Here is a 72,089-nt window from a genome sequence, read left to right as displayed (position 1 = left end):
TATGGTGTGGGCAAGGGTGAAGAAAAACACATTTTAAGGTAGAATCATTTTAGTAAGAATAAAATCAGTTAAGGCTAACTTGTGGCATGTATCTGAATTTGGTATTTTTTTCTGTGTATTATACCTCCAGTTCTTGCAGTATTCAGTGTGCCTCACAATCTCCATGGTCTCTGTCTAAATATGTGCATGCACTTGTTAAAATGACTCCCAACTCAGCAGTGGGAATCATCATGGAATAAGCAGCATCATTAAGTATCAATTAATATTAATGGACTCAAAGAAAAAAAAAGTAAGAAATCAGACAGCATAGCTTTGTTTGTTTGTTTGTTTGTTTGTTTGTTTAATATATATGTTTTGAGAAAATTTATCAGTCCATTCAACTTTTTTCTTTCTGATTGACTAAACATAAAGGCAGATGGAACTAATGCTGTTTTATCTTTAAAACTCACAGATCAGCTGAATGAAGCATGGAGAACTATGCGTGGACACTTATTTGACTGTCCTCAGGAGATCAGGCCAGGTACTAACTAGGTCTCTATTAAGGATGCAATCACTTGAGCTTATACTAAGTTGTTCTGGCAAATGTAGGAAGAGATGCCTAAGAGCAAATCAACTGGGGTGCTGTGTGGGACGTAGGACTCTATTTCATTTTATATCGGATGGATGTAGGGTTTTAAATTTTTTCCATTCAAAGTTGTGACTCTTCACTGATGCAGAAATGACAAGAATAAATTTTCTCTTGATCCTGACTGAGCTGCTCAGTTTTCATAATTAAAATATTTCTCTCTTTTTTTTTGCCCTGAAAATAGAACTTTTTTCAAATGTGCAGTTTGATCCAAGATTTAATCCATGATATTGCCATAAGATTTGGAAGTACATGTCTTGTCCTGACTTTCTTTCCTTTCTTTTATTTCGTGTATTTTGTCTTTTGGCTTTATGGGAGTGCGGGAGGGAGGTTGGGGTGAGGCGGGGCGGGAGGGGAGGGAGGGGAAGGGGGGGGGGGGAGTGAGGGAGGGAGGGGAGGAGGGATGGGTGAGGGAGGGAGAGCGAGGCGAGAGAGAAAGAGAAGACAAAGAAGATGAATTTGAGAGTAAGAGAAAGCAGTAAGAAGAAGAGAGGTACCTTCCTCCTTCTTCCTTCCTTCCTTCCTTCCTTCCTTCCTTCCTTCCTTCCTTCCTTCCTTTCTTTCTTTCTTTCTTTCTTTCTTTCTTTCTGTTTTTAAGTTTATTGGGGTAACATTGATTAATACAATTATATAATTTTCAGGTGTACATTATAATTTGATATCTATACATTCTATTGTGTGATTATCACTGAATTTCCAGTTTCCTTCAGCTACTATATATTTGATCCCTTTTACCCACTTCACCCTCCCTGAACCCCCCTATATCTGACCTCTTTTACCCCGTTTACCTCTTCCATCCTCTCCCACCACCTACCCTCTGGTAACCACTAGTCCATTGTCCATATCCCTGAGTCTGTTTGTCATGTTCAGTTGTTGCTTTTTTGTTCTACATCTTTAAAAAATTCCAATGAGATTTTGAAAGGCATTGTGTTAAATCTGTATAATGCTTTAGGTAATGCGGTCATTTTAACTATGTTGATTCTTCCAATCCAAGGACACAGAATATCTTTTTGTTTCTTTGTATCTTCTTCTTTTAATAGGATGTTATAGTTTGTATTATATAGGTCCCTCACATGTTTTGTTCAATTTATTCCTAGGTATTTTATTCTTTTTGTTGTGATTGCAAAAGAAATTATTCTTTCCACTTCTTTTTCTGATGCTTCAATATTAGAGTATAGGAAAGCTATGGATTTTTGAACATTGATTTTGTGTCCAGAGATTTTACTGTATTTACTTATTCTTTCTAGTAGTGTTCTTGTGAAATCTTTAGGGTTTCAAGTCATCCACAAATAGTGACAGTTTTACTTCTTCATTTCCTATTTGGATGCCTTTTATAAGGCTCATTAATTGTATCTGATATTTTCCAAATTTATTTCTCAAAAATGTTCTATTTATCACATGGAACAAACTTCTCACTGGTATTCGTGGTGATGTGTGGGAGCAAAGAGTGGGAGAAATCCAAGTGCACAGACCCACCCTCTTAGAGGAAAATAGAGGCCAGAATTTGTCTGCAGCCTCCTTATTGTGGCCTACATAGGATTATCAATTCCATATCTAAGAATTTATGATTTGAGGGTTCAAGCATTTTTCAGATTCATTGAGTTTCTTATTAAAATGCAAATGCCCTTTCATGGTGATTCCTCTGAAGGTAGATGATGAAAAAGATATAATATGAGTTTCCTGTTCTGGCAAGCTTGCAGTTTAGCCTTGTTTTCTCTTAATGGAGAAAAAAAAAAAAGATTGGATTTTTTTTTTAATGTGGAAAAAAGAGAAAAATTAGAGAAAAATTTCAAAGGACTAATTTTGTCTACTTCACTATTTTGTCTCAAATTGGTCTTGAAACATAATATATGTGTAAAGAGCATGCCAAATGAATGGCTCATATAGTGGGTATTTCCGAGATAGTGTTATGGCTCATTTGATCAATTTTATTATATAACTGTCTGCTTCCAGTACATTTCACAGACAAACCTTAAACAAGTAATATAATCAGTAGGGTATTTTAATCTATAAGATCTTATCGTTCTACGAATCTGTAAGATCTATACTTATACTCTTGAGGTTTTAGCCATTTTGCACTTTTCGTGTTGAGTCTGTTAGGAGTCAGATTGATTCAAGAGGGTGTGTAATCTCTCTTCTCAGTGTTTTTACATGAAATTATTTTTCATCAAAATTTTATAGCTGAAATAACTCACTATTTCTCAACAGTAAATACTTCAAGTAGAACTGAAGTGTTGAAAGATAATTCCTCTGTTGTTCCTTTGCCACCTAAGGAGTTTTTTCTCTTGTAAGTTTTGAGTTTGGAATTTATTTTAAAAGTCTTAATTATGTTTAAAATAGGTGTTTCTTATTCACAACCTGAATTTATCTAGAAAGTCCTAATATTAGAATGACATTTTTAGCTCAACACTATGTTAGATAGAACAAGGGTCTCAAGGACTGAAAGGTTCTTACTAAATGTTAAAATGTAGAACAGTATCTTACAGATATAGCTTAACAAGAATCCAACCTTAAGTGTAGCCAACCAAAAAGAAATCAACATGTAATTAATGAATAGGGTAATAAGTAATGGCTAAACCTTACTCAGAGCTTTGGCTGCAAAACCTGTCTCTTTTACTTGCTGCAAGTAAATAAAACTACCTAACAGCAGCCGTATCTTGTTCTTGAATAGAACACCCAAACGGCAAACTCTTTGAGTTTGGTAACATCTGTACCTCAAATATTCCATTAATACAGAGTAGTAGCCAATCCCCTCAGCTGCTTTGGGTGCAGGATTTCACCCCTCACAGAACCCCTCCTCACAGACTCCGCAAACAGTTTATAGGCACTGGTAAATTTTTTCTCCAACTCCTGGCTTTTAGGTTGGACCTGTTAGGGGAGCTCTTGTAGCCACTTAGTCTGCCCCCAAGGAGACTTATTACCCCTCTGCGCAGAATTCTCAGATCCCTTACAACCGATATAACCCCTGGCCTGGCGCTTCCGCCCAGGCAATACCCTGGGCTCTCTGGGTATGATGCAAACTTCAGAGAAAGTGGACTTTTCTGCCCAGTTTTGATCTACTCTTAAGCTTAGAAAGTTATCACTAGATTCTGTGGGAATAATAGTTTTTTAAGTTGGAAGGTCTGGATCAGAATTCCTGCCCTGTCTCTTCCAACTTGATTTAAATCACTTAATCTTTTTGAACTTTTTTTGTTGTTGACAACAGAGACACTGGTGATTGTTCCAAGTCATTTATCTATAAGAATACATGTGAGTATTCTGTAAACACAACACAAATGGTTTCCTCTTTGAATCTGCTGAGAATGAGGCAGAGTAGAACAAAAGAGAGAAAAAAGAAAAGAAAAAAAAAACCTTGCGTTATTTTTTTGTATTCTAATAAATGCACCTAGGAATTTGAAAGGTTTGCTCCAGAGTGTTTTATGGGAAACCTCCCATATGCCCATGGACACCATGGAAACCCTAGCAAAATGCCACGTTTTAAACATTTTCTATGACCATTAACTATACAAAGAACAGAACACACCATTATCTCTAACTTTCGTTGAACTTAAAATACTATGTACTTCTAAGTTATATAGGGCATGATCAAAATGAAATTCTGTTTTTCTCACTCTGCAGAAGGAGAATAAACATGATAATGAGCTGATATTGGCAGAAATGGATTTATTTTAGTTCCAAATATAACCATTTTAGAAAAGCATTATGTTGCCTTAGCATCTCTTTCTAGAAGTCTCCTCTGTATCTTAGAAAGTTCATTTGCTCACCACACCTCACAGTTTCTCTCAGTGCTCATTTTTAATTTTATTCCCCACATTAACCCTACCATGATATTTGATTCACACGGTATGTTATCAGCTGTTTCTTATTAAGACTAAAATTACATTGTATAAAATGCTTTAGAATAAGGACTTTGAACAATGCATTTAAGCATACACATGTATATATATACGTATTTCTGCTATATTCTTTTATAATACCTTTTAAAGCATGCACTGAGTGATGCTAGCCACATGCACACGTGCACTCACGGATGAACAACTAACACTTTGTCTTTACACAGTCCATACATAGTTTTGCTGAGAACCAACTTGAACAGGGCACAGAGACCATTTAGATGGACCTGGACTCGAGGGGATGCATAGAGTAGTGCCTGACACAGGCATGAGAAGGAGCACCATACTGCACAGGAGATACCATGGGGTCTGCTTGGAAATGCAGCAGATACACTGGCTGGGAAGAGTCAGGCGATGCTCAGTAGAGGAGGAGGCTGTAGATTTGAGGCTTTACAACTGGTAGTTTAAATGCTTCCATGAGAGGAGGGGCATTTCAGGCAGAGCGAACTCCAGGCTAAGGCACTGAGATGGGAAGATGTGGCACATTCATGGGACAAGTGGATGCTGGGTGGAACTTGGCCGTGGTTAGGAAAGGGGCTGGTTTGAGGAGAGGACTCTGGGGAGCTGGGTCAGGGCCACTGTGAGGGGACCTGAGTGTCAAAGTAAGGAACGGAGACCACAGTCCCCAGACAAGGGGAGCCCAGGGAGGCTTAGGGGTAGGGGGATATATGCCCACCTGTCCTACATGAAAAGCCCCAGCAGGGATAGGGGTAAGACAGGGGGATTTGCCTCAGAACACAGAATAGGTATCTATTGTTACATACTATATCTGAAATGAAGATATTAATAATCCAGAATGAGTTAAAATAAAGACCATATCTTTTACAATTAGACCAATTCTTGAAATGTGGCTATGTTAGGTAGTTAAGTAGACATGAATAACTAGGGAATGAAGGCCCCTCCCAAAGACCTCCCTTAAGACCTCCCTGGAATTCCCATTTTATAGTTATAAATTGCCCTCATATCCTGAGGTTTCAAGGACTGAAAAGCCTAATAGGTCTGGCCACAAGTGTTTATGCAGTCAATACTACACTAACTTCTTTGTAACCTTAGCCTTGTTATACCATTATTATAATATTATACATATTCTGGAAATTCATGATTCTAATTATAACATGAAATTCTGGGCAACCGCATACACAGTAGACAAAGGATTATATAGCAGCCAAATGTCAATCAAAACGACCTTACATGTCAATATCTAGCACCACCCTGTAACTGTTCATCACAGCCCTGATATAATACAGACCTCTTTGGCAAAGCCCATTTTTCTCTTGAAACATACTTTAATAATCTTACTTTGTCTAAATCTCACTGATCTGTAATTCTTTACTGTGTAGGCAAAAAGAGACAAGGACCCCTCAGTGCTACTGGGGCAACGACAGATTGTAGATCACCCCAACAGTAACAGCTACAGTTGCAAGTGCATTTATCTCCTGGTACACACTCAGGTTTGGTTTGGTTTGGTTCATTTCCATTCTTTTCTAACCAGCTACCATGAAATCTGGGAGGGGGTAGAGTTCCCAGTTTCCAGAATATGCATAACTTGGTGCCAGTGGGAGGGTACGGTGAGCCGGGTCTCTATATCCTTACATGGACACAGGTCAGTAAGGGCTCCCAGGATGAAGGTGAGTGCCCTGCAGATCCCTTGTCTTTCCCCAGCTGAGGTCAGAGAGGTGAGCTGTCACTCCTGCCTTGCGAGAAGGGCCCTGGGTAGAGGCTGTGCTGGGTTCATCCTTCAAGGGCCAGCAGCCTCTTCCATGCTGGTGACCATAAAAAAAAAAATTAGTCATTTAGTGAGTCCACAAGTTGGCAGCGCTCTGCCCCGGGTCACATCTAGATGGCCCTCAGGAAAAGTCTGGTGGAAAAGGCTAAGTGTGGGTCACTAAAAATAGACCTGGAGAGAGAAGATGCTGTGGTAAGGAAGGGCTTAGGGAGACTTGCAGAGGGACACAGGATAAGAGGAGGCCTGTGTGGGTCAATAGAAAGATGTTAGATGAAGTCATTAAAGGAATATGTGTTCAATGCTGGTTGCTAGCTGTGATACTAATTATCTATCAATAAATATCACATCCTAGCACACAAACTTCCTTTATGAACTTAAGACTGCTTTACAAACCAGCATGTTCTTGTATTATGATATGTCTGGTGATTGAAATCAAGTTCCATTTTTGTTTTAATTTTGAAAATATGCAAAAAGGCAGAAAAGTTCTAGAATATTAAAATGTACCAATCAATACATTTTAAAATTAGTTCATTTCACAAAACTGATTTTAGAAATGAAGGAACAATTTCATTGTGATGGGTGCTAATGAGATCCAGACTAATTCATGGTACAGGAAAAAACAGTATCCTACAGATACAACTCCCTATGATGATGGGAACCCTACCCACCCAGGCTATAGATGCAGATTTCGTGGACACTAAGCAAATAACAGTGGAGCTCACCTTCAAAACCACTTGATCTGACCCCAGACTCTGTCTTCTTCCTGCCTCGCTGCCCTGCCTTCTAGCTCTTCCCCACTGGCTAGCCACTGAGACAATATCCTGTCCTGACTTGATATTCAAGTCACTCTTGGGTCCAAAGAGCCACCGCTAGAATATACCATTTTTTAATAGATGGTGTCCTGGTGATTTTCACTAACTTTTGTTCCCTAGCACATTAGCTCAGAGTTGCAATCACATTTATTAGGCCTCTATCCAAGGCACCTGGACAGTGAGGATTAAGGATGGGGGTGGAAGAGAGCAACAACTCAGAACTCATTTTCCATGGAGCTCTAGCAGAAACCTCCTCATTCTAACATGTGATCCAACAGAATGTATGACAGCTAGAAATCCCAGGCACAGCTCAAGAAGATATCACAAAGACATTTAGAAAGAGATAGAGGCAATAAATACACTTTCCTAAATGCGGATGTTACCTAGAATATGACATGCAGTTCACATTCCACCAATAGACTTCCCTTTGAGTAAAAATTTCATTAAAATGTTTTGTCATAGTATAATTAAAGAATTTAGCTCAGAGAATAATCTCTAAAGACAAGTCTAACAATAACTAGCACCATACATCCTAAGATAGCTATGGATAAATTTAATGTGTGCATTCAAAGATTTAACTATAGGTATGCTTGCTTCTTTAACAAGTAGGTTTTTTAAGAGAGCCTAGATATCACTGTAAGTTTTTTTTTAAGTAATTAGTAAGTATATTTATTTAATATAAGAATAGAAAAGTTTTTGGCAATGTAATTGACCATTTTGCTTATTATTGTTATAGAGTAGGATGGAAAAAAATATTGCATAGTAATTTTGCATTGACTTTGGAGGATATTTTTTGACGACTCTCCTCATACTTCCTTAAACAAATATGAGCTTTTTCCTGCATCTGAATTTTCCCTAGGCAGGAACTTTAGTAATGAAACTGATCCTGGAGAGTAGCATGATAGGTCCCTGAGGAATTCTTGCTATTGTTCAAGCAATTTTTTTCTCACTCTTTAAAAGAATGAGATTGAAGTGTTACATGAGGATAAGCTGTGCAGTTTGAAAGATTAATAAGGATATTGAAAAATAGAAAATAGAAGACAGAAGTTCAAAGCTATGTAAAATTTTCATTTGCACAATGCAAATCAAATTAGATTCTTCTGAACTTCTCTTTCTGTTTTATAGACACAGCACTGAGGCTTTGTTCTGGTATTTTCACTCCTCATTTTTCTTTCAAGCTCATAGCTTTGTTCGCCTTGATCCTAGAATCTTTTTCAGAATTTAGCTCTTCCATAGGAATCCTCCCAAAGGTTTCTTCCACATCCATTATGTCTGTGTATTACTGATTGTAGAACATCTACTAAGGAGGGTCTTACCCACTATGCAAGGTCTTTTTGGATTTCCTTCCTTCAAGATATTGTAGCACAACTCTTTTGCTTTTAGTATTTTATCTGTACTCCTCATACAAAATTAGCATGAGGAAAAGATTCTTAATTTGTGAAATTAAAAAAAAATCCAGTAAAATATATTATTGATAATGAACTTTAAGAAACATTAGGGAATTAGGAATCACCTTTTAAACTGAACAATATGAATTTGCCATTATGAAGTCGAGCTAGTTGGATATTGGTGATTTCATGTGCTTCACCCTAGACAACCCTGGATCCCGCTTTCATCTCTCCTTTTGTAATCAAAGAAAAGGAAACTCACAGATGTGACTAATTTTGTTGGTAACGTGACTTATTAGGAGTCAACTTGAGAACAAAGTTTAGTTGTGTCTTAGCCAGGGGCTCCCCCTACCATATCATGAGATGGTCAGAGACACAGGACAAAGGCAAATATCAGGAATGCTTAAACAAATAGATGAAGATAGTTATTCATTTCTAAATTGCCACGGCACTGAATATTGAAAACGCTGTTTGATGCCTCTTATTGTTATGATGTACACTTACTGGGCTTGTACTTCTAATAAGTGTTATAAAGTTAAAATGACATGTAACATGTGAGAGATGTACGCTATCTACTTTTAATAAAAACTGAATGACCAGATCATGTCACATTTATTCTGCTGTAGCAGCCCCATCTTATCTTCTTACTCTCTCCTCCCTTTCCCCAACCCACTTGAAACTTCATGAAAAACTCTTCTCAATAATTTCTCACTTGCTACTCTCATATCACCCTAACTAACTCTTTAAGACCAGTCACTTCTTGTCTCAAGACAGTGGCCCTTGTCCATCAGTGCTGAGTTTACCAACTGTCCCTCATCTATCAGAAATGATACAGGAAGTGTGAAGTTCCACAATTTTGTCCTACTTACAAATTAGCAAGCTGCCCTTCTACTGTTTAAGGATGCTATTAGAAGATATGGGACTCCAGGGTCAGCCAAAGAACTTTCATTCTTATGGCAAAAGCAATACCTAGAACTTTGTATTGGTCTAAGTTGGTTTCCCATGGTCTCCATCACTCCCATGGGGCCATACAAAGGGTCCAGGATGGATGCTGATACATACGGTTGGCTGTTTTACAGGAGAAGAACAAGCCCTGACCTTGGGAGATTCATAGCTCCTATAGTGAGCAGAAAGAAGCCTGCTCTTTTTCTTGGGGAAGGCAGTACCTCATCTCTCAAGATTGCTGCTACAAACACACCTGGTCTGGATAAAGCACAGCCAGGACTTTACATTTTTAGCATTTTTAGCAAGAACATGCAGAGTCATTCAGGGTCCATGATGGATTGCCTCTCCTTACAAATCTTGAGGGTATTTCAGTGGATAAGGAAACCAAATAAATCACTATTTAGTTTTTTTTTCAATTCTGGCAAAACCTAGGTTTTAATTGAAAAGTAATTCATACATGTGGTTCAAAAAAGGCATTCACTTACTGATATTGAGCCCTAGTCCCTTACCTAGAAGAGAAAAATGCTATTAATGATTTCTTAGGTATCTTCCCAGAAACATCCCACTCACAAATGTTTGTATTCATTTGAGGAATTTCAAAGAGGAACATAATGTGCATATTGTATGTACCCTGCTTTTTAAAAACTTGTATCTTAAAGATCAATAAATATACACATATTTTCCACAGAAAAATATTCTATATTATTTTATAAAATAGAGGTATTCATTTATTTATGTGTTCATCTATTGACAGAGAACTAAATTATGATTGCAAAGAACAATGTGATCAATTTTCCCACAAGCACTTTCTGTGCACCTCCAAGTGATCTTGTGGGTTTAATTCCTAGAAGTAGAATTGCTGCTTGGTGTAGATGAGGAGACTTAACATGGCACTTCTTGTGGATGGTCACCTTCAGAGCTCTGAACAATAGGTTCTTTAAAACACGTTAATTTTATAGAAATTATCCTTCAAGGGCTTGTGCCATTGCTTTCCACATCCCGAGGAAGAGGTTCTCTGTCTTGTGTTATCTGAGTTTCACCCACACAATTTTATCTCAAACATAAATCCCCTGGACCGTGGTGAGGTGGCTTGAGGTAGGCCTGCCAGCAGATTCTGTGGATTCAAATCCCAGTGACATCATAATTTGCTCTGTGATTTGGGGATAGTGAGTGTAAACTCTTTATCCCTCAGTTTCCTTATCTGTGAATTGGGCTGTTATGAGGATGTGTTAAATTAATATGCATAAAGCATATGACAGAATCTGATGCACACTAAGTAAATGTCAATCCTTATTGTTTATTTAATATTTTCATTAAAATTATTATTTTTCTAAATTTAGCTAAGCAATATCTATGATATAATAGATATAATGTACTGTTTACATTTTATGCCAAGATAATAAATACATAACTGTAAAATCAAAAGAAAGAAGGGTTTATGCTATACCACTATTTAAAAAGTACTGTCCTAAGCAAGATTATCAAATATCTTGAGTTGTTAGAATCAGAATCAGATAGGTTAAGTATTATCACATTGATGTTATAATATTCATTTCTTCAAATATAAGGGAAGTTGATCATTTTTCATGTTCATAAATTACTTTAGTTTATTTCATTTTATTACTTTTTTAAACACCTATTATTGTTTGCCTGTTTTTATTTGAAGTTGTACTCTTTATCCATTGGCATGTAAGAGAGCTTTATAAATGTAAGAGATTTAGCTGTTTGACATATATACTTTTAAAATTCCCTATTTGTGTTTGAAGCCTTCTTATAGCACTTTTTTTAGTTCAGCTTCTTTCAGTTAATCTAATTTATCACTCTTTTCTTCTGTGGCATCTGGATTTGAGTCTTGCTTTAAAATATATGACCACTCTAGGACTTCTAGTGAAAATGGTGGAGTAGGTCAACATTGTGTTCACCTCTTCCCATGACCACATCAACATCACGGTTAAATTGTAGAACCACTACCCTTGAGAACCACCTGAAGGCTAGTTGAACAGAACTCCTATAACTAAAGATATTAAGAAGAAGCCATGTCAATACTTGTAGATACTGTGGACAAGAAAAACTGGCTGATCCCATGCCCACATTTGGCTGTTAAGAATCGGGAGCAATATCTTGGCTGCAGAGGCCCCCTGAGGAGCAAGAGGTCCCAGCCCCATACCAGGTTCCCCAACACAGGGCTCCAGTGCCAGGAAGAGGGGTACCCAGAGAAGCTTTTATCTCAACAAGTCAGAGAGCTTCTGTAAATGCAAGTGTTCTCTTAAAGGGGCTGTACATAGATTTATTTGTTCACAAACACTTGCCCTAATGAAGGGACAGCAGCTTGAAAAGCACCAAGGACATACAGAAAGGAACCGAACTGTGGCTTTAGGGCAAAAGCTAGCGGGGCAGCTCTCTCCCAAAGAGAAGTGCTGGCAAAAACCATTGTCCCACCACACAGCCAGCAGACACAGACAAGCGACTTGTCTGTCTCCATCAAGTTGGCTAACACTGCTCCCCACACCCACCTACACACCAGCCTAAACCTCTTTTAGTGGCTGTTCCTCAAAAGAGACTGGCCTCAGGTACCTCTAAATCCAGCACAGACAGCTACCAACAGCAGGTTACTTTGTATCTTCAACCAGGAGGCCCCAGGCTGGACACAGGCAGCCGAAGAACTGGATCTGCACCAGAGCTCCTCCCAAACAGCCCCAGAACCAATACACCTGGTGACTTCAGACCATACCAGACCACCACCCAATTAGCTCCACAAACAATACACCCAAAGAAAGAACTCAGCAAGAACAATAACCCTGCTAAGTTAATCCTACTCTGTGGGTCAGCCCCTACACAATAGCTTACCTGCTACAGTCATGGCCAGTCCTCACAACCAGTTAGCTTGAGAGTCGATCCTACCCACTGATGTGCCAACAGCAATCAAACTTTAACTACAACTGGAGGACACACATAACCAACACAAGGGACATCCCTGGATCACCTGGTTCAGGTGACTAGAGAGTCTACACCACCGGGCCCAATAGGACACCTGCTACCTAAGGCCACCCTGCCAAGATGAGAAGAAATAGCAGATCTATCTAATACATAGAAACAAACACGGGGTGGGGGGAAGCCAAAATGAGGAAACCAAAAATATGTGCAAAATAAAAGAACAGGATGAAATTCCGGAAAAAGAACTAAATGAAATGGAGGCAAGCAATCTACCTGATACGGTGTTCATAACACTAGTTATAAGGATACTTAAAGAACTTAGGGGTAATTAGAGATGAACTCAGTGAGAACCTATATAAAGAGATAGAAACCATTAAAAAGAACCAGTCAGAAATAAAGAATGCAATTACTGAAATGAAGAATATATTACATGGCATCAACAGGAGATTAGATGAGCAGAGAAGTACAAATGCTTGGTCAAAAGGTAGTTCTAGAGGATGTCAGAAACTAGGCAGAGAGATGTTCCCAGATCTCTCCCTTGAAATAACAATAAGCTGAACATCTGAAACTCAACAACAACAACAACAAAACACCCAACATGCACACATTATGTCTTAGTAAGGAATCTCTGTCTAAGAGTCACCACAGGACGGAACCATGGGAGTCGGACAGCAGACTAAGAGAAACAGAAAAAACTGTCTCTCGCAGCCAGAGCTCCCTGTAGGAGGAGGGGGAGGGGAAAATGTGTGGAGGGTTCCCTGAACAGCACTGACTGAGAGAGCTGTGAGCTCCATCCAGTGGCGGTGCCCAGGGATCACTGCAGAAAGTGGAGAACTGGGGAAGGCAGAGAAGCAACAGCTGATTATTACCAGCTTCAGTTGCAAAATGTGAGGATGAGCCACAGCCCCTATTCTCCAACCCAGAGTGCACTTCCCTCATATCCTCTAAGATCAAGCAGTGCAGAGCCACAGGGGAATCTGAGCAAAACCTACTGACACTGTCACTAATACTGACAGGGACAAAGAGTGAGGGTACCGAGCATGATTGAATATTTATAACAAAAAAAAAAAGACATTAATAAGGCTTTATATAAAGCAGGGTTCCAAGAAGCTTAGATGCCACCTACTGGAAACCAAAAGAAAAACACCTTCTTAGCAAATTTATATAATAATCTTTTTAGAAAAAAAACAAAAAACAAAAAACAGAAAAAAACAAAACAAAACAACAGCAGAGTACACTCCCATTAATGTCCAGCTGAGAAATAGTCCAGTAAACACAAGTCCATTAAGGTGATAAGCATCTCAGAAAAAAATTTTTAAAACAGTGAAAAAAATCCCCATAAAATACACTTAAAGATATAGAAATATGTGACGTAAATAACAGAGAATTCAGGATGGTACTTCTGAAAAAAACTCAATGAGACCCAAAATAATTCATATAAACAATTCCAGGAATTGAAAAGAAAAAAAAGAGAAAAACCTAGATCATAAGAATGAGCTTTTTAGCAAGGAGATTGAAACCTTAAAAAAGAATCAAATAGAACTTCTGGAGATGAAGAACACGCTTAAAAGAGATGGAAAATGAAAGTGCAAACTTGGAAAATACAATCAACCAAATGGAGGGAAGGATCAGTGATATTGAAGACAGAAATCTAGAAATAAAACAGAATGAAGAAGAGAGAAACCAAAGGATGAAAAATAATAAAAAAGAAATACAAGAACTATCTGATATCATGAGGAAAGGAAACATAAGAACAATGAGCATATTCATTCGAAGGGGAGAAAAAGGAGAAGAGATTAGAAAACATATTCTGACAAATAGTTGACGAGAATTTCTGAAATCTAAGAATTAAGCTGGAGTTTGGAATTCACAAAGTCAACAGACTAATCAACTATCGCAACCTAAAAAGACCTTCTCCAAGACACATTATATTAAAATTATCAAAAATCAATGACGAAGACAGGATTCTCAGGGCAGCCAGGGAAAAAGAAGACAGTAACCTATAAAGGAAAACCATTAGACTATTATCAGACTTCTCAGCACAAACCCTACGAGCATTAAAAGAGTGGAAGCAAATATTCAAACTATTAAATGAAAAAACTACCAGCAAAGAGGAATGTATCCAGCAAAACTCTCCCTTAAGTATAAAGGAGAAATAAAGACTTTTCCCCAGACATGCAAAATTTGAGAGAAATCTCCAATATGAAGAATGCATTACTGGAAATACTGAAAGGAGTCTGCTCACCTAAAACAAAATAACAACAAAAAAAATACGTAACTATGAGTAAGGCAACTAGCAGGTGATAGAAGTAGAGTAGTGCAACCCTTATTAAGAACAGTGTATTATAAGCTTAAGCAATAAAATGAGATTTACTATAGCAAGACAGTAATGAAAGTTCAGCATACATAGGAACAAATTGAGAGAACAGTAACAGAAAAAGAGAGGATTCAAAGATTCAAATTCACAAAGGGGAATGGAGATAAGACACACACACAGAAGAAAATAAAATATACCATTTATAATGGTATAATGAAAAATACCATTTATAATGGTAACCAGATGCTAACGATTCAGAACTGAAGTATATAACATAAAACAAGAAGGACTGGAGGGAAAATCCACAAATCCCAACCAAACTTAAAAAATGAGAAACACAAGAACAAGGAAGCAATGGAAACACCAAATTACCAGAAAACAAAAGATAAAATAGCTATAAGAAGACCTCCTATTTCAATAATCATGTTAAATGTAAATGGACTGAACTCACCAATAAAAAGTCACAGAGTTGCAGATTGGATCAAAAAACAAAACCCAACCATATGCTTCCTACAGGAGACACAGCTCAGTTACAAACACAAATACAGATTCAAAATCAAATGGTGAAAAATATTTCAAGCAAATGGCATTTATTTATTTATTTTTATTTTTTGTTTTTATTTTTATTTTTTGACACGGCATTTAAAGAAAAGTGGGAGTAGCGGTACTAATATTGGATGAAATAGACTTCAAAACAAAAAAGGTAAAGAAAAATACTAAGGAACACTTCACAATGATAAAGGGAATCATACACTAAGATAACATAAAACTTATTAATATTTATGCTCCCAATCGGGGAGCACTGAAATATATAAAGCAATTATTAACTGGACTAAGGGATGAAACAGACCAGATTCTATCATAGTAGGGGACCTAAATACCCTTCTGTCAGATATAAACAGATCATCCAATCAGAAAATCAATAATAAAAAAAAATAACATCCTTAAATGGCACATTAGACCTACTGGACATAATTGACATTTACAGAGACTTCCATCCCAAATCAGTTGCTTATACATTCTTCACTAGTGCGCATGGAACAGTCTCAAGGATTAACCACACACTGGGACACAGAGAAACCCACAACAAATATAAGAGTGTTGAAATCACACCAATCATATTCTCTGATCATATGCTTTGAAGCTGGAGATCAACTGTAAAAAGAAAGCAGGAAGAACCACAAATACATGGAGATTAAACTGCATGCTACTGAAGAATGACTGAGTCAGAGAAGAAATAAAGGAGAGATCAAGAGGTACATAGAAATGAATGATAATGATAATACAACATATCAAAACTTTCAGGACACAGAAAAAAGGGGTAAATAGAAGAAAGTTTATATCATGAAGAATAATAGAAGCCTAAAATTAGCAGAAGGAAAGAAAGAATCAAAATTAGAGCAAAATTAATTGAAATTGAAAACAAAAGAAAAATGTGAAAATAAATACAACAAAGAAATGATTCTTCGAGAATTTTAATAAAATTGAAAACCCTTTGCTAACCACAATAAAGAAAAAGAGAAAGGACACAAACAAAATCAGGGATGAAATAGGAGAAATTATGACAAACACTGCAGAAATACAAAGAATCATACATGAATTTAATAACCTAAAAGAAATAGACCAGTATTTAGAAAAATACAACCTTCCTAGACTGAATCAGGAATTACCGAAAAATCTAAATAGACTGATCAGCACCATGGAAATTGAAACAATCATCAAAAAGTAAAAGTCCAGGACCCAATGCCTTCACCAGCGAATTCTACCAAACATTCAAAGAAAATTTAATACCTATTTTCCTCAAAATCTTCCAAAAAAAATCAATGAGGAAGTGATATTTTTCAATATATTTTATAAGGCTAATATCACCCTGATACCAAAACCTGGTAAAGATAGCACAAAAGAAGAAAACTACAGACAATCATCTCTCATGAACACAGATGCAAAATCCTAAATAAGATACTAGTGAACTGAATACAGCAACATATTAAAAAGATCATACACTACAATCAAGTCGGCTTTATCCCAGAGGCACATGGATGGTTCAACATATGCAAATCAATTAATGTGATACACCATATAAACAAATGAAAAAAATAAGAATCATATGATCATATCAATCGATGCAGAAAAAGCCTTTGACAAGATACAGCATCCATTTATGATCAAAAAACTTAACAAAATTGGTATAGAAGGAAAGTACCTTAACACAATAAAGGCCGTATATGACAAATCTTCAGCCAACATTATCCTTAATGGTGAGAAACTAAAAACCTTCCCTCTAAGTTTAGGAACAGAACCAGTTTGTGTACTATTGCCACTGTTATTCAATATGACATTGAGGGTCCTAGCAAGTGCAATCAGGCAAGAGAAAGATATAAAAGGCATCCAAATAGGAAATAAAGAAGTCAAACTGTCACTATTTGCAGATGACATGATTCTCTCTATAGAAAACCCTAAAGACTCCACAGGAACACTACTAGAAACAATAAGCACTAGAAACAGTAAAGTCTCTAGTCACAAAATCAACATTCAAAAATCCATAGTGTTCCTATACTCTAATAATAAAGTGTTAGATAAAGAAGTGGAAAAAATAATTCCTTTTGCAATTGCAACAAAAGAATAAAATATCTAGGAATAAATCTAACGAAATGTGAAGGACCTATATAATGAAAACTATAAGACCGCATTAGTAAACATTGAAAAATATACAAAGAAATGGAAAGATATTTCATGTTCTTGGATTGGAAGAATCAACATAGTTAAAATGACCATATTACCTAAGGCATTATACAGATTTAATGCAATCCTCATCAAATTCTCATCAATATTTTTTAAATAAATGGAACAAAAAATCATTAGATTTGTATGGAAGCACAAGAGATTCCAAATTGCCAAAGTCATCCTGAGAAAAAAGAATGAGGCTGGAGGAATCACTCTGCCTGACTTCAAATTATACTACAAAGTGACAGTAATCAAAACAGCATGGTATTGGCAGCAAAACAGACACACACACCATTGTAACAGAAACGAGAGTCCAGAAGTAAATCCATATTTATATGGGCAAATAATTTTTCACAAAGAAGCCAAAAACATACAGTGGAGAAAGGAAAGCCTCTTCAATAAATAGTGCTGGAAAGACTGAAAGCCACCTGCCAAAGAATTAAAGTTGACTGTTGTCTATCGCCACATGTCAAAATTAACTCAAAATGGATTAAGGACCTAAATATAAGGCCTGAAACAATAAAATGCATAGAAAAAAAAAAACATAGGCACTAAACTCAAGGACCTTGGACTTTAAGAGGATTTTACGAATATGATCTCAAAAGCAAAGGAAGTAAAAGCTAAAATAAATGAATGGACTACCTCAAACTAAAAAGCTTCTGCTCAGCAAAAGAAATACTCAACAAGGTAAAGAAAGAACCATCCAAATGGGAAAATACGTTTGCAAGCAACACTTCCAATAAAGGCCTAATATCCAAAATATACAAAGAACTCATACAACTCAATTACCAAAAAAAAATGATCCAATCAAAAAATAGACAGAGAACCTGAACAGACTCTTCTCCCTAGAGGACATACAAATGATCAACAAATATATGAAAAGATGCTCAACATCTCTAGCTATTAGGGAACTGCAAATCAAAACCACAGTGAGATACCATCTCACACCTGTTAGAATAGCTATAATCAACAGGACAAGTAATTACAAATTTTAGAGAGGATGCAAAGAAAAAGGAACACTTATATACTACTGGCAGGACTGCAAATTGATACAGCCATTATGGAAAACAGTATGGAGGTTCCTCAAAAATCTAAGAATTGATCTACCATATGATCCAGCAAGCCCTCTACTGGGTATTTACCCCAAAGACTTGAAAACCCATATCAAAAAAGATATTTGCACTCCGATGCACTCACAGCAACATTATTCACAGTGGCCAAGACATGGAAGCAATCGAAGTGTCCTATGATAGATGATTGGATAAAGAAGCAGTGGTACACATATACAATGGAATATTACTCAGCCATAAGAAGAGATCAAATACTGCCATTTGCAACGACCTGGATGGCCCTCAGGATAATCATGTTAAGCAAAATAAGCCAGATTCACAGTGGCCAAGACATGGAAGCAATCGAAGTGTCCTATGATAGATGATTGGATAAAGAAGCAGCGGTACACATATACAATGGAATATTACTCAGCCATAAGAAGAGATCAAATACTGCCATTTGCAACAACCTGGATGGCCCTCAGGATAATCATGTTAAGCAAAATAAGCCAGACAAAAAAAGTTCAAAACCACATGATATCACTTAGATGTGAGATATAAACCTAAAAGCAGCAAATGAGCAAGACAAACAGAGACTCATAAACATGGACTATAGGTTAGTGGTTACCAGAAGACTATAGACTAGTGGTTACTAGTGGGGTGGGGAAGTAGGGGGGAACTAGATGGGGAAAAGGGAGTCAAATATAAGGTTTAGGAAGAGGGTGAAGTGAGTAAAGGGGATCAAATATATGGTAGCTGAAGGAAACTGGACTTTGGGTGGTAAACACACAATAGAATATGTGTGTGTGTGTGTGTGTGTGTGTGTGTGTGTGTGTGTGTGTGAGAAACGATAATGTACACCTGAAAATTATTAACCAAAATCATCTCAATAAACTTAATTTAGAAAAATAAAGCATTAAAAAAATTCTGCAGTGACTATTTGCCAGTTTTGAATTTAGGAGATGTGAAGATAAAGCTCTTCCTCAAAGGACCTCAGAATATGGAGGACAACTCAGTGTTTCTCCTCCAAGTACCACTAGCCAGGAGAAAACCAGGGGGTTGAACAATGCAGAGTTGGGAGGAATCGATTTCAGTTTGGGTGACCAAAAATTCATGGTAGGGAGAGTATAATTCACTTATTTATTCATTCTACAAACATATACTGGTGTCCAGCCTGCCTGAGGCAGGTTCAGCTTGGGGAAAAGCAGCACAATAATAGGGGTAGTGACTACATGAGTGTGAAAACAATTTGACTGTTAGCACCTGCTTTCAGTTTATGGTTTGCAGTTATAAGAACTTCGTGATATTATTTTTCCCCGGACACTGGTCTTTCAGAGTAAGCAAAGGGTCAGGTGATGATGTGTGGATATGATGTGTTCTCAGAACTCTGTAGCTGGAAAACGGGAATTTCATGATCTCTATCATTTATAAATTGTCTTTGCGTTTTTGTTTGGGAGGGCAGTGAAGCTACAAAGTTTACAGTGTTGTTCTTTTCCAGCATCTCTTTTTAAACACATTTTTAACATTGTTAATCAGAGGAGAGCAAGATATTTAATTATGTGCTTATTAAATGTGTAATAAATTAAATACCTTTTTACTATCCAAAAGTAGCATGACCATTCATGTAATTAGAAACAGAAAACATGTCACTGATGCAAGATAATGCAAAGTGGTTAAGACTCCAGTAAAACCCAAAGTTTTCTATGATCTGAAGGTTCTTGAACATGGTAACCAAATAACAAAGAGCAACGTGGGGGCCATGAGTTCCTGCTAAGGTAATGTTGTGCCCCTCAACATGTTTGCTCATTTATTATACATTTAACTGCCTAGCATCTTTTAGAATTCCAAATCAAATCAGGAAATGAAAGAATAAAGTAATGCAAAAGTTCCACCAAACTGTGTAATTGAGCAACGTAAAAATAAATTATAATGACTTATTTCTTTCCTAGACTCCCACACTATATCCCCAGTCAGAAATTGTTTTTCCACCATATTATACACATACACGTATTTAAAGTGCAATATAACCTTTACTGTCTCTTAGAAAATATTTTCAAAGTTAATTGGTATATTTGGTTTCTTCATTCAGTTAATAGGTTTAAAATAACACGTCATTTTTCAATATAAGAGCATATCTAGCGGCTTTCTTCTAGTTCATATTTCTCCCGCCATCACTGAATATCAGGAGGTAGCTGGTTATGCCACTGGAGCTCTCATATCCTCCCTGGGTGACCACAGACATGACTTTTATTCTCTCTCTAACATCAATCTGCAGCTACTTGTATTTATTTGACATAAGTGGAAACCAGCCGCCAGCCCCTTTTTATGGAAATAGTAAAAGGAGAAAAATAGAAAAAGAGAAAAAAGGTTAAAATCTTTGCTAAGAGAGTAAAATCACCTGTGAGCATATGTACATATATATTATTTAAGAAAATAATTCTCCTACTCATAATATACGACTTCTCATAATTACAGAAAAAATAATGAAACATGAATTGAACATAAGGAAAGGGATTTACATTAATTACTTGACACTGGACTACAGACATATCCCAAACATGTAAGATGATTTATATGAGAAGAGGTTCCCAAACATTTAACAATTCTGTGGACTCTCAAAAGTAATGAACTTATTTGTTCCTGAGCATGCTTTGGTAATGTTCCTGCCGTTTAACCCTTTTGCCTTTTGCTATGCATAAGGAAATCAATTCACATTTAAAATATTCTCAAAGACATTTCAGAACATTGAAAAGATAAAGGATAAAATATTGGAAGCTGATCCAAAGAAAGATGCATGATAATTCCTCCAGACATAGAAAAAACGTTCACAACATATCCTAGATTATATAATGGAAAGAAGGCAAGCACTGTTCAAAGCAGCCTTGCTAAGTATTTTACAAAGAAATAAAACATTTTAATTCTCAATGTTTCTAATTTTTTAAATTACAGTGTACTGAATAAATACAGTTTTTATATGGATAACTGGAGGGACACTCAGATTGTCTACATGACCAGAAGGACATAAAAACCCTGAGAACTTCTGTTTTGAGCAGTCCAAAGCCAAGAGTCATCACATAAATGTATGTGGTAAGTCATTCCAGAGATGGATATGTCTGTGTGCAAATAAGAACCCTGGGGAGTTTGGGCCTGGACACGTTTCGACCTCAGTGCTTTCCTATTCTATCATTCTCTTCCTGCCTTGTGTTTTTTTGTTATTTTAAATAAAAACCATATATAAGTATGCTCTATGAAGTCCTGTGTGTCCTGTCAAATATACAAAATGAAGAAATCTTTGTACTTACCAAGTACACACACCACATTGCAAAAGACATTATTATGACTTTGTAATTTAAAATATGACTAGAGAAACCATTCTAAAGTGAACTTTTTCAAATGTAATTATGCATATTTCTTGTGCCATATATTCAAAAATATGAAAGTAAAAAGAAAAAAAGAAATTTTCATCTCTCCATAAAAATATTTCTTAGAGTAATATTGATCACTAAATCTTGGAATAGAAGACAGCAACATTTTTTGACTTTAAAATATTTCTCTTTCAGACATATTTTGTTCTGGGAAAATTTATGGCTAGGATGATTCCAATTATATAATTTTAAAATACACTCTAAAGTATTTTAAAATGCACTAAAGTCTATTAAAGCTAGAAAACATTTATTAAGAAATTATTAAGAAATGAAGCCTGTATCCAGTCTATATCAAGTTTATCACCACAACTAATGTTTTGTATTGAATGCAGAGAATCAGAGTATAGATTAAATGCTTACAGGGAACTCTGGAAAGAGAGAGGGACAAGGATGGGGGGCTTGAAATTCGGCCTTTATTTGATGTCATGACAGAGAAGTGGGATTGAGGACCATTGGTTCATCTAGATCTGCATGACCTTAGACAAGTCACTGACTCCCTCTGTTCTTCAGGGTCCTCACTCAGAACACTCACAGCTTTGAAATCTCTAAACTCTATTCCTGTTCTATGAGTCTGATGCATCACTCAATCGCTGCCTTTCTTCACTCAACAAAACTCTCCTAATCTTCATTGAATCCCTTGAATTCTTGGACATGGATCTTTCTTTGTTATCAGGGCTCTACTAAAGTATACCAATTGGTGAAAGTTTTTTAAGACAGATGATATCAAGTATCTTAGTGAGTCCTTGGTTCTATTGTCATTCATTTATTACTAGGTTTATTAATCCAACTATGGTTAAAATCATTCAATTTAACAAATAACATTTACAAAAAATACAATTTCAAAAAATCAAATGTGTTATATAAAAAGTGCCAGATGATTTTAATTTAGTATTTCTAAACTTCCATTAATATATTTTTGTTAAGATGTCAGTCTTTTTGGAAAATTTTTTTCTCTGATACTATTTTGAAAATGGGGTAAAAGGCTAATTCCACGTTTTAAGTTGTCTTTTGAATACTTTAGAAATGTTAGCCTACTTATCTAAAATTTTATAACCCAAAAGGACAACTTTTTTTATCTCCTTTTCTAGTCTTGAATGTGATTGTGGGGCTTGTGCTGGAGCCAGCCGGCTGAGATTGAACAGCACCTGAAAGAGGAGGGTGACGCCTAAGGAAAAAAAATACGACAGGAAAGCTCTTCGGGAGGGCATACAGTCACTGCTGCAGCCCCGAGTTTATTTAGCACAGCATATTTATAACCTATCAAGCGTGTGAGAAGCAACACTTACAAGTATGCAAACAATAACTGATATTGTCCCAGGAAGCCTGTGGTTATCTTAACATTCTCTTCTTCAAGGCTAAAGAACATCAGAAGCTAAAGAACATCAGATACTTTCCTAGAGCTCTAAGTGTACTTTTTCCTGGTCGGCAGATTAAACAGTGTGTCAACTTTGCAGAACATCTTGCTTTCCTGGGAGTTTAATACTGACTCAGAACGGCTCTCGGCAGGCTTGGAACTGCTGTGGTCCTTCTGAACCAGGAGGGAAATTGTGGAGAATGAAACCACCAGAGAGATCATGCAAGAGAGAGAGCTTAGGGAATAGAGCTGCTCAAACAGTGTCTGAAATTCGGTAAGGTCCAGGATAAGTTCTCTTTATTTTTTAACCATTTTCACACATGATTTTGATATGTTTTTGAACTGAAATATCAACTAATTTTTAGAATACTGTTCTTAATGGGAAAAATGGTTTGTTAGTTTGAAAATTAATAACATTTTTAGTAACCAACCATTTATAAGTTGTATATGTAGAATTGGATGTAATAAATAACGTGTATAAAGAAGTATCTGATTTCTCTTCACATCTTGAATCTGACTCCCCTTTTTTTAAAAAAAAAAATACTCTCATTTAATAGCTTTCTATGTCCTGTGCACTAACACCAGTGGCTGTCAAGTAAATGCTAAAAAAAATCTGAAACAAATATTTATGTATAGTTTAATCTTTATTTTAATGTCATATATATATATATATATATATATATATATATATATATATATATATATATATAATGAAATTCATTGGGACAAATGCTTTGGCTTTTTTACCTTTATTATTCTGGTAACCAACAAAGTTCATAAATAAAAGAAGAATGAAGTACCTGAATATTGCATCACTTTGTTTTGTAGAGAGGCAGTGTATCACAGAGGTTAAGAACATGGGCTTTATGGTCAGATGGACCTGAATTCAAGTCTAGATATACCAATTTCTAGCTGAGTCATTTAAAGGTGTTACATTTTCCTAATCTCTATAAGGAGAATAGTTACAGGTTCTATTTTAGAAAGCCCTCCTGACACTTCATACTGATTTTCTATATTTCCTCTAGATAAATAATTTGGGGGCTTAAAAGCAACATGGCATAGTATTTTCCCAACTTTACCAATTAGCAATCACAACAGTAGGTAAAAATATATCTGAAAATAAATACCAAATAAAAATAATAAAAATCTCTAGATATTAAGACCTCTACTACCATAACTCTAAAAATCTATCAAAGGAATTTGTGTTTTTTGGTTACTTAGTTCTCTTTATATTGAAAGCAACTGAAAAGATGAATTGAAATCATTTATGTTATATACCAAAGATTATAGTGAAGCTGGAAAATATTAAAAAAATTAATCCACTTTTGGTACAAAATTAACTGTTTCCTAAGTTTATGGATCTTATGTAATATAAATTACATATAGTCTATCATATGGCCAACTCCAGGAAGTGCTGATCTAGATGATCTAGCCTTTAATTTTGACAGAACTCTTACCAGGAAGATCTCACAAATCATAAAATAGATTTTGTTGTTTATAGAGTCTATACCTGCAAATTTTGAGGATGAGTCTGGTAGAGAAAACAGATTCTGATCAATGTGTGTATGTATTTTTAATTCACTTTTTTCCTCTCTAATAGTCTAAACACACATTTATTGAATATACAAAGAAAAGCATTCCACATTTCCTGGTAATCCAGTTCTGTGCAATGCAAACATGGTTGGGATATCTGCTTGCTTCAGTCACGTAAGTTTGCACTGACTGCAGGTAGTGTCCTTTAGTGTTTTCTGGACATATGGGAGTTACTTCTCTGCCTTTCTGGCTCATCTACTAAGTTGTATTTTTATTTTTTAAAAATAATATAGTCAATTAAAAAAATAGATTGTTGATAAGTAGCTATTTTTTCAAAATTAGCACTTGTTTTTAATAGGCTGATGTTCTGATCATTTCGGCTGGTCTCATCCTTACACAATTTTCTACTTGCTTTCATATTCTACATAGACACCTGAGTTGTCAACCTGACTGCAGATCTCTTATGGTTGGGCTGGAGCTCAGACACCTCTAAAGACTCTCCAGTCTTTCCTTTAAGACCTGGTTCTATTTATCAAGGGTGTCCCTTGTCTTCCCACAACTATTTGCATCCTCTTCTCCATCCCTCTATTCCCTGATATTCCAGCTATAACCAAGGGTTTACCCTCCACCTTTCCTCTACAGAGATCAAATTCCTCCTGTAGTGTTGGGAAAATGGAAGTTTCTTTCCCATCAGCTGCTCTATTCACGTGCTTTGTAGATGCTTTTCTCACTTACTCTCAGCTCTCCTTTGAGAATCTTTTCACTTGATTTTGCATCCAAAGAATTCAAGACTGTTGCTTCCTCAAACCAGTGCTGCTACGACACTATTCAACCCCAGTCTTCAATTCTTTAAAAGACTACAAACATCAAGATAAGTGATTGTAACATCTGTCATCAATGGGGTTGGATATCTACCAATAATTATGATACAGTGAATAAAGCTTGAAACTTGACATAAACTTGTCCGTTTCAAGATTTCATGTAGAGAAAAATGATGAAGGGTTTCCCATGGTGTTCTTTATTGGCATCCCTGCTCTTCTGCCTGGAGATTTATCTCTTGTCCCTAAGAGTCAAACTTCCACAGTCCCAGTCCATCTTTTCATTCATCTTTAGGAAAACTCGAACCTCTTTACATAGGCATTGATCTAAGCCTAGAATATCCTCTTCCTCCTATCACCATAGTCCACTTTGACACACTCATTCTTCACCTGTGTCGTTAGTGTGAAAAATATCATCGCATTTTGCTAATAATTGCATTTTGTTTCATACTTTTTCATTAACATGATGATTTTTAAACCAATTCATGTTACTGCATTACTTCTGACTGCTTTGTGGTGTTGCAGGGCTGTCATGAATCAGTTTTTAACTTTCAAATCTTCTACTCTGCTGGATGCTTCAACTCTTTGCTGTTCCTAATGACATTGTGGTGAACATTATGTATGTTCACCATTATGGAACTATTTAAGAACTTTTTAATATGAGAAAGATGTGTTTTAAACCAAGTTAGTAATAGAATATAATAAAAATAATCAACCTATTCATTTTGAATCTACTGCATTGAACTTTACAAGTGGGATTCAGCTTTTCTGACAATGTGTTGCAATCCCTCATGCACAATAAGCACTCGGGAAATGTTAAACTGATTTCGTGTACATACATAAAACATCTGTTGGGCACCTTTATTCATGAGACATTGTAGTTATCAGCAATGCTCTAGCGACCCAAAATATCAATTTCTTCTCTTATAAACTTGACACAGCACTAAAGAGCATACGATAACTAGACTTTAGTGGGGGTTTTTTGAACCTTAAAGGATACCTAATTCATGTACTTTATTAGATAACATATTTGGTTTTGGATAAAGAAAGTTACTTCTAGAAGGATAATTAACATCTAAGAACTTCAAGTTTTCAATTTAAGAGTCTGAGTGTCATAGACTCCCATATGTAATGGGTGATTATTGAACCTCTCAGTGTTAGAAAATGTAGTATCCTCAGGATACAAAAGTAGTTCAAATTATTCAATGACATCTGCAGGTACTGATGCAGACCTCCTGGTGGTCCTTACATGGATGGACCCATGTCCACCATGATTCAATGATCTCCAATCACTGCTGGAACCAAATGTTCCTAGGCCTACATCACTCCAGAGCTTGATGATTAGTAGGCCAGAGACTGAATCCATTCCATGTTCTGTTTTGTTGTTCTTTACAATAAATTTTTTGTTACATTTAAATGCACTTATGCATTTAAAAATGAGATTTTTTTACAAAATTCTATTTCAAAAAAAATAGTAATAAGATCTGCCTAGCTGGCTGACAGTTGATTAGAAGTGAGAAGATGCTGTCTGTGTAGTATGGTGTGTTGTAGCTGGCAGCCCCCAAAAGACACACGGACCACCAGAACTCAGTGAGTGAGTTATAGGAAACACTCTTTATTCAGCCAACTGGGTCTGCTAGGGATACACAGACCCCAAATTAAGCAGCCCCGAAATGTAGAGGTACAGGGGTTTTAAGCCCAAAATCCCATTCTTCATTCTGTCTAAACACAAAGGTCTCTCCTTCTTCTATTCATTACCTGTCAACTCACAGGTCAGGTGCATAAGCAGGGTTACAGAAGCAGAAAGCTCGTTTAGAATGTTATGTTCCTATGAGTAACAACCTATGTTCCCATGGACATAGCCATGTTCTCATGGACACAGCTAAGCAGTAATTTTCCTGCAAATAATAAATTTCTAGCCGTCATTTTTCAGCCATTACAGGTGCATTAGATTTTCCATCATACCATATCACAACCCCATTCCCACCATGTACCCAGCACTAATAATGTTGAGCATCTTGTGTGTGTTGTATTTATCATCTTTATCATCTCTCACTGATATTACCCATCTTCCCCTAGGAATGATATGATTTTCCAATGCATAAATTATCTTTAAAAAAGAGACTATATCATGAAGAAAGGGCCATGGACAATGATTAAGTCAAGAGACTCCAGTTTGTGTATGAGGACCTTCAGTAATCAGCTCTGTAACCTCAAACAAGTTACTTCACTTCCTTGGCATTGGTAATTCTTTATAGGGTAAAGGGATCAGGCTGTTCAACATTTTCCAAATTAAACACTGCTATTCACAAGAAACTAATAGATGTCCTAAAAAGAAGCAAAAAGTTTCTCTTCTAAAATACATTTTTAAAAATACATTTTAAAAATACATTTTACAAAATCATAAATATCTAAATCCATACCCTTGATCTTCTTAAGTCGCCTTCTAAGGTGTTAAAACCATTAATCCTGTTACTCAAGCAGAAACCTTTGTAACATATCTGGCTCATTGTTTTTCCAAATTTATTCATTCCATTAGTAAATTCTGTCTCAGTATCATTTATCTATTGCTGTGAAACAAATAACCACAAAACTTAGTTGCTTAAAACAAACATTTTATTAGTTGTGGGTCGGCAATTTGGGCCAAATACAACTGTATGGTTCTTCTCTTGGTCTCACTTAATTCACTCAAGTGGTAGCATTAGCTGGGGGGTTGACCGGTGGCTAGTTGATCTGGAGGCCTTAACTGTTATGACACGCTTGTCTCCACTACACGTTGTCTAATTCTCCATTAAGCTGGCCTACGGTTCTTCATATTGTGGTCTAAAGGCAGAAGAAAAGGGCAAACCTCATTGTGCAGATAACTTCTTAAGTCCTTGCCTGCCTCACATTTGTTAATATCCTGTTGGTCAAAACATGTCATCTAGCCATGTCCAGAGTCAATGTGAGAAAGGCCACACGACAGTGTGAACAGAGGTAAAGCATGGTTGATTAAGGTCATTAAGGACCACTGCTGTGACAATTGTTCCCAAAATCCAAAATAAAGCTCATTTCCTTCTTCTTCTTCCCATATCAACTGGCTCATCTAGGATCAGATTCATTCTTATTTCTCACTTGACAATTGCAATAGATTTTTAACTTCTCTCTAGTCTTCCTTTCATGTCCCCCTAATTGGCTTTCTAAGAACAGGTAGATTACTTAAAATGTAAACAAGATAGTTTCATTCCCTGTCAAGAACCCTTCAAAAGTTTATTATTTGATTTGAGATGCAATACAGATACCTTCCTTGTCATTGACCTGAGCTATTCCTCTCCTTTTTACTCTGCTATTGTCACAGATGACATTTTTCAATCTCATAAAGAAATCAATCTCTTTCCAACGATGCATCCTTCCACTGCCATTCATGCACTCTATCTGGAATGCTATTCTTTCGGCCTTTGAATAACTTGGCTCCCTCTTGAATAACTTTAAAGTGAGATCCTTCAATTATTCTCTTTTAAATCTGGCTTGCTTCTTTTGAAGCACTTTGTCTCACATTTGTTTGTCAGTCTGTATATTCCTTTTTTTACTTACTTGTTGGCTCTGCTACCCACAAGTTTATAGACACAAGAGAATAGGGCTGTGACTACCTTTTTTGCACATTAATCTCCCTTTTATGCCTAATACATAATAGAAACTCCAAGGAATCTCTGTATGATGTTCTTTCTAAACTCATTTTTCAGGATCTATGTTCAAGAATGCCATTGACCAAATAGTCCATATTGTACTGAACTCCAGTTTATAATCTATTCATTTATTCCAGATATTACATGATTTAATGCAGAATCAAATTGTTCTAATGACATCATATAGTCATAAATTCTATTTTTCTACTTTTCTATTTTTCAGGAGCAGAAATTCTAATGTATGTAACAACATGGATTATTCTTAAAAAACATTATATGGAACATTAAAAGGCTAGACAAATATCTACACACACTAAATAGTTCTATTTCCATGGTGAAGGATTTGGTTGCAACAGGGCATAAAGAATATTCTGTAGTTTTGGATGCGTTCTATATCTTGGTTGTAAAACTGGTTAATAGGTGCATATACTTATCAAAATTCATCTATACATACATTTAAAATAAGTGAATTTCATTGTATGTAAATTATAATTCAATAAAGTTGATTTTAATAACAAAAATATTAGATAATCTTAAAGTGAAAATACATATTTAGAAATTGTATCCGCATATTAGGGTATAAATCTTTTTTTTGAATGTGCCTAAATAAAATTTTATTGGAATATAGCCATATTTATTTATCTATTGTCTATGGCTTCTTTTACACTACAACAGGAGAGTACTCACGACTGAGACCATATGTGGCATTTTTATCACTTCACACTGATGCTACGTACTAGAAATCACAGTAACACTTTTTTACTGAAAGCATTTCAAGTGCCATGCAGATCACCATACTGGGACATTTTATTATTTTATTACCAGGATATACCTGTCAAATCAAAACAAAACGAAACAAAAAAGTGGACTCAGAATATTCCATTTTTAAGGTACAATAAAGTATGGATTATTTTGTTATCAAATTAGATGGCAAAGCATTATATTTATTATGCAATGAACCTGTATCTGTGCTGTAAGAATACAACATATTTTGACATTACCAAAAATTCTGCAATATTACCAAATCACAAAAAAATTCAGAAAAGTTACAAAAATTAAAAGCTATATCCCATCATTGTAAAATTTCTTCACACACACACACAGAAAAAAAAAGAAAAGAAAAGAAAATGAAGAAAATGAGGCTGCTACCAAAATACATGTCCAAGTGGCTCATTTGCTAGCCATGCAAGAAATTTAACATTGATTGATTACATCAGCTGAAAAAAAAAATGTATCCAGAAAAAATAAACCTGTTTAAGACCATTATTAGCTTTTGGGTAAGAACAGCTGCTTAAAGTGTTGAGACCACTGGGAACAACATCAACAGTCAATTTAAATTATTTAGTGAAGGCAAATTATTTTGAGTGATTTTCCTTGGCTCTTAATAAGTTGACAGGTTTTAGGATACTGTTTATTTGTTCCTGTTTATTCGAGTCAATGTTTGAAGTGACTGGAGGATTAGCCTCTCTGAATAGGCTGCATGAAACAGGTGAAAATATTTTTGAAGAAGTGGCGAAAACACTAATTCAATACACCTGAAGGGAAATCAGCTGTGCTGTGTTACAACTTATGGAAGTAGAAACAGGTTGAGTTCAATAGATTCACACTTGTGAAAATGTATGTCTGGAAAGGTCTTTATTTCTCTCTCATATCTAAAGGAGTGCTTTGCTGGATACATTATTCTTGGCTAGTAGTTCCTTTCACTTAATAGTTTGAATATTTGATTCCATTCTTTTCTGGTTGTGAGGTTTGTGCTGAAAAGTCCAACAATAATCTAATGGGTTTTCCTTTATAGGTTATCATCTTCTTTTCTCTGGCTGCCCTGAGAATTTTCTCTTTGTCATTGATTTTTATCATTTTAATATAATGTGTCTTGGAGAAGGTCTTTCTTTTTTAGGTTGAGATAATTGAGTGTTCTGTTGACTTCTTGAATTCCAAGCTCAAGCTCATTCCTTAGATTTGGGAAATCCTTGTCAACTATTTGTCTGAAAATGCTTTCTAATCCCTGCTCCTTTTCCTCCCCTTTGAGAATGCCCATATTCTTATGTTTCCTCTCCTGATGGTATCAGCTAGTTCTTTTATTTCTCTTTCATTATATTTTATCCTTTGGTTTTTCTCTTCTTCCTTCTGATTTTTTTCTAGATTTTTGTCTTTGATATCACTAATCCTTTCTTCCTTTTGGTGAACTCTATTTCCCAAGCTTGCTATTCATTTTTCAACTCTTGCAATGTGTGTTTATTTTTTTATCTCCAGAAGATCTATTCTGTTATTTTTGAGGATTCCGATCTCCTTACTCTGTTCAGCTTGTTGGTTTTTTTATTCTTGAAATTGTTGATATGTCTCGTTTTGGAACTCACTGAGTTTTTTCAGAAGTTTCATCCTGAATGTCAATTAAGTTGTATATTTCTATGTCTGTAAGCTTATTTTCTGGAGATTTTTCTCTTTCTTTCTGAGATGTCTTGTCACCTTGGTTGTTTTGGTTGTTTATGGTGTTTAGTGGACTGTTTCTCCGCCTGGGCATTAATGGAAATGTTTTCTGCTTTTTTTTTTTCCAGAAAGATTTATTATATAAAGATCTCCCTTTAGCCTGCTGCAAAGAAGGTGCTTTTCTTTTGATTTCCAGTAGGTGGCGTCTAAGCCTCTTGGATCCCTGCGATAGTTTCTTATGTGCAGATCCCACTCTCAGAAGTGCTGGTGTGTAGTTTGGGTGTTTTTTGTTGAGTTTTAGATGTTCAACTTATTGTTGTCTCAAGGGGAGAGATCTGGGGATATCTCTCACTCTGCCATGTGTTTCTGATGTCACTCTCTATTTGTCGGGGTATAAGTCTTTAGCATCATTTGATATGAGCTTTGTTTTTTATTTTCCTCATGCAAATTTAATTAATGTCCCTAACCAAAAGTCTATTGCTTTTATCTGGAAGTAGAAAGTAAAAAAAAATAAAAGAGCAAATATTTATTTATTTTATTACTATTATTATAAAATTATAATGTTTGAATTGCCTACTAAAATTCACTCAGATGCTCATTTTGCAGAAAACATAGTTTGCCACAGGGACTGGCTCATTTTTTGGCTATAGCATGCACATAAACTTGGGCAAGATTCTGAATAAGGTAGGGAGATTACAGGGGAACCTGAGCCGAATAAGTCCATTTTCTTTGATGTATAGTAGAAAAATGCTCCCATTCCACACATTCTTAAAAATCAATAAGCAAATAATTCTCACTTTATTAATGAAACAACATGCATTTCATATGCATATGTGTTGACTATTAAAGATTCTGATTTTGTAATAATTCCATATTTTTGAAAAGATAAATGTACATAAAGGAGAGTATCTACACAAATGATCATGATTGTTATTTGCATTTACTCTAATTGACATTTAAAAATTTAATCCCAACAATTATATATTTTTTTTTAAAAAAAAAAAACCTTACTTTTTAAATGGGCAAAGGATCTAAATAGGCATTTCTCCAAATGAGATATACAAATAACCAATAGTTACATGAAAAGATATTAAACATCATTAATTATCTGGAAAAGGCAAAACAAAAGCACTAGAAGGCTAATATAAAAAAGACAGACAATGGCAAGTATTAGCAAAGATGAGGAGAAATTTGGAAGCCTCACATATTGCTGATTGGATTGTAAAATGGTATAGCTGCTTTGGAAAAGAGTCTGGCAATTTCTTCAAATATCGCACATAGAGTTACTATGTGATTCAATAATTCTACTACTAGGCATATACTCAAGAGACATGAAAACATACATCCACACAAAAACTTACACATGAATGTTCATTAAAGCATTACCTAATAGCTGAAAGGTGGAAACAGCCCAAATGCCCATAAATTAACGAATGAATAAACAAAATATGGCATAGCCATATAAAGGAATACTATTCTATAATAAAAAGGAATAATGTACTGATACATGCAACAACATAGATGGACCTTGAAAACATTATGCTAAGTGAAAGAAGCTAGACACAAGAGGCCACATGTTGTATGATTCCGTTTATATGAACTTTCTGGAATAGGTGAATCTATAAAGACAAAAAGTAGATTAGTATTTGCCAGAGGCTGGGTGGTGGTAGTAGTGGGGCATAGAGAATGAATACTCATGGATGCAACCTTGTGGTTTCTTTTAGAGGTAATGAAAATATCCCAAAATGAGATAGTGGTTACAATTGCACAACTCTGATAATATACTAAAAAATCACTAAATGTGTGCATTAAATAGGAGAATTTTATGGTATATAAATTACATCTCCATAAATCTATTAAAATTAATTCCTAGAGAATGAAATATAGTCAGGCATAGCAGTATTAACATTGATCCTGATTTTTTTTCTAGATGAAGAGATAAAGCACCAGCATAATTTGGACACAGCTTATCCAAGATTTGTGTAATATTTGCTTGTCGTTTATCATTTTTATGAAAAATGCAAAATCCCGAAAAACTACATGTTGTAAAATCATAAACAGGAGAAGTCAGCTTAAAAGCTTCTCAGATTATGATGCTTAAGTTAGAAATAAAATTACAAAAATCGTAGACTATTAAACATTGAATTTATCCCCCAAAAGTATGTCATCATAAAATGCTATGCCCCTGAAGATATTTGAATTAACAACACACACATACACACACACACACACACACACACACAAATGTATTTTGGCTATCCAAACACCAGCCTAACCACAGCCAACTATTTTCAACTCCCAATATAGGTATAAAAATAGGCTCTATGATTGTGAAAATTCACTTTGACTGTCAAAAAATTATCAATTTACATTACCAACTTGAAATTATTTAAATTTGCAAACCAAAAATTAGCTGGTATGTTTAAGAGACTTGCTTAAGAGCATACAGCTAAAAACAAAACTCCAATCTCTAGATTTCATTTTCCTTGCTCTTTCCCCTAAATTTTGTCACCATAATTTATCATTTCTGAGCTATAAAGTGTTGTTAATATAGTCTATTTTGAAGGGTGCTGCAATTTACAGTTTTTTTGGAACAATAGAAAAGGAATTATTTAACATGGTGATTCACTCACCAATACCAATTTTTATTAACACTTGATGTTTTGAAGCTACTTTTAAGCTACATCTACCATCTTGCCATTTAAAAGAAACAGCTGTCATGTCCACACAACTCTCATAAAAAAATGTTTTTTCCAAAAAAGGTGTGAGAACCTTATTTCCCACCTCTCATATTCTCCGATGTATTCTATCTTAGTCTTAGAAATTTTGAAATAACACACATACAAAAAAAAATCAAAGAGAAAGACCCACTTCTCTCTTTATTTCGGCCTATCACATTATATACCACGTGTTATACATTAAGTACATGTGGGTTAAACAACCATGATAATAGTTTATTATATGACTATGTGGAAATTAAGATTGTAAACTACGGACATGGTCTTTCACAATGAGATGACCCAAGTCTTTCAATCCGTGTTGGATCACCACAGTTACCTAATTTAATGACCAACCTCCATGCAGACAAGTTATCCTCCTGTTGCCGTGAGTCTTGTCTCCTTCCTTGACACATGCCTACATTACAACCAATGCCTGCTGAAGTGGCAAGACTGACCTAACTCCTTACAATTCAAAGAACCCACCTGACTCAGGGTTATACATGACAGTTACCATGTAACTTTATAATGGAAACTATGAGTTAAATATTCAGTTTGGAATATAAATATAAAGATGTTTGAATGCAAAACTGAATAAAAGTTTATCAAAATAAAGAATTTATGAACCAGTTTTGTTTCACATTAGAAGGAAAACAAATAATTTATCAAATATTTACATGCCAAGTGACTTAAAGGGAATGTTCTATTTAATCTTTTTAGTATATTCAATCTGTACTACAGATAAAGAAATAAAGATTTAAGCTGCTCAAGAGCATATGATATTTACCTTTTTAAATAAGTCTGACTGATTTTGTCATTTCTATAATACCATATTATACAACTAGATTTCCTCAAACTTTGACAAATATACAAAAATTTTGAGACCTTTTCACAGTAACTTATTAAAAGTAAAACAAATGATGTAAATCACTTGGGAACTGAAAAGATTGTTAAAGGGAAAAGAAATTAGTAAAATGTGTTGGTTTATCTGAAGTGAAATGCTTTTTTATGTCCTCAGAGTTGGTTCTATTGTTCAAAATTAAGTATATTGTTTGTTTGCTTCTCAGAGAAGGTTGTAAGCCTTCCAAAATTAAAGGCAAAAGACTAAAACATCTTGATGTTACAAAATATCTTGATTCTATAGCTGGTTCCTACTATTTGATGTAATTCATATTTTGACCCTGATACTTTCACATTTATCATAAGAATACTAAACTATAATCAAAATTATCTCAAAATTGAGATATTTTCATTAAAAATACTGTCATCTCCCCATATTTACAGGTTTTTTTTCATGGTTTTAGTTACCCACAGTCAACTGTGATCCAAAAATATTAAATAAAAAATTCCAGAAATAAACAATTTATAAGTTTTAAATTTCATGCTATTCCAAGTAGCATAAGGAAATATTGCACCATTCTTCTCCATCCTGCAGAGGATGTAAATCATCACTTTGTGCAGCATCTCTAGGCTGTATACTCTACTCGCCCATTAGTCACTTAACAGCCATATTTATCAGATTGACTGTCATGGCATTGCAGTGCTTGTGTTCAAGTAACCCTTTACTTAATAATGGTCCTAAAGTGCAAGAGTGATCAAAGTTTACTAAGTCTCTCTTATGTCAATGTGCAATATTTTGTCTATAGTTGTTCACATAACTAAACACAATTATTCAAGATCTTAAACATTTAAACTTTGTTAGAAATATTTAGTTTTGTCAATATTTTACAAAATAAAAATCTTACCATGTAAAATTTTACCTTTTGTCAATATTATTTTGTGCCAATTATTTCTACCAAGTATAATGTTTGTATTATTGCTGTTTTCAATATTTTGAAGCTATGTGATTCTTCAACCATATTTTTACTTATATCCAATTTATCACTGTCAGTTTGGAGGTTTGTTGATTACTTCAATCATAATATTAACTAGTAAATAGATAAAAGTTCTAAATGTAGTTATATTTTCATGATAGACATTTCAATTTTTTTCTAAATGACTATCATTTGGTTTGACAGTAGAAAATATTCTTCTGAATTCAAGAAAAAGAAAGCTTACAGCTTTAGTAATAATAAAATAGGAATGCTATTTTTAAGAAATGTTACAAACACCAGCATTACTCGATCTATTATGCAAGACTGATTTTTCAGTTAAATAAAATAATAATCATTAATTTTGCTTGAATTTAGTAGAAACGTAAACCCTATATATCTAAATCACGTACATTTTTATTGTGGTAAAATATACATAACATGAAATTTACTATTTTAACCAAATTGTACAATTTAAAAAGATTAACATTTACAATGTTGATTAGCAATTACCATAATCCATTTCCAGAACTTTCTCATCATTTCAGACAAGTGCTCCCATTTCTCCCTTCCAACAGCCTCAGGTAACCACTATTCCACTTTTTTTTTTTTTTTTTGCTCAAAAAGTCCAATATTTACACAGGAGAAAAAGTACAAAATTCTTCCCAAAGTTCTTCAGTATTTTTTTTCATTTTTTAAAAAATTACAAAGTAATAAAAAACTTTGCTCTTTACTTTAAAAAAAAAGAAAAAAGAAAAAAGGGGAAACAGGTAAATAAATTAGGAAATACACACACGAAGAAAACAAACAGGTGTTAACTGGAGGGATGGATAAATCCCTGGTACCCAGCCCTGACCCAGGCTCCTCCCAGAGACAGGAAGGACAGCCCGGGTGGGGGAGGAGGGTGTGTGTCAGGACTGGGAATTCATTTATAACCCAGGAGCCAGATGGAGATCACTGTCCACCCCATACCTTGTCAGGGATGAGAACAGAAATTCATCCTGGCAGATAGCACCAGTCCTTGCTGTCTTGGGAGATACAGGTCACACACATACATACATGCACACAAGGAATCTCGGGCCCATCATCTCATCGCCCACTCCTTAAAGTCTTTTTGAAAAGGCAAGAGGGACCCAAAAGCTCACGGGGACACTAGAAAAAGCCCACACAGAAAATCAGCCACCTTCATCTCATGGGATTGGGAGATGTGCGTGTCTCCTGTGGTTCTGAGGCTCAAGAACCTGGTGGGACCTGCCTCCAACCAATCAAACCATCAAACCATTCCCCGAGCTGCTCAAGCCACCTCCTGATGGCACCGGAGGACCCTCAAGGCTGAGATGTTCCCCTCCCAGCCAGTGTCAGCGTCAGCTGGATCAGGGCCTCCGTGTCTGGCACATGTTGCCCCATGTCTGGGGAGCCTTTAGCAGCCTGAAGGTTGTGGGCAGCAGAAAAGGCAAAGGGACTATAATCCCCGGTGCTAAGGGCATCCCATCTTCTTGCAGCTGAAAAAAAAAATCCATTGTCAATTTTGTGCTGGGTTTTCTTCTCTTTTTTATTCTTTTGAGTGGTTTTCTTCTCCATCTTTCTGTTGTTTTGTTTTTGTTTTTGTTTTTAAAGAAAATACAGTGAAGACACTAAGCAAATACTGGTCCAATGGTGGCTGCTCCTCACTTCCCAACATGGTCAAACGGCATGCTCGTCTGTGAGGCTGAAGTCCTGGAGACCTTCCAGTGAGGTCAGAGGACAAAACATTGGCGGGAGCTCCCCTGTGTAGCCTCTTACTCACCTTCCTCTCTTTGTCGACCCATGCGATCTCTCTAGGAGAAGTATTGCCAGCTTGCTGGATGCGGAAGGCTGGAGTAGAAGCCAAAGGCTCGGCAGCACTGTGGAGCTGGTTGGCAGTGGCCACGGTGGACCGGCCGAGGGGCAGGGCTTGGGTCGTGGACCCTTGGAGCTGCCCCATCCGCTGCTCGTGCTCATGCTATCGCTGCTCCCTGTCCACGTCCTCGGGATTCCGCGCTGCACCGAATTTGAGTATGTTCCAGTTGAAGACATAGTCGTAGGAGAATCCCTGTGGGTGCAAGAGGTTGCGGAAGAGCAGGCACAGGTACAAATAGTCAGGCTTGTCATCGAACCGCAGGGAGCTGCTGAAGTTGAGGTATGTTGAGAACTCAGAGGGATAGCCTTTCAGAGGACCTCGATGGACGTTGACATTTTCTCACTGATCCGCTCATACTTCTGGCACTTGGTGGCCTCTTTGAGATCCTGCCAGGGCAGCAAGCCTGCGGGAGCCAGCCGGCTAAAGTCGAACAGCACCTAAAAGAGGGGGGTGAAGCCTAAGAAAAAAGAAGACAGGAAAGAACTTTCCGGAGGGTATACAGTCAATGCTTCAGCCCCGAGTTTATTTAGCACAGTCTTTATATAGGTTTTTGGATACAATAACAAAGCACAACGTATATCAGTCGAATGCTGACATTTACGCAAGATCATATAACATCCTTGTTATCTGGGTACAAATATCCCTGCTTTCAAGGCTGTACAAACATTCCATTACCTTAAAAAAGTTTATTAATGGGGAGAATCTCCTCACCAGGGTCATTAATGTTTAACTTAACATCCTGCTTCCTTGAATCATTGATAACACAGTCTCAGCAGCTGCTTTATGGCTCCAAGTAGTCTCAGCAACTCCTTCATGGCTCCCAAACTACGTGACACCTTCAGTGCCTTGTAATGGCCCCCGAAACAAGCCCAGGTTGAAGTACCTGAGCACGTAGCCCAGATGCTCCAGGTCATCTCGACGGCTTTGCTCAATGCCCAGGTGGGTGTTTATGGATGCATAGCAGGCTGGCCACGTTTTTGTTTTCCCAGTAGGGAATGTGCTGGTGGGTATGGGCTTACCAGTACATCTTGGCCTGGTCGATGATATATACCAGGTCGCCCTTCTTCCCCACCCCCATGAGAAAGTTGTCAGGCTTGATATCCCAGTGTATGAAGTTCTTGGAGTGGATGTACTCAATGTGGCTGATCATCTGGTCAGCCAGGAACAGTACTGACTTGAGGCTGAACTTGCAAGAGCAGAAGTTGAAGAGGTCCTCTAGGCTGGGCCCCAGCAGCTCCATGACCATGACGTTGTAGACATCCTCTGCCCCACAACACTTGATGGATGGGATTCCCACTCCTCCCTGCATCATCTTGTAGAATTTGCTCTTGATGTGCAGCTGGGGATGCTTCATTTTCACACACTGGAGCTTGATGATAACTTCTTCACCAGAAACGATGTTGGCACCCACGTAGATATCTCCAAAGGACCCACTCCTGATCACACAATATTTGTCCGTTTGTGTTTGCCTAACTACAATTAGAACAATATTCTCAAGGTTCATACGTGTAACATGTCAAAATTTCATTTCTTTTTAAGGCTGAATGATATTCCCTTTTATTTGTATGTCACATTTTATTTATCTATTCATTTGTTGATGGACACTTGAGTTGTTTTCACCTTTTCAATAATGCGAGTAAAGCTACTATGAATCATTGTATACAAATATCAAGTATCTGTTTGAATCAGTCCTTTCAATGTTGGGGGATATATACTTGAAAGTAAAATTGTTGGATCATATTATAGTAGCTTTTCGAGGAACTGCCAAACTATTTTCCACAGCAGCTGCACCTTTTTTAAATGCACAAGGAATTGGGGTGATGTCAGAACCATGGAGACCAGAAGTAGCTCCCATGATCTCTCCCTTTGGAATTACAATGAGTTGAATATCTACAATCCAACAAATAACACCCAACCTGCATACAAGCAAGTCCGAGAGATCTGTGCTTTAGAGCATCTGAAAGTGGGCCAATTGTGCAAGTCAAGTAGGTAGAGTAGGAAAGAGGAACGAAGGCGCTAGAAAATGCAGCAGCGCAAAGCTCCTTGCTATTTGAGGGAAAGGGAGAATTATGCAGTGGTTTCTTGGTTCTTTGAAGCCCCAAACAGCGATTAGCATATTTCACACAGCGAAGTGATGAGGGCAGAGAGAAGGTCAGAAACTGAGAGTGGAGGGGCAAAACTGTGTCTTAGCAATCGCCAGTGCCAGGCAGAAAGCTGAGTCATGGAGCCTGGCCACGCCTCCTCACCAACCCAGAAAGTGCTCTCCACCTTCCCCGATCCCATGTCTTCTCACAGCTAGAAACAAGTACCAGAGGACTGTGCACAAACAGTACTGAGACATACACTGCAGCCAGTCCCCGTGTAACAGAGAAGGTGATAGAGAAACAAGACAGCTGAAACCTGAGGGACAGTATTACCGGAAGAAAAACAGCTGCAGGCACTGCTGGCCTTTCCCAATCCACCCTACCCATACCCAATCACGTTAATTAAGAAGGAAGCAGTGGAGTATTGCATCTGACTGTTGGGGCAGTAATGGGACTTCAGGGCCTTTTCGGAGGCTTGGACTCCCATGCCCCATAACATCCTCCCATGGGGCTGGATCTCTGGGATCCTGGCAACCTGTCACAGAAAAGACACACCCCACCCCAGATAATAAAAGGTGTTTTTTAAACTCAAAGCAGAGATCCAGGAGGTGTAGGCACCACCTGCTGGAAATTAAAAGAAAAACCTCTTCTTATCAACCCGCTAAAGAGAGGTCACCGTATAACAAATTATCTTTAAAAAGAAGAGTCATTCCCATTAATGCCCAGGTAGAGAAAGAAGTCCATTAAACACCATGAATAACCAGGTGACAAGGCAGCTCAGAAAGAAAATTTAAAATCTCCAGAAAATAAGCTTAAGGATATAGAAATCTGTGATTTAAATGGCTGAGAATTCAAGATTGCACTTCTGGAAAAAAAAAAAAAACTCAACAAGATGCAAGAAAACTCTGACCAACAGTCCAAACAACTTAGAAACAAAATCATGAACAACAAGAATATTTTTCTAGGAAAATGAAAAGCCAAAAAAGAACCAAATAGAACTTTCGGAGATGAAGAACACATTAAAAATGATGAAGAATAAAATAGCAAGCTTGGGAAATAGAGCTGACCAGATGAAGGAAAGAATTAGTGATATCGAAGTCAGAAACCTGGTAATGATGCAATTAGAAGAAGAGAGAGACTTGAGACCAAAAAAAGAAAAAAGAAAAAGAAAATTAAAAAAATAAAAAAGAAAGTTCTCTACAAGAACTATCTGATGCCATTAGAAAAACAACATAAGAATAATGGGTATACCAGGAAGAAAAGAAAGGGAAAGGGAACAGAGACCCTATTCAAACAAATAGTCAACAAGAATTTCTCAAACCTATGGAAAAAACTGGATTTTCAAATCCAAAAAGCAAAGAGAACACGTAATTATCTCAACCCAAAAAAGGCTTTCTCTAAGATACATTATAATAAAGTTGTCAAAACATAATGACAAAGAAAGAATTCTCAAGGCACCCAGGGAAAAGAAAATGGTAACTTATAAAGGAAAACCCATTAAATTGTCATTGGACTTTATAGCACAAACTTCCCAAGCTAGGAACCAAATATTCAAACTATTAAAAGAGAGAAATTAGCACTCAACAATAATATATCCGGCAAAGTTTTTCTTTAAATATGAAGGAGAAATAAAAACCTTTTCCACCACAAAGCCTGCATTACACAAAATACTGAATGGGGTCATTCTACCTGAAACAAACAAACAAAAAAGCATAACTATGAGTAAGATGACCAACAGGAAGACAGAAAGAGGAATGTGCAAGCTTTATTAAAAACTGAGTATTATAAGCAAGATAATAGCTACTGCAACCTAGCAATGAATGTACAGCATAAATAGGGATAGTTTGAGATCCCTCTCAAATAATAATAATAATAAAAAAAAACGAGGAGGAGGGATTAAAAATCTGAATCTGCAAAGGAGAATGGAGATATATAGAAGAAAAAGGACCACAGCATATATATATATATATAACTTTGCTTTACATAAACTTAATGGTAACCACACATGAAAATCCAGAACTGGGACATATAGCATAAAACATGAAGGAACAGAGGGAATATCCACTAAATACCACCAGACCAAAATAACAGAAACACAAGGACAAGGAAACAATGGAGACACTGAGCTACAAAAAAAAAAAAAAAAAAAAAAAAAAAAAAGATAAAACTCTTATAGGAAAATCATTTATTTCACTAATCACCCTAAGTGTAAATGGACTGAACTCACCAATAAAAAGGCACAGAGTAGCAGTAAAGAGAGACAAAGATGAAGAGACTATACATCAAGAAGATATAATATATACATGTGGTTTAAACAACAGAGAATTCAAGAATTTGAATACACATACACACACACAATCAAGAAATACAAAAATATATAAAGCAACTACTAATAGAACTCAAGGAAGAACTGATAAAAAGACTCCACTGTCAGAGATGGATAAATTACCCAAACAGAAAATCAATACGGAAATAATCAACACTTAATGATATATTAGACCAATTGGACATAATCCATATTTACAGAGTCTTCATCCCAAAACATCAGATTATACATTCTTCTCTAGTGCACATGAAACATTCTCAAGGATAGCTATATTGGGACACAAAACTAGTCTCAACATATTTAAGAAGGTTGAAATTATACCAAGCATATTCTCTTACTACAATGCTTTGAAATGAAATAAACTATAAAAAGAAAGAAGGAAGAACCACAAATATGTAGAAATTAAACAACATGCTCCTAAAGAATGACTGGGTCATAGAAGGAATAAAAGGAGAGATCAAAAGATACATAGAAAGTAACAGGAATGGAAATACAACATATCAAAACTTGTTGGACACAGCAAAAATGGTAATAAGAGGGAGTTCATATCATTACAGATCTAGCTCAAAAACAAGAAAGATTCCAAATTAATAACCTAACATTACATCTTTAAAAAACTAGAAAAAGAACAAATGAAGCCTAAAGTCAGCAGAAGAAAAGAAATAACTAAAATTAAGTAGAATTAAATAAAATTGAGGAAAAAATACAATAGAAAAAATTAATGCAATAAAGAGCTGGTTCTTTGAGATTAATAAAATCAACAAACCTCTGGCTAGATTAGCTAAGGAAAAAAGAGAAAAGGCACAAATAAACAAAATCAGATATGAAAGAAAACTTATACAGATACCACCAAAATACAAAAGATCATACAAGAATATTATGAAATATTATAAGCCTCCAAATTCAATAACCTAGAAGAAATTAACAAGTCTTAAAATATACAACCTTCCTAGACTGAATTATGAAGAACTGGAAAATCTAAATAGACTGAACAGCAGTATGAAAATTGAAGCAATCATCAAAAACCTACCAAAAAGATAAAATTCAAGACCAGATAGCTTAACTAGTGAATTCTATCAAACCTTCAAAAATTTAGTACCTGCTCTTCTCAAACTTTTCAAAAAAATTAAACAAGAGGCAATACTTCTAACTCATTTTATGAGGCCAAGATTACCCTGCTACCAAAACTTGGTAAAGATAACACAAAAGAAAAAACTATAGACCAATATCTCTTATGAGCACAGATACAAAAATCCTAAACAAAATACTAGCAAATTGACTACAACAACACATTAAAGAGATTATACACCATAATCAAGTGGGCTTCATCCAGGGGCAAAGGGGTGATTTAACATATGCAAATTTATTAATGTGATAACCCACATAAACAAAATAAAGGATAAAAATCATACGATCATATCAATAGATACAAAAAAACCCAAACCTTTGACAAGATAAAGCATACATTTATGATTAATACACTTAATATGATGGGCATAGAAGGAAAGTACCTCAACATAATAAAGGCCATATATGACAAACCCCCAGCTAACAAACACTATGCTTAATGTGAAAAACTAAAAACCTTCCCACTAAGATCAGGAACGAGACAAGGCTGACCACTATCACCACGTATTCAATATTATGTTGGAAGTCCTAGCTAGAGCAATCGAGTAAGAGAAATAAGTCAAAGGCATCCAAACAGGAAAAAAAGTCAAATTGTCACTTTTTTGCAGATGACATGATTCTCCATACAGAAAACATTAAAGACTCCACAACAAAAAAAAAAGGAACTATTAGAAATAATAAACACAGTAAAGTTTCATGATACCTAATCAAAGTACAAAAATCCATAATGTTTCTATATTCTAACAATTAATTTGTAGAAAAAGATAGAAAAAAAACAATTCCTTTGCAATTGCAATGAAAAGAATAAAATACCTAGTAATAAACCTAACAAAACAAGTGAAGGATCTATATAATGAAGACTATAAGACCCTATTAAAAGAAATTGAAGACACAAAGAAATGAAAAGATATTCTGTGTTCTTGGATTGGAAAAATCAACTTAGTTAAAATGACTTTATTTCCTAAACCATTATACAGATTTAATGCCATCTCCATCAAAATCTCATTGGCACTTTTTAAAGAAATAGAACAAAAAAAAAATCATTAGATTTCTATGAAGGCACAAAAGACCCTGAATAACTAAAGCCATATGGAGAAAAAAGAACAAATCTAGAAAGATCATTCTGCCCGACTTCAAATTATATTATAAAACGATAATGATAAAAACAGCATGGTATTGGCAGAAAAACAGACACACAGACCAGTGGAACAGAATTGAGAGTCCAGAAGTAAAACTCTTGTTTATATGGGCAAATAATTTTTTGACAAAGGAACCAAAAACATACAATGGAGAAAAGAAATCCTCTTCAAGACATGGTTCTGGGAAAATTGGAAAGTCACATGCAAAAGAATAAAACTAGACTGTTGTCTATCACTATACAATCAAATTAACTCAAAATGGTTCAGGTCCTGAAAACAGACCTGAAACAATAAATTACGTAAAAGAAAACACAGGGACTAAACTCATGGACCTTAGTTTTAGCTAGGATTTAACTAGGACCTCAAAGGCAAAGGGAATAAATGCAAATATAAATAAATAGGACTATATCAAACTAAAAAGCTTCCACACAGCGAAAGAAACCATCAAAAAGGCAAAAAGACAACCATCCAAATGGGAAAATACATTTGCCAACAATGCCTCTGATAAAGGCCTGATATCCAAAATATAAAAAGATTCATAACTTATTGTTAAAAAATTTTTTAAATCTAATTTAAAAAATGGGTGGAGGACCTGAACAGATACTTCTCCTAAGAAGACATACAAATGGCCAACAGACACATGAAAAGATGCTCAGCTTCACTAGCTATTAGGGAAATGCAAATCAAAACCATGATGAGATACCTACCACCTCACATCTGTTAGAATGACTCATCAACAGGACAATAACGAGTGTTGGAGGGAAAAGGAACCTTCATACAATGCTGGCGGGAATGCGAATTGGTACAACCACTATGGAAAACAGTATAAAGGTTCCTAAGAAAACCTAACAATTGAATTACCATATGATCCAGCAATCCCTCTCCTGGACATTTATCCAAAAACCTTGAAAACATTTATCTACAAAGATAATGCACCCCAATGTTCATAGCAGTATTATTCATGGTGGCCAGGACATGGAAGCAACCAAAGTGTGCTACGATAGAGGATTGGATAAAGACGCTGTGGTACATATATACAATGGAATATTACTCAGCCATAAGAGAAGATTTAATTTCTACCATTTGAGATAACATGGATGAATCTTGAGAATATCATCATGCTAAGCAAATAAGTCAGACAGATAATGTTGAGAACTGTATTATTTCACTCATATATGGGATACAAAATTGAAAGCAACAAAGAAACATGACAAACAAGACTTATGGGCATGAACAATGGATTAGAGGTCACCAGAAGGAAGGGTGAGGGAAGTAGATAAGGGTAAAAGGGGTCAAATATATAATAACAGAAGGAAATTTAACTTTGTGTTGGTGAACATATAATGCAATATACATATGACATTGTTAAATTGCACACTTGAAAATTATTTGATTTTATTAACCAATGCCCCCTCTCAATAATTTTAATTAAAAAATTCACAAGGATTTCAATTTCTTCATGTCCTCATTAATACTTATTATTTTCAGATTTTTAAATTTAGGGGGTAACATTGTTTAATTACATTATCAATTTCAGCTGTACAACTTTATAATATGATATCTGTATAATCTATTATGAGTCACCACCAGAAGTCTAGTGTCTTTCTGTCACAACACATTTGGCCACCTTTGTCCTCTCCATTCTCCCCAACCCTGTTTTCCCTCTGGTAACCATCATTCCATTGTCTATATCTATGAATTTATGAATTTGTTTTTTCTTTGTTTTTATGTGTGTTTTGTTTTTTCATGTGTTGCTTCTTGTTTTATATCCCACACGTGAGTGAAATCATACAGTTCTTGTATTTTTCTGTCTGACTTATTTCACTTAGCATAAATACTCTAAAATCCATCTGTGTTTTTTCAAATGGCAATATTTCATCTGTTTTTTTTTGGGGGGGGGGCACTCTGTTTTCCAGTTTTCTGATAATTGCCACACCATGTGAAGTGGTGTCTCATTGAGGTTTGCTTGCATTCCCTAATGGACAGTAATAGTGAGCCTTTTTCATGTGTTTATTGGCTATTTGTGTTATCTTTGTTGGTGAAATATCTTTTCAAGTACTTTGCCTTTGATTTGGGCACTTGGATTTTATGTTGTTGAATTGTAGTACATGCATATTTTGGATATTAGAATGCTTTATCTGATACATAATTTGCAAATATTTTCTCCCATGTCGTGGGTTATTTTTCCATTCTCTTGCTAATGTTGTTTGATGCACAAAGTTTTCAATTTTGATGAAGTCCAATCATTGTGTTGCCTGTGTCTTTTGTGTCATATCCAAGAAGTCTTCATCAAATCTAATATGATGAAGAATCTCCCCTATGTTTTCTTTTATGAGTTTTGTAGTTTTATTTCTTACATTCAAGACTTTGATATATTTTGAGTTTATTTTGTATATGGTGTAATACAAAAGTTCAACATCATTCTTTTGCAGATAGATATTCAGTTTTCACAGGACTGTTTATTGAAAAGGCCATTCTTTCCTCCATTGAGTGATCATGGCACCCTGTAGAAACTTATTTGACCACATAGGTAAGGCTTTATTTTTAAGCTCTTTATTCCAATTGTTTACATTCCTGTCTTTATGCAAATCCCATACTACGTAGATTATTGTGGACTTGTAGTAAATTTTAAAATAAGGAAATGTTAATCCTCCAATCATGTTTTACTTTTTTCTGGATTATTTTGGCTTTTCTGGTTTTATTGTTATCCTATATGAACTCTAGGATGTTTTCCTATTTCTTTAAAAATCATCACTGAGACTGTGATAAAAATTCCATTGAATATGTGGATTACTTTGAGTAATAGTGACATTTTAACAAAATTATCTTTTCAATCTATGAACATGGAATGTCTTTCCATTTATATCGCATTTTATTTCTTCAGGAGTATTTATAGTTTAGAGGCACAACACTTTTCCTCTATATTTAAGCATGTTTTTAATTGTTTTATTTTTTTGATGCACTTCAAATGGAATTATCTTCTTAATTTTTTTTGTTAATGTATAGATATGCAACCAATTTTTGTATGTTGATTTTTTATCTGTAATTTTCTTGAATTCATTTATTCTAATTTTTTTTTGTAGAAACCTTTGGACTTTCTAAATATAAGATCATATCAATTATGAACAGAGATTACTATACTTTTTTATTATCTATATGAGTGTTTTATTTCTTTTTCTTGTTTATTATGTCTAGAATTTCTAATACTATGTTGATAGAAGTAATGAAAGTGAGCATCCAGAGAATGGGTAAAATGGTAGAGATGATAGAGGCTTTGTACATATCCTATTGTGACTACACCAAAGTCGTGACAGAAACACAGAGCAAACAGCAAGCAGAGTCACCTGGGGTCTGAATAAACAGAAGCCCTACAACCAAGAAGAGAAATAAGAAATCACCCTGCAATGGTAGGAAGTAGGAGGGGATGAAGACATGAAGCTGCCAATTCCAGTGGCTGAGAGGAACAGAGGCTGCAGCAGCAGCAGCTGCAGATGCCTCTTAAGGGGTTGTGTCCAACATCGAACTTGCACGGTGCTGGACTCTCTCGCCCTGAGTACCAGCACCAGGTTGGCTGCTTGGGGGCACCAGGGACTTACAGAGGGCACTGAGCTGTTGGAGGGAGGGCCAGAGACAAGGCTTTCTCCCAGAAAGAAGGGCTGGCAGTAGCCATTGTTCCTCTGTTGAGCCCTTCCCCCTCCCAGTGTGTGGATATACTGCTGCCATAGCCGACATCATGGAACTGGATAACAGAGGTTGCTCCTCCCAAAGGATTCCCTGAAACTCTGCCTCTCCCAAGCCATACCCGGTTGTGTCCTCAGCGTGTCCCATCCCCTTGCTGAGCAGCTCCAAGCCCCACACTGGTGATACCTGGCCTCAGTTTCTGGTGTGGCCTCTTGAGGAAACTATAAGCACAGAGTCTGTGGATTACTTGTTGAATCTTACCAGGTGGTCTCAGAGGTGCACAGGCTGAGGCTTAACTTGGCCTGCAGCTGAACCCTCTCAGGACTGTGCCACTGGACAACTACTACACAAAGCCACACTAATAAGACCAAGAGACTTAAGACCTTTGCTTAATATGTAGAAACAGACACAGAAAAGCAGCCCAAATGGGAAGACAAAGAAGCAAGGCCCATATAAAAGAACATAACAGAGCTGGAATCAAGCAGTCTACCAGATGCAGAATTCAAAACACTGGTTATAAAAATGCTCAATGAATGGATGGGAAGAGTAAATGAACTCAGTAAGAACTTTAACAAAAAGATAAAATACATGAAAATGGAAATGGAAATAATAAAAGGGAACCAGTCAGAAACTAAAACTACATTATCTAAGATGAAGAGTATATTAGAAGGAATCAATGAAGTGGATGAAGTGGAAGACTGAATCACCAACACAGAGGATGGGGTAGCAGAGGACACCCAATCATAATGGCAACAAGAAAAAATAATCCAAAAATATAAAAATTATTTAAGGAGCCTATGGGATAAAATTAAATTTAACAATATCTGCATCATGGGGGTGCCTGAAGGAGAAGAGAGAGAGCAAAAAGTGGAAAACGTATTTGAAGAAATAATGACAGAAAACTTCCCTAACCTGGTGAAGAAAATAGACAGACATACAACCCCAGGAAGCTCAGAGAGTCCCAAGAAAGTTGAACCCAAAGAGGCCCACACCAAGACACATCATAATTCAAATGCCAAAGGGTAAAGACAAAGAGAGAGTCTTAAAAGCAGCAACAGAGAAAGCACTTAGTTACCTGCAAGGGAACACCCACAAGGCTGACAGCTAATTTCTCAAAAGAAACTTTGCAGGACAGAGGGCTTGGCATAAAATATTCAAAATGATGAAAACCCAAGATCTACAACCAAGATTACTTTATCCAGCAAAGCTATCATTTAGAGTCAAAGGACAGATAAAGAGTTCCTCGGACAAGAAAAAGCTAAAGGAGTTCATCATCACCAAACCAACATTACAGGAAATGTTGGAAGGTCTTCAAGAAGAATAAAAAAATGTCAAAACATGAATAAAGAACGGTAATAACTACCTATCTATAAACAAGTACCTCAAATAGAAAAGAATTAAGTGCTCCAACCAAAAGATAATGTGGCTGAATGGATAAGAAAACAAGACCCCTATATATGCTGCCTATGAGAGACTCACTTCAAATTAAAAGACACACACAGACTAAAAGAAAGGGGATGGAAAAAGATATGGCCATGATTGACCCAGAGGGTATTGTGCTGAGTGAAGTCAAATAAAGACAAAGGCCACATGATTTCACATACATGTGTCATCTAAAGGACAAAATTAACAATAACTAAAACAGAAACAAACTCACAGATACAGAGAATGATTTGAAGGCTACTAGATGGGAGAGGGATTGGGGAGGTTGGTGAAAAAGGCAAAGGGATTAAGAAGTAAAAATGGACAGTTACAAAATAATCATGGAGATATAAAGTTCAGTATAAAGAAAATATTCAGTAATGTTATAATAGATATATAACATAGATTTAGTGGGGTGATCAATTTATTAGTTATATAAATCTCTAATCACTATGCTGTACAGTGAAACTAATATTATATATCAACTATAATTAGAAAAAAAACTTATTGAATTGTACTCTGTAAATGTGAGCAGCTAATTGTCTATTATATTTCAATGAAGCTGTAAAACAGGTTAAAAAAAATCGTGAGCATCCAGGTCTTATTGTTAATATTAAGGGTGAATCTTTTACTCTTTCACCATTGAGTATGATATTAACCATGCATTTCTCATATATGGCCTTTATTATGTTGAGAAATTTTTCCTTCTTCCTTCTACTCTGTTTATTGTGTTTTTTGATAATGTTTAATTTTGTTTTAAAAAATCTGTGTCAATTGAAATAATTATGTATTTTTTTCTTTCATCCTGTTAATATGATGCATTACATTGATGAACTTCTAAAACTCCTCAAGCTTAGAGAAATAGAATCATCTTTGAAATCTGGGAATAAATCGCAATTAGTCCTTTGAATATGTGCTGAATTCAGTTTGCTGTTTTCTTTAGAATTTTACTTCAATATTCATAAAGGATGTCAGTTTGTAGTATTCAAGTAGTGTCTTTGTTATCAGGGTAATATTAGCCAAATATAAATAGTTCTTTACTATTATTTTTTTATTTTTTGGAATAATTTGAAAAAAAATTGATGTTAATTCTTCTTTAAATGTTTGGTAGAATTCACCAGTCAAGCCATCTAGTCTAGGGCTTTTCTTTGTTTGAAGATTTTTCATGACTGCTTCTATCTCCTTACTTTTTTGGGTCTATCCAGTTTTTCTATTTCTTCATGGCTCCTTTTTAGTAGTTACATATTTCTAGAAATATGTCCATTTATTCCATTTTCCAATTTGTTTTATGTACAGTCGTTTATAGTGTTCTCATTTCTATTTCTGTAAAATTGGTAGTAATATACCTATTTTCATTTCTGATTTTAATAATTCAAATCTTCTCTTTTTATTCTTAGTATTTTGCTAAAGGTTTGACAATTTTCTTCGACCTTTTCAAAGAAACAACTCTTGGCTTTGCTGATTTTATCTTGCTTTTCTAATCTCTATTTTATTTATCCCTGTTCCAATCTTCATTAAATTGTGTTCCTTTTGCTTGCTTTAGGATTACTTTTAATTCCTTTTCTAATTTCTTAAGGTAAAAATTTACATTGTTCATTTGAGATCTTTCTTTGTTAATGCATTTATAGCCATACATTTTTTGCTTAGCACTGCTTTTCCTTCATTATATAGGTCTGGATATGTTGTATTTATGTTGTATTTTCATTTTTGTCTGAATATATTTTCTAATTTTTTTTGTAACTGCATCTTTGACCCATGGGTTAAGAGTATGTTGTTTACCAGAAAGAAACTTAACTTTGGGTAGTGAACACACAATGAATATACATGTGATGTCTTATTGAACTATATCCTTGAAATCTATATAATTTTATTGACCAATATCACCCCAATAAATTTTATTTTAAAAATGTGTTGTTTAATGTCTACATATTTGTGACTTTTTCCTGTTTTTCTTCTTTTATTTATTTCTTGTTTCATTTCATTGTAGTTGGAAATGTTTTACATAATTTCAATCTTTCAAATTTATTAAGATGTATTTTGTATCCTAATATATGGTTTATTCTGAAGAACATCCAGTGAGTGCTTGAGGAAAGTGTGTATTCTGTTGGTATGGGGTGACGTGTTTTACATATTTATATATATATAAATGTATTTTATGTATTTATATATTATATATAGTATAATATATTAATCTATATATAATATAGTATATTATATGTATAAGATTATATGTATAATATACTATATTAAACTACATGTAATATAATATATTATACATATGATGTTATACATATAATATACTATATTAAACTATATATAATATAATATATTATACATATAACATACTACATTGTACTATATATAATATACTGTACATAATATATAATATATAGTATAGTATAATAAATATAATATAATAAATTAATATAATATAATATAATATATAACATAATATATATATATTAGAGTTAATTGGTTTACAGTTTGTTCAAATTCACTATATAGTTATTTTTCTTTCCAGTTGTTCTTTCCATTATTGAAAGTATTTAAGTCTCCAGATATTATGGTAGTACTATCTATTTCTCTTTTCAGTTTTTCAATGTTTGCTTTATATGTTTTGGGGCCCTGATGTTTAGTGCATTTATAATTATTATCCTTTCTTGGTGAATTAACCTTCTTGTCAATACATAATGTATTTTTTTGTCTCATAATAACATAAAGTCTATTCTATCTGATATTAATATAGTTATCTCAGGTCTATTTTGGTTACTATTAACATGGAATATATTTTCTATTTTTTAAATTTCAATGTTTGTGTCTTTATATCTAAAATGAATCTCTTGTAGATAGCATAGAGTTGGATCATGATTTTAAATCCATTCTGTCAATATCTCTTTTTTGATTGGAAAATTTAATTAATTTACCCATTTATATATAAATAATCAATGATAAAAAAAGACTCCGTTACACAATTTCGTTTTCTGTACGTATTATAGTTTATTTCTTCATTTTCTCCATTTTTGTCTTTCTTTATTTTTACTTGATTTTTTTTGTAGTGACATATTTTGATTCTCTTTTTATTTCTCTTTGTGTACATTCCAGAGATTTTTGTTACCATAAGAATTGCATATAATATCCCCAAATTATAACAATCTGCTTAGTTGACAGCAACTTAAATTAACCACAATCACATCTAAAATCTTTTCTTCTATGCAGTCTATCTCCTCTTTATGTTTTGGATGTCAAATTAAATTCTTACCCTTTGTGTACCTAATAACATGGATTTATCAATATTTTCATACATTTGTCTTTTAAGTCCTGTAGAAAATTAAAAGTGGACTTATAAACCAAAATTACAATAATCATGTATTTACTCTCATTAGAGATTTTTATATCTTCATAAGGTTTCTAGTTATCATATAGTCCTTTTGTGTCAATCTAAAGGATGCCCTTTAGCATTTCTTGAGGGATAGATATCATGGTAATAATCTCTGTCATCTTTGTTTATCTAGACGTGTCTTAATTTCTTTAATTTTATCCTCTTTTTATGAAGGTCAGTTTTGCTAGACATAAAATTTTAGTTAATAGTTTTTTCCTTTCAGCATTTCGCCTTCAAACCTCCAAGGTTTCTAATAAGAAACTGACTGATTATCTTACTGAAAATCCATATATGTGAAGAATCACTGCTCTTTTGCTCCTTTAAAGGAATCTCCTTGGTTTTGTTTAATAATTTTATTATAATGTTTTTCAGTGTGAGTCTCTGGTTTTATTCTGCTTGGAAACTAATGAACTTCTTGGACATGGATATTCATGTATTCAATCAAATTTGGAAGATTTTTGGCCATTATTTGCTCAAATATTCTTTCTATCCCTTTCTCTGTTGTCTCTTTCCGAGACTCACATAATGCATATGTTGGCCTGCTTGATGGTATCCCACATATTTTTAAGTCTTGGCTCATTTTTTTTTCTTCCTCTTCCTCAGACTCTATAATTTCAATTGTGTTTCCTTCGTGTTTACAAATTTTTTCTTCTGCATGCTCAAATATGATGTTAAATATCTCTAATACATTTTTTAATTTTAATTATTTAACTTTTTAGGTCCAGATTTTTTTCTGGTTCTTTTTAATAGTTTCTATCTCTTTATCAAAATTCTCATTTTGCTCATATGTTATTTTCTTGACGTCCATTTTTTTATTGATTGATTTCTTTGTCCATATTTTCACTCAGTTCTTTGAGCATATTTAGGACAGATTTTTTTGTTTTGTTTTTAGTTTTTTGTCTAATAAGTCTGATATTTGGATTTCCTCCAACATTATTACTGAGTTTGTGGGGGTTTTTTCTTTGATTGTTGAAAGTTGTAATAGTTCATTTGTTTGATATTTGTCTCAACTAATTTTCAGACTTCATTGCCATTGTGATTGCTGAAGTCTGTTTAGCTAATGTTCAGCTCTACAAAAACAGATTTCTTCGAATGCCTTGAGCTGAAACAAAGATAAACACACCAAAAAAATACATGTCCAATAGAGAGCAACCACCTCTTCCTGCTATTCCAGATTGACTCTATGCTGGGGCATTTCCTCACAACTTAACTAAGCTTTCTCTAAACTTACTTAAAACTCAGCAATAAGCCAGAGGTGAAAGATTAAGGTTTTCTCAGGTCTTTTCTAAGCATGCATTTTGTCTGACATGTGCATGGTTTTTTAAATTTCCCCTATATACATGATTGCTTTTGAATGTCCTCATTTTCAAAAGAGTTTCACCTCAGCTTTTCTGAGCCTTAGATGGACTATTCTGTATCTCTACCTATAATCTCTTGCTCCAGGCATGAGTAAATTTGTAGTATCCTTTTGGCTTTTGCAAGCAGTTTCATCTGCTTTCTTGCTTGTATTTCGAGTTATGCAAATTGAAAGAGTCATAGGTCTTCTAAACACTATACTCCTAAAGTGAATGTTTTAGAATTTAAAAAGTACAATATCTGGGATTAAACATGAAAGCTGGGCTTAAGAGAGACTAATTTGAGTTTTTTAAAGATTTTTAGCTTAGTTCTTTATTCTATCAGACAGCAGCTCCAATATTCAATAACTGGACTTTTGATTTTAGATTGACAATGTAGAAAGCTAGAAAGAGGATTGCCTTCATCTTTAAAATAAGGGAAAATTGTAAAATTGGAAGTTAACTAATATTTATGAGACCATGAACTAACTAATGTTATAGCTAAAGAGAGACAGACACCTACAGGGAAAATAGCCCTGGAATATTTGTTTACCTGGCATAGAAGTAGCCAAATACCATATAAACAGGTATAAATATTAAACAAGACATTTTTAAAAACTGTTGAAGCATGGGCTGTATTAATAGTATGAAGCCCCTGAGATCTACTGGTGAGAGGGAGGGGTTATACCCCCTCACAAGTTTTTCTTCAAAGAACCTCAGCAGACAATCACAGAGAAGATGGAGAGAATCCTGAGAAAGATACTAACTGGCAGAGAGAACAGCAGCCACTGCCAAACCTCACCCAGATCTATCTCCTCTTATTTCTCCTAAAGAATGAAAGTCTTAATCTTCAGAAAGAAGAACAGTTAAATTTATAGTCTGGGGCAGTGAGAAAGGGGAATGGAGGTCACCACTGAAAATCTACCCAGATCCAACTTTCCTTTATTTCAAAGTGGAAAAAAAAAGCCTCAGTCTACAGAGGGAGAAGTAGCCAAACAATAGACTGAAGGTACTGAAGCCGAAGGAGGGGAAATGAAACTCAATGTCTGAAGGAAAGGCAAGAACACTAGTGAGGTCCATACCTCCAAGACCGAGATTTAGAGTGATTACCAAAATTGAGATGTCATTAGATAAGCAGAAAATGTCATCATCTTCTAACCTCCATCTCCAGCACCACACTAACCACCTGGAATAAAAATATCGATGGAATACAGCAGAGACCTCAACCTCATTGGTTTTTAGGGAAATGCAAATTACAACAATCCAAATGGCTAAAATTAGAACAGTAAAGTGATAATACTAAATATTAAATAAAATGCAAAATAACATGAATCTTCATTCACTGCTTATGTGAATGCAAAATGGCACAACCACTTTGGAAGACAGTTCCTTATAAACTCACTTTACAACCTAGTAATCTCACTTTCATGCACTTACCCAAGTTAACTGCAAACTTTTATTCACATAAAAATGGCCTATACATGAATGCTTATAATTGCTATCATATTTGCCAAAAATTGTAAACAATCAAGATGTTCTTGAAAAGATAAAAGGATAAATGAACTGTGGTACACCTGTAAAATGGAATACTGCTTACAAATAAGAAACAATGAGTTGTTGATTCACAAAATAACATGGATGAATCTTAAATGCATTTTGTTAAGTGTCGAAATCTCTCCCAATTTCTTTGTCCCTCAGTAGATGCCTTCTGACAGAACCACAAAATACATCCGATTAAAACAAAGCTGTGTTTCTCAGTGTCAGTTCACCATTTTCCCTAGAACGTTCTTGTCGGATCTGTTTTATTTTCTGGTCCTCTTTACCTTTAGCAAGCTGGGCGGGGTGGGACGAGGGGAGTGTGGGGGCAAAGATTGTGAGACTGATGGCAATTTTACTTGGTCCTTCAGAAGTTTTTTAGAATATGTCTTTTAGTCTTTCATGTAAAATCAGCAAATGTTTTGTGGGGAAAAGTGGCCATATGTTTGAGGTCCTCTGGAGTCTCCAATTTTGTGATTCCAATTCCATGTGATTGCTAAAATCATTGTTAGCTTTTCTTTTCTCCAATAGAAAGAAGCCTAGCCCTTTGCTCACCCAAACTCCAGTGAAAGGGAATAACTGCCTCTTATCAAACTCAAAAACAAAATAGTCAGTTATTTGACCAGCAAAATGAGTTTCTTCAGGAATAGCAGAGCATTAAAATTCAGGACACACAAAATGTAACAAGCTACAGGCAAGTCGAAAGAGACAAAGAGAAGGTCAGCTTTTATTAGGGGATGTACCCAGTAGGGTAATGCTAGCTCAGAACTTTGGGATTATCTCCAAGGCATATGCTCTTAATAAAATTTTTAAAATAAAATACTTTAGATGGAAAGTGCCTGAGAGGTCTTACTTCTACCCTGTCTTGTTACTCATCAAATGTGGCCTCGATGGTTTTTGATCTCTATGCACTTTCCCTCAGTGTCGACTTGACAATCAGGTTGTAAGGTGTGATGCCTAATATCTTTATCTTCCAAGAGCATGCTGTGGAAAGGTTGTTCTACTAAAGCATGGTTATTTTCAACAAAAGCAATTAGGCCTTTCATCATAGATATATTTCTCCCTTTTGTAATGTTTGACCAGTAAAATGGGTTTCCCAAGTAGGAATATTTTTTTTTCCAATAGGACTTTAGCCATAGAGAAAGCAGTAGCCTGTCTACAAGGGAAAGCTTCAGTCCAGTATACAGGTAGAAAACAGATAATTAACAGTATTAGAATCTGATATCCATATAGATTATTGAAGCATGATTTTCTTCTTTATAATCATCCACATTTCTATCAAAGGCAATAATAATAATACTAACTTGTTTGTAAATTAAGTCCAGATTTTAAAAACTTGACTGACTGTGCAGCAGAAATAGTGACTGATCATACAGGCTCTTTTAAATCAGCTTTGCTGCAGCTTTTCACAAGAAATCTCAGATTAGACTTTTAAAGCATTTTTAGGCTAAGAATCCAAGCCAGGAATTTGTCTAGTTATATTGTTACAAGGCAAAGAGATTCTTATTGAACTTATGTAAATACATATTTTGTCATGAAAAAATAAAAATAAGAGCTTCTAAATTCTGGAGGAATCAGGCAGAGAGAAAAGTAATTGTTTTCCCTTGTTCTAAGTCATAAGTAGCTTCAAAGAAAAGAGAAAAAGTTTTCCTTAAATATGGAAAACACAACATTAAAGAACCAGTAATGTTGTAAATTGTCATAAAAATTATGGTCTTTTTTACCCGTTTATTCTGTTCCCTGTAACTAACTTCTATTTTGTTTCATCTTGGGTTAGCGCCTTTATGAATCAATCTGTTTTTTATTAAAATTTTAAAAATTCTTACCCAGTCGAGTGTAATAATCTTAAAGTTATTGAAAACTTGTATTTGTCAAAGTAATTTCCATGGATTTTCTTGAAGATGAAATGCTTTGTAGGGACATTTTTGCAACCGAATCAGAGTAAAATAGTAACTGTAAATGACAGAAGACTTAAAAATTGGCAATAGTTAAAGATCTGTTGACAGAGTTGAGCCCTCAACCCAGCATGCAGAGCCATATCTGAGTCTCCATCAACCCAGCTGACACCATTCACCCTCCCCTGGTGACTCCCTGAGACCCCACGCCATCCAACTTGCAAGCCTGCCTAATTACCTCCAGAGGTTTTTCCATTCAAACAGCCTGTCTTGGTTCATGCTGCAAAATTTCCTAAAATTTCTCAAAGGTTCAAAAAAAACAAACTAACAGCATCTGGCCTCAGTATGCCCCATACCTGAGCAGCCCCGAGCCTGGCATTAGTGGCAGCTGACCTCGGTTCATGGTGTGGCCTCTTGAGGCACCTTCAAGTCTGGCACAGGTGGCAGCCATTTTCAGATTGCTTGGTGGTTCATGCCAGGTGGACTTGGGGAGGGCACAGGCTGTGGCTTAACTTGGCTGTAGCAGAGCTCCTCCCAGGAGGCCCCAGGGCCAGTATGCCTGGTGACCGACTTTGGACTAAGCTGGACTACCACCCAGGACCACATCTGAGGATAACATACTCAAAGTATAGGCACCAAATCTCTGCTGAAGCAAATCCTGTTCTGTGGGGTCAGCCTCTATATAACAACAGCTCCACTGTAGTCACCGGCCAGTTTCCACAACCAATTAGCCAGGGAGTCAATCTCTTTCACTGACATGCAAATAGTAATCAAGGATCAACTACAATAGGAGGCCACACACAACCCACACAATGCACACACCTGGATGACCCAGCTCAGGTGACCAGGCAAACTGTGCCACTGGGCCCCACAGGATGCTTACTACATAAAGCCACTCTACTAAGACCAGGAGACATAGCATCCCAACCTAATACATAGAAACAAACAGGGAGGCAGCCAGGAGACAAAGAAATGTGTCCCAAATGAAAGGACAGAACAGATCTTCAGAAAAAGAACTAAATGAAATGGAGACTAGCAATCTACCAGATTATACACTTGAACTTATTAGATTTCATTAAGCAATGTCACCATAATATTAATTAATTAATTGATTGATTAATTGATTATGTGATTAACAGTCACTTATTAATGCATTTTGAAAATGGTATAAATTCTTTATATTAGTTAAAGAATTAGAAATCTAGATGTTTGAGTGAGAAAAAACAGAATATTAAAAGTATAATATGAGCTGCTCTCATTTCCAATTATATCTATTAAAGTGTTACAGCAAATAATATAATCCAAAATAACTTATCTATCTCAGATATCATGTACTTTAATTAGTAAAAGACTGCTAGTTTAAAAGCAAATTCCAAATAATAATTCGAATCAATACTACAAATATTTTGATATCTGTTACATAGTGACATATGTTTATGCTACAAAGTGTGAAAAAATTATGTCTGTATTTACCCATTTGTATGTCTTTGTAATACCATAAAACCTTTAGCAAATGGGAAAATAAAACCATTTATGTGTTCATTATTTAAAACTGCAACAGATGGCAGTCCTGCCTGTGAGATGCTTGAATAGTCTCCTGGTTAAAACAAATCTAGTGACTCGTAGAGCACTAAAGAACTGGAGTCTTGTTTCAGCAACAGCAAACATAAATGCAATTTGAAATTGTAAACAAGTTGTGTCACCACAAGGTACAATAAACAGCAATTTCCTGCATTTGTTCTTCATAGAATACCAGCATCACCTGACTTTCAGTTATTCCTGACTCAAAACTGTCTATAGTCACAGATACCTGCATGTTGCTAAGTAATTAAATAAAGTCCCATCACCAGCAGCAGTTTTATTCAGCCTATTCCTACAAATAAATAAAACACATTTGAGTCAGGATACAAGTATTGACTCAGGAAAACCTATCCAATGATATCTGGGATCAGAAGATGGGGCTTGAGTTCCAGTTTTGCAGTTTACTAATGATACCATCTTGGAAAATGTAGAGCCTGGGACTGTTAATGGTGAAATGTTGCAAATGTTGAAACATGTACCTAATTCAGCCTTAGGTGGAAATTTGATCACATGAGTTATGCTATGCTAAAAGGTCAGAAATTTTAAATAATATAGAACTTCCTTGTCTATTTATTTTAAAAACTAACATTTCCTAATTATACTAATTATAATTACTATCTGTAATTTGATTACAGATACTAATTATATTACATACTAAATATAATTATTAAAATATAATACTCTTTTAATTGTTGAAAAATAAAAAATTTATTTAGAAGGAAATAGATGTTCTTTGCAATCCCAACACCTATAAATGAGGTTAATGTTTTAGTACATTTACTTCCAAAGTGCCTCGGGTTCATTTCTTTTCACCCTTCTAACACAGCTTTCTATATAAGGCATATAAATAATCATAATCAACAACAGTAAAGTCTTAATGTGACAGCATTTGGAAAGTAAGAATGAGTGATTTGATTTTGTGCAGGTGGGCCTCTGTGTTAACTGGAGAACTAAGGGGACTCAGGAGACTAATGCTCCCTTGCCTAAGCATCTGGGCCAAGAACAGTCTCTTGGAGCACAAAGAAGACACCCGTGTACTGAGTACCTAGTAAGCAGTGAAGTGTAGGGGGCACTGCATGCTTGAGCTCCTGGTTCTCATACTCTGGGCCCTTTGTTGGGCACTTCCTGCCACTGACATGAAGCTGCTAATGCTTTTGCTTCAGTTGCATATAAAAGGGAAAACTACCAAGATGAGTCCCAGTACATTATTATAATTGGGGAACAAATGTTGAGTCAGCAGGTGTAGCCCTCAAATCCCTCCTTTGTGAAATTTGAGGCTGTGCCCAACGGTAGCTCTGACCTGTGACCAGCCTAGTCATCTTCTTTTCTACTTCACCCCTGCCTCTACTCCTGTCAGTGAATACACTTTCCTCCCCACCAATGTAGCTCCCATCACAGGGCTGGTTCATCACCTTATCTTGGAAGATCTTCTCTCAATGGCAAACCTGCATCCAGGGCAGTCAATGCAGGGAGCCTAATTCATGTTTATTCAGCAAATTCACTTTATTTATTGAATCAAAATTTATTATTTCTAAATGCTAAACATTCTTAGGGTCAGCACTTATTGACCAGCGTAAGACTAACACTCTTGATTTCTAAAATATAGCCTCATTTTATGTTTTCACAGGCAGTGTTTAGTCTCTTTTCCTCAGCACTCATGTCTAAACAGTAACAGAAATGTGAGACATTGGCTCATAGGCAGCAATCTCCTTTAGGAAGCATGACAGCATAAATTTATCCTCTTCTCAGAGGCCTCAACCTCATTTCCAATCTGAATAACAACTGATTCAAGAGCATTCGATTTTACCTCAAATTTTAAATCAATATTCTCTTGACTTTTCATGGCCATGGACTTATTATGACCTAATTCATTTACAAAATTGACATTCTAAATGCTTTGTGACAATGAGACTGCAGCAGTAACTGCTGTGGCTACTAAAGACACAAAGGCTACTAAACCAGCAACAACCAGTTCTATAATTCTTTTGTCCCTACTCAAGGGAGATTTTATTTCTAACAGAGTTTGAACACCATACTAAGGCTCTTCCAATTTTGTTGGTAATGTTATAAAACTAGGTTGATTCAAAACCAATAGATCTGACATTTTGTTGTGAAGACTTACACAATTAGTTAAATTACAATTGACACAAGATATATTAAGAAGTCCATTCGAAGCATTTGTTTGTAATTGTCCAACTAGAAAGACATAGGGGGTGGCAATGCAGCCTTGAACCTCATAGCTATGCTTGATATTCAAATCTGCAGTAGATGAGTCTCTAGCCATGCCACCCTGAACATCCCCAATCTCGTCTAATCTCAGAAACTAAGCAGGGATGGGCCTGGTTAGTACTTGGATGGGAGACCACTTAGGAATACCAGGTGTTGTAGGCTTTTGAAAGAAAAAAAAATCAAATCTGCAGTAGATGAATCAGACAGATTAACAAATCCAAGGCTGCAAAGGCACACCACAGTTCCTTTTGAACGTGTCCCTTTGGAGTGGTCATCAAAGAAGCTATGTACCCTCCAGGTGTCATCCAGTTTTTATGAGCAACAAGGCGATGAGACCAATCATACACTGTCTGTGACCATCCGATTGTATTATGTTCTGAAGGTAGAGGATGAGCACATTTTAGCCAATGTATTCATCCTTTCAACTCCACTGATGTAGTATTGGGACAATAAGGTATCCCAGGAGGATGTGTTACTGGCACCACCATAGTATTGTTAGAAAGTCCAAGAATAGATCATTTCTGCAAGTACTTAAACATGTCCCATGGTCCAGTGAAGGTAGCAATACCAGCCCACCTCCACCCCCATGGCAGTCTTTAGGTAAGATTCAATTCTCAAACATCCTGTAACCCCAGTATGAGTTCCCACACATACAGTGGTGCAACTGATGATACCCCTGAATAGTTAAAATTAACCCATTGTGGCTTTATATAGCCATCAGGATGGCTTCCAAGAACCCGCGTGTCATTAACAAACACAGGTACATTAATATCTTCCCATGTAACTGGGTGTAACACACAGGAGAATTTGGATAATATGTTCAATAGTTTTCTCCTTAACTATACTTATTCGTACTGTGAGTAAAGCTAGCACGGCCACAAACAGTAGGTGAGGTGTGACAGGCAAACCCTGGCATCGAACCATGTCCTGTCCTTCAGATGTCAAATGTTTAAATCCTGCCATGTGGGATTATGTGTCCTTTGAGTTCCTCTGGCCTGTGAAAGGACTACTGGAGGAGTAATCTTCAGATGCTTCAGGGGAGGGATGAGCTTCTCTGGGTCTGATTTATTCACCATCTGTACAATGTCTAACCAGACTTTCAGGCAGGCAACGAGGTCCATCAGCAAACTTTTCTCTAAGTGGCAATACCACTTGAGCAACAAAATTTTAACACAGTGTGGGAGTATTAGCCATACGTTGCAGAAGAACTTTTCACTGATACCCCTTCGTGATTTCCTTAAAATTAAGTGTAGGAACACTAAAAGCAAAGTTCTTCTTGTATTCAGAATCTAATGGTACAGTAACTAAAGAGTCCTTCAAATCTACAATAATAAGATGAAAATTCCAAGGAATCATAGGAAGACCAAGGAGTAGGAAGACCGGGTTGGATGGCACCCATGATTTCCATAGTCAAATTAACTGCCTGGAGGTCCTATAATAACCTCCAGCTCCCTGATTTCTTTTTAATGACAAAAATTGGATAACGCCAAGGACTAATAAAAGGCTCAATATGCCCTGCCTCAAGTTTTTCTTTAACTACTCCTGGGTTGCAGATAACTTCTCCTGAGTTAAGGGTAGCATAAGGAGGGGTGGGAGTCTCCTTCTCAGGAATTGAAACTTGCTGGCAACGATAATCTCCTGAAGGCCTGTCATACCCATTGGTTATCTGTGCTAAACTACAAGCAGCCATCTGTTCTTTGCTTCTCTGCCCTTGGCTGAGTGCAACATAGTAAGGCATGGCTTTGCAGATGCTTCAGCTGCAGGATCTGCAACACAGATCCATTTTCTACAAGTATTTTCTTTCAGAGATTGTATTCCCAAAATTTTAAGGGGATATTGAGGGAGGAAAGTCTGTAACTTCTTCAAAGCTGAGATAGGTCTGTAGTCCCTGCCTATTGGGAATAAAAATCTCTGAAAGCCACAACATGAAAAACACAACTTTAATTGTGCATTAGCTTACTTTTGGCATTTAAATTTCCAATTTTTTAAGCTTAATTACATAAAATTTTCTCTCAGGATTTCTTGTCATAAACCTGCTATTCTTTCAGTTTGCCTCTTTTCATTAATTCAGAAATAACCAACTTTAAAACAAATACCTTTCCTTTAATTTTTTTCAAAATAAATTTCCGTATTTTATACCTTTTGTTACTAAAAAACATGTTTTCCTTTCCATTACAATTAGAATTTTTAACTGAAACACCATATTACATATAACACAGACAGATATATATTAGAGGTCATACACATACTCATATTTCCCCATCATCATTTATAACTTCCCTTGAAGTACTAATTTAGCCCATCAAAGTCCATTCCTGATTATCCTCTCCTCCCCTAGCCTGCTGATCTCTGCAAGCCTCCCTCTCTATGTCTTTCTCATACTCAGGAGGCAATGGTGGTAGAGGAGTAGAAGGCAATGGAGAAACATGAAGATCCTCATACCCCTCCAAAGTCCTTCTTATCCCAGGAGTCTCTGATCAACTACAAAAGTTCACACACATCCACAAAAGAGACACCCCTGAAGTACCTGGCTCAGGTGACCAGGGAAACTGTAGTACTGGGCCACAAAGGACACCTTTCACATAAGGTTACCATGCCAAAACTTAATCTAATAATAAGATTAATCTAATAAAGAGAAACAAATGCAGAGAAGCAACCAAAATGAGGAGACAAAGAAACATGTTCCTAATGAAAGTACAGGATGAAACTCCAGGAAAAAGAACTAAACAAAATGAAAACTAACAATTTACCAGAGGTAATGGTTATAAAGATGCTTAATAGATGAACTCAGTGAGAGCTTACACAAAGAGATAAGAATTATACTGTTAGAGATAGAAAACATAAGAGAATCAGTCAGAAATGAGGGATACAATAATAAATTAAGAATACATTAGAAGGAATCAATAGTAGATTAGATAAAGCAGAGAGTTGAATTAACAATCTGAAAGACAAGGTAGTAGAAAACATTCTGAGCAACGAAATAAAAAGTTTTTTAATGATTATAACTTAACAGACCTCTTGCACAATATCAAGCATAACAATATATGCATGATAAGGGTAACAGAAGGAAAAGAGAGGGAGCAAAGTATTGAAAACCTGTTTAAAGAAATAATGACAGAAAACTTCCCTAGCCTGGTAAAAAAAAATAGACATACAAGCCCAGGAACCACAGAGAGTCCCAAGAAAGAAGAATCCAAAGAGGTCCACAACAAGCACATTATAATTAAAATGCCAAAGTTTAAATACAAAGAGAGACTCTTAAAAGCAACAAGAGAAAAGCAGTAAGTTACCTACGAGGGAACTCCCATTAACTGTCAGATGATTTCTCAACAGAAACTTTACAGGCCAGAAGGGATTGGCATAAAATATTCAAAGTGATGGAAAAAAAAAGCAAGGACTTATAACCAAGTTTACTCTAACCAGCAAGGCTATCATTTAGACTTGAGGTAGAGACAAAGAGTTTCCCAGTCAAGGAGAAACTAAAGGAGTTTATCGCCACTAAACCATTAATACAAGAAATGTTGAAGGGACTTCTTTAAGAACAAAAAAAGATCAAAAACATGAATAAGAAGATAGAGGAAAGAAAAGAATTCTCACTGATAAAGGCAAACACATAAAAACAGGAGTGAATCAAACAACTATAAAGCTAGTACAAAAGTTAAAATTCAAAAGTAGGAAGATTGTGTGTAATTACAACAATAAATTAAAGAATATACACAAACACACACAAAAGAAACAAAAACTAAAGGCAAAAACATAAACATGGGTGGGCTCAGTAAAAAACGTAGTGATTTTAGTGTGTGTTTGAAATTAAGTGACAATTAACTTAAAATACAAACAAATTAAAATAAGCATAGCTTGGTATATATGAATCATAAAGTAACCACACACCAAAAACTTACAAGACACATACAAAAAATAAAGAGAAAGAAATTCAAACACAGCACTATATAGAAGACTCCCACCCATTTTGTGAGACCAGTGTTACCCTGATAGTAGAGAACAAAAGAATAAGAAAGAAATAGAGAACTACAAAAATAATCAGAAAATAATTAAGAAAATCACTATAACTATGTAGCTATCAATAATGGCTTTAAATGTAAATGGACTAAATGTTCCAATCAAAAGACATAGGGTAGATGAATGAATAAAAAAAAATAAAAAAAAAACAAGACCCAAACACATGCTGCCTACAAAAGACCCACTTCAGATTGGAAGACACATACAAACTGAAGTAAAGCAATGGAAAAAGATATTACATGCAAATGAAAAAGAAAAAAAAAACAGAGACAGCAATACTTATAACAGAAAAAAAAAGACTTTACAAGAAGGGCTCCAACAAGACACAAAGAAGAACATTTCATAATGATGAAGGATTCGATTCAACAAGAAAGCATAAGTTTTGTAAACATGTATGAACCCAACGCAAGGGCACTTAAAAATATAAAGCAAATATTAACACACATTGGAGAGATCAACAGTAATACAGTCATAGTTGGGGATTTTAAAACCCCATTGACATCAATGGATAAATCAAGACAGAAAAGTAACAAGTGAACAATGACCATAATAAACAGGTAAGTCCAGATAGACTTATTTGATAGTCTTAGGACGTTTCACCTAAAAGTAGCAAATAGAACATTGTTCAAGATGGACCACATGTTAGGCCACAAAACAAGTCTCAATAAATTTTAGATTGAAAAATTATCAAGCATCTTCTCCATTTACAATGGTATGAAATTAGAAATCAATTATAAGAAGAAAACTAAGAACACACATACAAAGGGAGGCTAAATAACATGCTACTAAACAATGAATGGGTAAACAATGAGATCGAGAAAGATATCAAAAGATACCTTGAGACAAATGAAAATGAAAACACAGTAACCCAAAATCAGTGGGACATAGCCAAAGCAGTTCTAAGTGAAAAATCTATATCAATACAGGTTTACCTCAAGAAACAAACAAACAAACAAATCTCAAATAAACAATCTAACCTTAAACAAAAAGAATGAGAAAAAGAACAACAAACGAAACCTAAAGTAGTAAGTAGAAAGAAAGAAATAGTAGAAATGAGTTGAAATAAACGAAATAAAGTCTTTTAAAAAATTAGAAAAGATCAATGAAACTAAGCTGGTTCCTTAAAAAGATAAAATTTAAAAACCATTAGCTACACTCATCAAAGAAAAAAGAAAGAGGGCCCAAATAAATAAAAGTGGAAATGAAAAATAAAAGTGACAACTGACACCACAAAAATACAAAGAATTATAAAGAAATACAAATTAGACAACCTGGAAGAAATGGATAAATTCCTAGAAATATATGATCTTCTAAGATTGAATCAGAAAGAAACAGAAAATCTGCACAGGTTGATAATTACTGACTAAATTGAATCAGTAATTCAAACATTCCATATAAACAAAAACCAGATGGCTTCACAAGTAAATTTCACCAAACATCCAAAGAAGAATCCTTCCTTCCTTGCCATCCTTCTCAAACTATTCTAAAATATTGAAGAGGAGGGAAGACTCCCACACTCATTTTATGAGGCCAGTATTACCCTGATACTAAAACCAGACAAATAAAATGAAAGATCAGTATTCTATAATTATTTCAAAAGATGCAGAAAAAGCATTTAACAATATCCGACATCGATGTATGATACAACATCGATTTATGATCAACAAAGGGGAAATAGAGGGAAAATAAAAGCCATGACAAATCCACAGCTAATATCATAATTAACAGAGAAAAGCTGAAAGTTTTTTCTTTAAGAGAAAGAAAGTACAAAAATGTCCACTTTTACCACTTTAATTCAACATAGTATTAGAAGTCCCAGCCACAGAAATCAGACAAATAATAATAATAATAAAAGGCATTCAAATTGGAAATGAAGAAGTAAAACTGTCATTATTTGCAGATGATACACTATATCAAATGAACTCTACGGATTCCATTAAAAAACTATTAGAACTAATAAATGAATTCAGTAAAATAGGAGAAAACAAAATTAATATTGATAAATCAGTTGCATTTTTATACACCAATAACAAACTATCAGAAAGAGAAATAAAGAAAACAATTCCATTTAAAATTGCATCAAAAAGAAAAAAAGTACCTATGAATAAACTTAGCCAAAGTGGTAAAAAATCTGTACTCAGAAAATTATTTTAAAATTTGAAGAAAGAAATTGAAGAATATACAAATAAATGGAAGGATATACTGTGTTCACAGTAAGAATTAATATTGTTAAAATGTCCATACTACCCAAAGCAATATACAGATTCAATAAAGTCACTATTAAATACCAATGATATTTTACAAAGAACTAAAACAAATACTCTAAAATTTCTGTGGAACCATACAAGATCCCAAATAGCCAAAGCAATCTTGAGAAAGAAGAACAAATTTGGTGATTTCATGGTACCTGTTATCAAACTTTGTGATACGGCTATAGTGATCAAAACAGCATAGTACTGGCATAAAAACAGACACATAGATCAATAAAACAGAATAGAGAATCTAGAAATAAACCCATGCCTATGTGATCAGTTAATCTATGACAAAGAGGGCAAGACTATAAGTCTCTTCAATTAATGGTGTTGAGAAAACTGGAAACATGTAAAGGAATGAAACTGGATCACTTTCTTACACCATATATAAGAATAAATTCAAAATGGATAAAGACCTAAACGTAAGAACTGAAACTATAAAACTCCTAGAAGAAAACGGAGGCAGTAAACTCTGATAACTCTTAGTAATATGTATTTTTTATATGTTTCTTTGGGCAACAGAAAAAAGAAAAAATAATAAATGGGACTATATCAAACTAAAAAGTATTGCATAACAAAGGAAACCATCAACAAAATGAACAAACAACCTGCTGAATGGGAGAAGATATTTGTTTATGATGCATCTGATGAGGGTTTAATATTCAAAATATATAAGAAATTCAAACAACATAGGAACAAAAACTCACAAATAATTGGATTAAAGCATGGCAGAGGATCTAAATAGACATACAGATGAACAATGGGCACATGAAAAGATGCTCAACATCACTAATTACTAGGGAAATGCAAGTCAAAACCATAATAAGATATCAACTTGTGTGTGTTAGAATGGTAATTATAAAAAATTCAAGAAATAAGTGTTGGAGAGAAAAGAGAACCTTCGTGCACTGTTGGTGGGATTGTAAATTGGTACAACTACTATGGAATACAGTATGGAGGTTCTTTTCAAAAATAAAAATAGAACTACTATATGATCCACAATTTCTCTTCTAAATATCTATCTGAATAATATGAGAACACTATTTCACAAGACATATGTACCTCTATGTTCATTAAAGCATTATTTACAGTAGTCATTATAAAGAAGTTACCTTAGTGTCCATCAACAGATGAATGGACAAAGAAAATATATACATGCATACATACATACATACATACATGCATGCATACATACAGTGTAAAACTACACAGCCATAAAAAGAATGAGAGCTTACTCTTTGTGACAACATGGATGAACCTAGAGGGTATTATGCTAAGAGAGGTAAGTCAGACAAAGACAAATACTATATGATTTTACTTATATATGGAATTAAATAAATAAATAAACAAATAAACCATTGAAACAGAAACAAACTCAGATACAGAGAACAAATTGACGTTTGCCAGATGAAAAAGGGTTTGAGGGATAGGTGAAAACAGAAAGGGATTAAGATGCATAAATTGTCAGATATAAAAACGGTCACAGTGATGTGAAGTACAGCATAGGGAATATAGCCAATAACATTGTAATAACTATGTATGGTGTCAGGTGGGTATTAAACTAAACAGGGTGACCATTTCATAAGTTATATAAATGTCTAATTAATCACTATGTTGTATACCTGAAACTAATATAATATTGAATGTCAACTGTAATTGAAAACATTTTAAATTTTTTAATAAAATAGAGATTTGAGTAACATTTGTACAGTACTTTACAAATTTGACTTCCTTATAATGACTTTTCCAAATAAATTTACATGTAGTACATTATTTCTGTTGTCATTTATATGTTGGTAATTCATCTCACCAGTCTACTTTATTGATAAGAATAACTTCACATCCTGAGTTTATCAGAAAATTTGGACAACTTTTAAAATTTAAACATAGAAAATTTGACTTTGCTCAACAATTTTAAGCAAATAACAGTAAACGTCAAATTCCTACTTCAAAAATATTCATCACAAAATTTGAATGCTATTTATTTTAATACTTACATATAAATTTTGGGCTTTTTTTTTTCAAAAAGAGTTTCTTATCCTAGTAGAAAACATTGAAGTAGATCTTCATCATTGAGTTAGACAATGACTTCTTAGCTATGACACCAAAAACATGGAAAAAACAGATAAATTGAACTTCATCAAAATTAAAAACCTTTGTGTTAAAAATGTAATACTATCAAAAAAGTAAAGAAACAAACCATGAAATGAGAGAAAATATTTAAAAATATAGATCTGATAAGAGAATTATCCAAAGTATATAAAGATCTCATATAACTCAACAAGATAAACAACCCAAATGAAAAATGGGCTAAGGATCTATAAAGACAGTTCTCCAAAGAAAACATACAAATGGCAAATAGCACACACACAAAAAATGTGCATAATAATTAGACATTAGGAAAATACAAATCAAAACCATAAGATACCACTTTACACCCACTAACATGGTTAAAACAAAAAGACATACAAAAGCAGGTTTGTTGAAGTTGTGAAGAAATCGGAATTCTCTTACATTGCCGTCAGGAATATTAAATAATGCATCGGCTTTAGAAAACAGTTTGTCAGTTCCTAAAAAGGTTAAACACGGAGTTATCATATGATCTAGAAATTACACCCATAAATATATTCCCAAGAGAAGTGAGAACGTATGTCCATAAAAAATTTACATGTGAATGTTTATATCAGCATTATTCATAAAAGCCAAAAAGTGAAAAGAATCAAATGTCTCTCAACTGATTAATCTATAATAAAATGTCATACAGTGAAACATTCAGCACAAGAAGAAAGTACTGACATATCCTACAACATGAATGTACCCTTGAAAATACTATGCTAAGTAAAAGAATCCAGTTGCAAAAGACCACATATTATGGATTCCATATATATTAAATTTCCAGGAGATATAAATGTCTAGAAATAGAAAGCATATTATTGTTACTAATTAACAGTAATAGAGACAAGGTGGGGCAAGGAGCAGCCAATATGAGTAGTTGCTAATGAGTATAGATTTCTTTGGGAGAGTGATGAAAATGTTAAAAAAATTCAATTGTCATTATGTTGGCACCCTCTGTTACTGGACTTGGAAAACATTTAATTGTACACTTTAAGTGGGTGAACTTTATGGTATGTGAATTATATCTCAATGAAGCTGTTAAAAAGAGCCCCTATCCCTCACACGTTAAACATGATGGTTTGATCTTGCCTCTTCAACTAGCAAGTAGTATTTAAAATATATGCTATTTTTCCATCTGTCACTTTAGCAGATCAAGTCTCAAGAATTCTGAAGTTCTCGGAATCAGTTTATTACAGAGTTACTACATAGCAATAAATAACTTCTCTTTTAGAAAACCATGGATTTATGGTTAAATCCATTAAAAATTTAGAAAGATTAAATGAAGAGAGATAGTTGTATGATTATCAATAGAGTTGCAGTATAATTATATTCTAGACATATACTCCCTAATGCGTTTCTGAAAAGAAATTATGGATTAATCATCCACATAAACTTAGGCTGAGCTGCAGAAGAAAATCTGCGTTTATAATTGTGTCGCTTTTGTCTGTTTTGCAGAATTCTATTCTAGACTGAATTGCACTATAAAAAGATATATGTGTAATCAAAAACCATTGAGAAGATGCATGGAAGAGACTACCTCCTTTGGATAACAAGACTAGCAAAAAAAAAAAAATCAAAAAGCATGAAAAGAATTTTTAAATATATAAAACCTGCATGAAGAAAACTTTCATTTGATACAAGATAAGTTTTTTTGTTCTATTTATTTGATTTATTATTAGTCATGACATGTAATCTTTTAAAATTTCAAGTGACATTGAATCATTTTAAAGAAGGACATACAATTCTCATTTGTAATGAACTTGAAATAAGATATACAACTTTCAAGATTCATTCCAGTTAAATATTTTTCCTTATGGGTTGTGTCCACTACCCAATGGGTTCATTGAACTTTAGACCAGAATTATATCAGAAGAGGCAGTATGATGTAAAGGGCATGCATCATTTAACAAATATTTTACAAAGACT

General features: G+C 35.0%; 2 pseudogenes; one reads left to right on the top strand and one right to left on the bottom strand.

The window, feature by feature from the left end:
* Positions 1 to 37,080: 37,080 nt before the first annotated feature.
* On the bottom strand, positions 37,081 to 41,336 carry LOC107504422 (annotated as a pseudogene).
* Positions 41,337 to 61,819: 20,483 nt separating this feature from the next.
* LOC118600485 lies at positions 61,820 to 61,938 on the top strand (annotated as a pseudogene).
* The last annotated feature ends 10,151 nt before the right edge of the window (positions 61,939 to 72,089 follow it).

The sequence above is a fragment of the Rousettus aegyptiacus genome, unplaced genomic scaffold (genome assembly GCF_014176215.1).
Source record: "Rousettus aegyptiacus isolate mRouAeg1 unplaced genomic scaffold, mRouAeg1.p scaffold_m13_p_3, whole genome shotgun sequence".
NCBI lineage: Eukaryota > Metazoa > Chordata > Mammalia > Chiroptera > Pteropodidae > Rousettus > Rousettus aegyptiacus.
This window is presented reverse-complemented; position numbering and strand designations above follow the sequence as displayed.